Genomic DNA, 72,089 nt, shown 5'->3' with positions numbered 1-72,089 from the left:
AAATTTGTTAAGGAGACGGTTGAAGATTCCTATTAATTGCCGAAAAACATTTTTTCGTTCTATAAATAAACAAGATCTTTTTTTTTTTTTTTTTTTGTCTAAATTGAAATACAGAAACATGGTCGATATTCCGTGAGTGTGGGCTTTTTAAAGTGAAGGTTAATTGTGAATAGGAAAAATCGATTGCTAAAGCGGCTACGTATAACGATAAATTATCGCGTATTAATCTTGACAATTTATCAGAACGTCATGTATTCAAGATCTCTACTCAAGCAGTCCTCCTAATATATCATGATTTATATCTCAAAGAAGGCTGCTATTTTAGTCTATCTATTATTTCCTCACAAGTAGAGAAAGTTGAACACATCCACCGCATACAAGTCATCAATACTGCAAGATTTCTAAAGAAAAGAAATTGCTAAGCTACAAGTAAAAGTAATTGCCTATATTTCTTTTTGTTATCATTGAAGCAGTCTGTTAATTCTGATATAGATGAACGCGCAATATCATAACTGTATGTTTTAAGAAACTCGAAAGTTTATTTTAAAATACTCGTCAATACCTCGGATATCTAATTTTATTCAGAGTCCGTTCATTAAGTTCCGGGACTACCTCGAAATAATATACTTTGAGATGTCAGGAAAATTTATTACCATCTTAATTGTCTACATTCAACCCTTCGCATATCACACACCCACGGGACCGGTTGTAGAGGCCTTGGAAAGGCCTAAAAAAGTTATGCAATGGAATGCTGTTTACCGACGCAAAACATGCTAGTTACGCTACTGCAGAAAACAATACTTAGGGATAGAGTGCTGATTTCTGGTGCCTAGGATCCCTGGTTTGATTTTGGCTCTCACTAACTGAGTTTTTGTGGTTAGCAATACCGTGAGCGTAAGTTTTTTATTCTTCCGTTTCCTGTCACTTTTCGTTTCCTGCCTCTACTCCACCATTTCGTTCTTTATCATCACTGCCACCCTTAACCTCGGTCCATAATTGTAGGACGTTAAACTAAAGAATAAGACAGGTCAGAAGATGATAGTAAGATTAGATTCTTCAATTACTGTCGTGGGTGGAGAAATAGGTGACTAAGGATATCAATCGTCACGTATGCACTTGTAAGCGTTAACCTTCAAATAAAGGTGAAGATTTTTTTTCAAGTCACAGAAATAACTGAGCCGCAGTGGTTGAGAGATAGAGTGTTCACTTCTGGTGCATGGGGTCCTTAGTTCGACCACAGCTCATGCCAAGTGAGCTTTGTAGTGGATAAACATCGTGTGTGAGAGTTTTCTCGGGGTTCTCCCGTTTCCTCCCACTTTATTCATTCCACCATTTCATTTATTTCTCATCATCACCGTCTCCTTTAGCCAACCGGCATAACCGAGGGACGTAAAAGTGAAATTTTTTTACAGAAATAAGTATGTTCATTGTATTATAATTATCATAAGTTATAATGGTAGCTAATCGTAAGAGTTAAACATAAACGTTTACATGGCTGAAATAACTGTAATTTAATCAGTTTTTATATCTGTTTATGACTTGTGTTAACTATCAAAATGTCTTTATCTAATAATTTTTATCTATTTGAAATATTTTTTTTTTAAAACTTGATTGAGAAATTTTGATGACTGTAATTATTAGTGTTCTATATAGCTTCCATATACAGTAAATGATTCATGTAGGAACTCCTCCATAATTTATCAAAAACTCATAAAGATAAATAACACAGTCAGGTAGAATGTATCCGATTAATCTTCGAAATGATTTTTTTTCCCGCTCGAGATCGCGAAATCAAGTTTTGAATTTAGACATGTGTCCAAAACGATTAAAGTCTACAACTCGAGTTAACGCTCCGGATCCTCTAGAAGAAATGAGATAGTTAAGGTAAATAATTTTATTTTACAAAAATTAAACACTACCTAATTTTTGGAACTCGTTCTCTCCAAATTTCAAACAACTTTCATACGAAAAAGTCTCAATTTAACATTGAATTACTAATCAAAACAGGATGGTTCAATTAAAATAATAATTTTTCCTTATTCTTTAACAGAAATCACTTTTTGTATTAGTGTACAGATAATCATCTAAGTACAGATAATAATTTGTAGTACAGATAATCATCTAAGATACATTTACCGTTTGTTCTAATGACAATTTACAATATGTTGTGAATGACATTATTCCTGTCTTATATTGTTACCTACGACATGGAGTTTTATCTTGTTAAAGTGTTCTCTTTAACCGCAGACATCAATTATAGGCTTTCTTTGCCTTCATTAGTAAAGGAAAGAAGACTTAATTTTCCGTTCGTGACATATTAATGTAATAAGACACTATATCATATATAACATGAAGGTGAAAGTAATGAGGAAAACCTACGCTACTAGAAGACATCATAATAGTCTAGCAGGCACGCTTTATATTACAGTAGAATATAATTCATCATTCTTAATTGATACATAAATGTTTTGTTACGCAGATAATAAAAATTGTCATTCTCCTAAATGCAGGGTTGATTTAGAGCACTGTAAGTTAGTTATGTTGCCGAATGAAATGTGATGTGGAGAAGCACACAAATGATCCATTCTATTTATTTATTTATTTATTGTTAAAATACGATTTTAAATTATAAAAGCGTTATTAAAAACTTTATACATGAATGTTAAACGACTTAAGTTTTAATCAATTTAGGGCTTAGGAAGAAACTGATTTGAAATGAAATTTCTAGTTTCACGTTAAACGATTGTACCCTTAAAATGAATGATTAATTAAACTGAAAGATTATGGAATAATTGGTGAAATAATCAAGTGGGAGAAAACAGAAGAATCTCGATAAAACACACGAATATGATTGTGCCCACCACAAACTTGCGTGGTGGGGTTTGAACCAAGGATTCCTCGCAGCAGAAGTGAACACTCTTACCACTGAGATTCTTTGTTCCTCAAAATTGTTACTTTTATTTTCATATTATCGTATGTCCTGAAACCCAATGTGAAAAGAATAATATAACTTTAATATTGTAAGTAGAACATGATGAAAACGTATAGAAGACGTGAATTGTGTATTAATAACAATAATATTAACAATTATCTGATTTGGATACGTTACAGAACCAAGTGATAGACATTAGGATATGATTAATTCGATCAGAAATATCTTATTCTTCAACTTTCATTTCTTTTAAAAGAATGACTATTTATAAAATTCCAAACATAATAGAAGTATTTCTTTGCTATGTTAATTCAATCTTTTTATTTCTATACTTTTCAAGGAGAGTAAAGCACAAGTTGTGTATCCCTCTTTGCGCATTCCAATATCACCTGTCGTGATGTATCTACACATAGTACGATTCTATTCGCACATCATTAAATCAATGAACTGGAAGTTCATTGTCCAGCGTATATGGACAAAACATACTTACAGGTATAGACGTAAAAGGATTAGAAAGTGATTCTTCGATATGTAAGGAAGTTTGCATATTTCACTATTTTTCATCGTAAGATTTTTGCCTAAGCTAAGAGACAGCGTATTTGATGTCTCAAGTAGGTAGCTTTGGAGACAACTTTGTGTTTGTCGTTCGAAAGACTGTTTATTTTATTTTGTATATCACCAACATTTATTTTCTGATTATTTTGGCCTCCGGTATTTAAACTATCATCGTGAGACTTCCGGCTAGCCATATCCCTCGTATTTCTGCAGCTGACCGACACCACCAAGTAAAGAGGATCATCAATGGAAGAACGTTGTAGCCAACGCATTAAAGTTTTTTGTAGATGCTATCTTTCTTTGCCTTATTCCATTTTCTCAACCTTTCTTTCCCTTCTCACATTACAATCTGTTCCCTACAAATATGTTGGATGTTATTTCACAAAACAACCCAGGTCCTAATTTCAGTACCTCAACTCCAAATATTTGTTCAAAATCCTGATATCTGGTCCTAGATACGAATTAAAAACTTTAATGTGTTCATCCTAAGAGCCTTATACGTATAGAACCATAATCACCTATCATGGAGCATTGAGGATGCAAGATTGGTCCACACACCTATCAAAAGGAACCAGAGGGATCTGGCCCTAGGTGTCCATTAAGGAGAGCAAAATGCTCATTAATAGGGCCAGAAACATTTATCTTGGAGGACAAATAACGTCAAAATCTTGAAATTTTGAATTTCTTTACTTTTTTTACCCATTAAAGGGTGCGACAACACCCATTCAAAGGAACCACAGGGCTATAAAACTGTCCCTAAATACCTATAAAAGAATACTTTTTCATAGAACCAGGGGCGGATCCAGCGGGGGGCGATCGGGGCTATCGCTTCCCCCCCCCCAGAAGAGGAGACTTTCTTGTTTTATATATAAATAAAACGCATCTCAGAGTTTGGAGCTGTTGAAAGTAGCTCTGAGTAGCAGTATTACAACACACCGCCACCCAGAAGTCCGTCCTGGATCCGCCCCTGCATAGTATCAGAAAAACACATAATAAGCATAGGACCATGAGTGCTCATCTTAGAGTGGAGGGGTACCTGGTTGCCCAATCCTATCCATCAAAAGGAACTACAGGGGTACATAACTGATCCTCAATACTTATGAAATACTGAAATAACTCTCCATAGGATCATAAGCTCGCATGTGTAAGCATAGGACTATAAACACCCGCACATAAGCATAGAACTATAAATGCCCATCTTAAAATATAAAGGATACTGGTTGGCCCGCTGCAAGTTATTAAAGGGAACCACAGGAGTACGTAACTGATTCTACATGTGGAACAAGTGAAAATCTTTAAAGCTTGCCAATTTGAGAAAAAATAGGTGGCGCAGATGTGGGACTTCTCCGAGAAAACTCACAGACACGATATTGCCCATTACAAAGTAGCTTGGTCCGGGATCGAACCAGGAACCTATGCATCAAAAGTAAGAACTCTACCACTGAGCCACCGTGCCCCCTAATACACAATGTAACGAAGACTAATTTTCATTAGTGTGTGAAATTCTACTATTTCCCACTCGGAGGTGCATTTCGGTGCACCAACTTCATGGGAAAACGGAAGTTGAATTCAGCACGATATCCTTTCTCTTCATTTGAGTCGTCTCTGCACATTACGTACGTTATACAAAGAATCCTAATTGATTCATTGAATGATTGCCAAGAATAAAAATGGGAGCCGGAGCCCAAAAGCCTTAACATCATAATATCTTAAACACTTGTATTCAGCGTGAGGTTTACCACCACGTCAATTTTTGTCAAGATGGTTGAGTTTAATGGAACAGGTTTTAGTGAAGTTTCTTGATTCCGCTAAGTTTAAACCCAAATTTGATTATCAATAATTCATGAACCAAAAGCCCATACACCCTAGACTAGAGAGGTATTTAACAAACTAGAGATAATAATATTTTAAAAGTGACTTTTTAACATTATTTCTAGAGTTATTCAAAATATATAACGACTTGTAAAAAATGTGTGAGCTCATAAGTGTTGAGAGAAAGTCTCTAGAAAAGTTTAATCACCTTATAACTACAGTAACTACAATTACAATATGTACTATACATTATATTATGCATTTTTGTTTCAATACTAAGTACAATACAGATACTTGATCAAACACGTGTGGTCATTAACTATTTACATTTGCATGACACAGGAAGACTCTTGACAAATAGAATAATCAATAGAAAGAGTTCTCGAATATACAAACTAATGATAGGTAAGCTAAAGGTTTGAAGGTTAAAAAAAAGTTTCAACTCAGGTCAAATCATTGTTTACATGAATAGATGTTCGTTGATCGCGTGATTCATAGATTTTGGAAAATTCGTGGCTAGATTTTCTGATTCGTGACGTTGTTCTCATACTTCTGCGTAAAATATCTGTACCTGTATTCTTGCTAAGATATTATATTTTTATCCTTTACACCAGTGGCGGCCGGTAGATTGTGGTTTCGGGTGTTGCAGTACGAACGATAAGAGACAGCAGAAATAAAGTTGACTCATTGACTAATCAGCATAACTTTAGATGCAAATGTTATGTGACATGTTAAATTAAATAAAATTCTGTTTTAAAAAAATAAAAAATGCAGAACATTTTATCCGATTAATCACCTTAATTAATTAGTAAGTTAATTCTCCTCTCTTTGATTGGAGCAAATCTGTCTAATACATGCTGGTTGAACTCTGGTATTCTTATTGTCAGGTCTTTTTCGATGGGAAGCATAACCAACGGTGATAACCTTTCTTGGGACATTCAGTTCCTTGAAAGTGTCAATTCTTTCTCGTGTGGAAAAAAACTTTTCGTCTTTTGCTGACGCCACAGGTACAGCTAATATTAATTTCAGAAGTTTTGTAGATTCACTCAATTTTTTTTTTATTATTATTATTATTATTGCGAACGATTCATTCTAGCAAACTCAGTCCCTAACAGTGATCCGAATTCCTCTTCAACATTGACTGAAGAGAGTTCCTAGCAGAGATTAGTGTTATAAAAAAATGTACATTGAACACACTTTATTCACAGTTTATCCAGGAAATTTAAAATAAATTGAGGAAATGTATCTGGTGCAAACAACACTACAGAGATATCCTGTAAATTTAAACTCGATTTTTTTTTCGAACACTCTTCGGAATGTCCCTTTGCTTGTTTTGTCTAAGCCTTAATTGAAAATTTTTCCTCAGTTGAAAGCTGGTCAATGTTTTTGTAAGTTATTTACAGAAGTCATGGTATACAATTCATTCAGAATTTGTAGGTTATTTACAGAATTAAAGCACACACAATAAAATTAAACCTAATAATTAAAAACCAAAACAGCTGAGACAAAATAGGTACTGGTATATGAATTCCGAATGTCACATATTCATACATCAACACACACACACAAGTGCGTAAAAAAAATACTACATTCCAAATCATCCGTCTTGGTTGTTACGCAATGCACTATGAACACAATATACTTCCACATGAGGCAAAACAATGCTTACCAATGTGATATGTTCTGGAAAGGAAACCTCGAAACCCGCCAGATGAAGGATCAGCATGTAACAGAAGCCAAAAATCAAAGAACATCAAAACAAACAGCACTGCCAGTTCTACACCCAGAAATGTTAACTAGGAGGGGTCCAAAGTATTTGAGGGAGGTCCAATACGTCTACATAATATGGAACCTGTCTTATACTGCACCCGAAAAGACGATAAGTAATTCTTACTTACTGTCAACTATATTTTTTAGAAAAAATTATAGAACGATTATTTTTATAATAAAAAAAGAGTACATGATGACTCGTAAAATAAAATATTTAGCCTACATCAATCGTTTCTCTGTTAAACAAGTATAGTTCGTTAAGAAAGTCTACAAATGTTAGTCAAGTTTCGAAATTTTTGGGAGGTCCGGACCCGGTGCCCCCCCCCCCTCGTGGCCACGCCCCTGAGCATTGCTAACTAGTCTCAAATTCAATGTGGCGTTCCCCATCATACAGTTTTATGTGGAAATTATCAAGAGTATAAAATATACTTAGAAATATGTTTATACTAAAATAGTATCCACAGAGGGGGGTGGGGCTTATTAATATTTGGTTCACAAATTACTGTAGAAGAAGCCTTCTTTATCAATATAAGCTAACAAGGGAAGCTTCCGAAAATGATAGTTGCAGTGAAAGATGTGACCTATGCCAATTGAAAGAGCTGTAACAGAGATGTTCATTCCCAAAAAAGTAGCTGCCCATAGCAATAGGTTCAAGAAATATAAGGGGTGGAAGTTCGGAAAACAGCAAGGTAGGACAAGGGGGAAAAGTGTAAATTCTGCAAAAAGGGGGGGCACGGCAAAATAAAATGCTGACAAGTGATGTATAGAAAAAGACTTGCCACAATAGGGAACAAATGAAGGCCACCAGTGGGGTTAACAGTGTTGCCAATTGCAATGAAAAGTACATGTTTTGCAAAGAGCACTATATGAAGTGAGTGTAATATTCAGTGTCAATCTGTCATGTAGAACATAAGATATGACGTGTATAGTCTAACAAAAGAGAATAGAAAAAAACAGAAGTACGAAAAATACGGAAAAGACGAAGTTGCCCATAATGCGCCACATTTGATCACGAGCTGTGCATATTAGAATGAACAAAACAAGAAAGCACCAACTATACAGGAAATCGACGTACCTAGAGTCGAAAAGAAAAACGAGTTTCAAAATTGGCAGCACTGGCCATGAAAATCCAGACAATTCTAATATAGTTAGGTCGCTCGCTTCACAAAAAGAAAATTCCGGCAACAGGCATTAGCCTTCGCATCATTTGTACATGCTCGTCCACATTGTACGTGCAATTGTTCGATGAGACAATGGTCCAAACAGAAGATACATTTGCAGTGAGCACAGCGGAATACTGCCATCCGTCACACATGGTACATGATCGCCTGTGAATGTCTCGAAATAGTACTCTAGAGGTGTCAGAGCCTTTGGTGGTCTTTCTATCACATATCCACACCTGTAGAAAGCAATATAAAGGCCTGATCTGCTGTGTGTTGCTGTCTGCAGTACTATCACCGCTTATATGATATATCCAGAGTATCCCACCTAACCCTGCGACTGAAATAGTTTCAAAGCGAAAAAAATGTGACACATCCAGTTGTGCAGGAGTGTACCCATGTCAGCGGGCGACAAACTTCTGTGAGACGCAAGTGCCCCCAAGTCCCCCATTATAGGGTCCCAGGGGCCAACTTCAAAATTTCAAATAGCACTATCGGTCGAGTTATATTTCTTTCGATAAATCTTGGAATATGCAACAACGCATATCAGAAATATTTACTATATGGGATTTCAAAATGGCCGCCAAAAATATCTGCTCGGTGACAAGTACAACGTGCATTTTTGGCGGCCATTTTGAAACCCGTGCTTCATATAGTAAATGTTTCTTATAGGCGGTGTTGTATCTATCCAGAGAAATATCATCCGCCCCCTGTTCCCATTTGAAATGTTGCGGTTGACCCCTCGAGCCTTATGATGGGGGCCCTGGGAGACTTGCTTCTTACAAAGTTCTTTTGGCCCTCGACATGAGTACATTCCTGTGCAATTGGATTTGCAACATCTCTTTTCGCTTAGCAGCGATTTGAGATTACAATGTTCGATGCCATGTTAAGACACAACAGATATTTGTGGCGGCCATTTTTAAAAACATGCTTCATATAGCAAATGTTTCCTATATATGTTGTTGCACATTCCATGATCTATCGAGAGAGGTACCACTCGGTCCCTGTTGCCATTTGAAAATTTGAAGTTGGCTCCTGGGGCCCTATGATGGGGATCCTGGGAACACTTGTTTCTCACAGACTTTTATCACCCCCTGACATTGGTACATTCCTGCACAACTGGATCCGTCACATTTTTGTTCGTTTCACAAATCTTTCAGGTCACAAAGTTTGGTGGGACACCCTGCATATTCCCACATACGACCCAACCATGACATAATGTTCACTACTTCTATTATCGGTTGTTGGCTCAACCCAACGATTTCATGTTCCCCGACTTGACATTGCCTCAATCACTCTAGCATTGATGCATTCCGAGTGATGCCTGTTGCCGGAATTTTCTTTTTGTGAAGCGAGTGCCCTAACTATATTAGACTTGTCTGGATGTTCATGGCCAGTGTTGCCAACTTTTTAACTAGTTTTTCTTTTCGACTCTAGGTACGTCGATTTCCTGTATAGTTGGTGCTTCTTGTTGTGTTCATTCTAATATGCACAGCCCGTGGTCAAATGTGGCGCATTATGGCAAACGCCGTCTTTTCCGTATTTTTCGTACTTCTTTTTTTCTATTTTCTTTTGTTAGATTGTACCACTGATTATACACGCCATATCTTATGTTCTACATGACAATTGACACTGAATATTGCACTCACTTCATATAGTGCTCTTTGCAAAAAATGTACTTTTCATTGCAGTTGGCAACACTGTTAACCCCACTGGTGGCCTTCATTTGTTCCCTATTGTGGCAAGTCTCTTTCTGTACATCACTTGTCAGCATTGTATTTTGCCGTGCCCCCCCTTTTTTTTTTTTTTTTTTTTTTGCGGAATTTGCACTTTCCCCCTTGTCCTACCTTGCTGTTTCCCGAACTTCCACCCCTTATATTTCTTGAGCCTATTGCTATGGGCAGCTAATTTTTTGGGAATGCTTATCTCTGTTACAGCTCTTTCAATTGGCATAGGCCACATCTTTCACTGCAACTATCATTTTCGGAAGGTTCCCTTGTAAGAATTAACTTGTAAATGCGGGTCTACTTTCATTTGTTTTCTCCTCTACTAGATATTTTCTTTCTTATTTTGTAATTCTGGAATCACTTTTTTTAATTGTCATTATATTGATTTGCTTCAGTATGGTCACGTAATTTAAAAATATGAATGCATAAAAAACAAATTCCATTTGTTAATTGCTAGTGAAAGAAAATTCAGAAATCTTATTTAGCGTGAAAAACCTTCTCGTTCACTCTAAACCGTGCTGTGTTGCAGAAGCACTGCAACGACCAGTCCCTTTAACTTCTGAGATAGAGGAAAGGAGACTTAACATTTGCTCCAATTGCCGCGCTGAAGGAATCTAATCGTTGTATGCTCGCTGCAACACAACTTAAATTAGTCTGTGACGGATTATTTTTCGTTTTTTAAAACGGATTAACGGAACGGACAGTTACAGAAGTAAAAAATATGTTATTTAAAGTGTATATATGCAACTATTAAAAAGTATTTTTTTCTGTTCTTTACTACTATGATAATAATATTTTTTTTCTTGAAATACTTTGGTCGTTGCGCAACGCTGCAAGACTAACATTAGCCGCCACTGCTTTATACTATATTTTATGAATCGGTTTTCTTTATTCCCAGCTTGTTATTCCACACAGTTTAGAATAAAAGTTCCATATATATATATATATATATATATATATATATATATATATATATATATATATATATATATATATATATATATATATATGTGTGTGTGTGTGTAATTGTTTGAAGAAAGCATTATTGCGAATCTTTCGATTATTATACTGTGTACATATCTCCACAACGTATATTTGTGCTTTTGATCTTCTGTTATTACTTCTGTTAGCACTGCCCAACACGATCGCAGCGATTTAGCACTGCCCAGTACCTTAGAATTCTAAAACATGGATATGTATATAGGGGACATACTAGTTCCTAAGAGAAGTCTTGACCCGACTACGGTAAGTCCCATAGTTTCGGAGCTATGGTCCTTTAAATTTCATTTTTTCACGTTTTGGGTAGCCTATAGCTCCGAAAGGAAGCATTTGTGCACCCAGATTGGTCTGGACTTTTTGTCTTATTTTGGTGTCAGGAATCACCTCCCAAACGTTGTAGGTGTTGTTCAGTGGATATATATATATATATATATATATATATATATATATATATATATATATATATATATATATATATATATATATATATATAGAGAGAGAGAGAGAGAGAGAGAGAGAGAGAGAGAGAGAGAGAGAGAGAAAACTTAAAGGAAATTTGATTTTGTTTCTATAATTTGTCTTCGTCTTTTCCTTTACATTTCTTTACATCCCTGATATAAAACGCCCTCTAAATAGTTTATCACATCCAATTCCTCAGTTTGTTCCAGTGTCTCCATTTGAAATTGATTTTGCACCCACGTTCAGAACCACTGGTTTAGACCAAACACTCACATCTAGGACAGGGATGACCACATGTTTTCGAGAAATACCTTTTCGAAAACGAAAAATTGAAAAGCGGAAAATTTCTCGTAAAAGAGAAAACTGAATTCAATTCAGCGGTTAAGACTTTTAAACTATAGTATGCATAAGTATAGGAAGTCTTCTGGAACTGTCATGTTAATCTATCTGTCTGTCCGTCTGCTCAACTGTAGATAGGCGTCAGATCAAGAAATACTGAGAAGTGCAGTTTTGAAACACAAAAAGGTTCATCTAACCCATTGGCCTTCTATTTAATCTACAAATGGTAGAGATCTATCATTTCTGGTTTCATCGTTAGTCACCATAGAGCACAAACGGTAATAGATAACAATAAACAGTTTCTGTGAATGCATTCAGTGTCACAAAAATAAATACTGTTTCTACTCTTATATCTCCACTGAAACAGAAAAGTTGTAGAAATCAAACCACTCCCAAGTTCAGTATTCATTCTCCATAGATGACAAGAAATGACTTTTTGAATGGATTTAGAGTTCAAATGCATAAGTGGGAACTTGACTTTTATCCCTTGCTCAACCTAGAAGTGGCAGAAATCAATCACTTCAGATTTCATCGTTGAACACCATAAAGCGAAAACAGCAATATATAGCGAGAGACGGTTTCCCAGAACCAAATCAGTTCCTAAAGAATATATTCAAATGTCACCCTTATTTCTCCACTAAAAAAGGAAGTGATAGAAATGTACTACCACTTCCAACTGCAATATCCTGTTCCTGTTATCATAGAACAAGGATGGTAATAGTTAGTCAGAAGCATGAATTCAGAACGTTAAGAATAGACTTTATCTCCAAGTGTTATCTTTTGGTAAAACTTTACTACCATTTATGGTTTCAATAGTGATCATCATACACAAAAAAAAAGGGTAGGATGTACCAAGATATGGCTTTGTGATATGAATTCAGTATCCGAAGATTATCATCTCGATATTTATCCTTCTATATAAACCGGAAGTGACGAGAAACTACGCTTTCCAGTTTCAACACCGATCGCCACAGTGAAAAAACGATAGCAAGAAGCAGTTCTTGATATGGATTTCAGTGCCGCAATAGTAGTTTCCATTTCCGACTTTATTATTCTATTGCATAGCATCTCCGGTTACAATATTGATTCTCATAGAGCGAGAAACGTACTAGAGATGAGAAGCGTTTCTCAATATATAGTTTCATAGTCTCAAGAACCCCACCCCGCTGGTTTAGTGGGTTAGTGTATGTTCCGTTGGTGCACGTGGTCCAATTCTCGATGGGAAACCATTGAACGTATTACGGTGTTTCGGATTCCACTTTAAAATGTAAGTTCATGTCTTGTATAGGGTCGGTATTGAAAAGAGACGCTGAACTTTAACAGACAACGAAATAAAAACTATATTTAATCTCAGTAGTATTCTTTTACTGAAACTAAAAGTAATAAAAGCTAATATGAAAATGATCTCCCACTTGTTTAAAATTTGAATTAGTGTGTGATGAGGTCATTCTAGTCAGACATTTGTAATGCCACTGCTCTTCAGCTTGACTAGAATTCAACTTTCAATTCGGAAAATAGCCTGGGTCGCCACCACGCTGATATAAACGTGGACAAGTTCGAATCTGACTATAGATTACACGATCAGAAGAATCAGATAAGTGCATAGGTAATAAAAGCAAGCACAGCTTGATTACGGTCACATCGCACGGGACATCAGACACCGTGACTTATTAATTTATATGGAAACTCTCATATTGACTGCGTTATTATTATTAATTTGTTTTGTGTACAAATACAAAAGTTTAAAGCAAATAGAAACATATTTATAGAATGTTTTTCCAAATCGTCCAAATTTGTGTTTTAAATACGGTATATTGAAAGTTTACTGTATTTATTATTAGCAGTACAACAAATAATCCTCTCTCTACATTCAGCTAGTTAACAAAATTATACAGATTGCTAACGATCTTCTATTATGAATAAAACAGCATATCGACTAGGTACCTAACAGTTAATCATTATTATTATTTAACTTTCCACAAGGTTCAAAATTCATTTCATATAAATAATTACTCCATTAAATTAACGTTTCATTGTATAACTACCTAATCATTTTCATTCAAATTCGTAATATTCATCTTCATTAAAAGTAACCATTTTCATTCAAATTCATAATATTCATATTCATTAACATAACCTTGTGTCTTTCATATTATTATTTTAGTATTCAATATTAGATGTTTGGTACCTTCTTTACAACGTTGAATATGCTGATATCCCAAAATATAACATTGAAAGAAGAATGATATTGCAAGAATGGTTACACAAGATAATCATTGAATATATGTTGTTACTGCTAAGATACTGAAATATAGAATTTTGTTTGTATTCAAAATTTACTAGCACAAGAATTTTGACATTACGTATGAATCAGATAATATATACATTTTAAGCTATTATTCAGTGGCTGACGACAGAAAGAAGGGCCTAAGCCCCTAGAATGAACTGTCTAGCTTGACATATTAAATAGTATCATTTCACTGTCAAGATTCAATCTTAATCCTTAAAATAGTTGTTATTAGTAATAATTACGTGGTACTTCTCAGATTTACTTAATTTTTTAAATATCTTTTCAGATATTTAGAAATTTTGTTAAATATTTTCCCTTTCTTTAAAATTAACTTCAAGTATTACAATTAGTTGTTCACAATATATATCTTAAAACTTTCTTTTTATTTGAATTTGTTCTTCTTCTAGTAACGTAATTACTTTTCTTTCTAAATCGGAAGTTTGAATAATTAATAAAACAATTAGGTACAGATCAATAATAACCTAACCATTTAACATAATAAAGTTAGAACTTGAGGAATTAAATATAACGAATAATTAAACATATTAACATGTTAAATATCATAAATAAGTAACTACATAATTACAGTTTACAAATTCGAGAGACGCTGTTAGACCCAACGCTGGGGCATAACACATTTAATTCTCTGACTACTGTATATGAAATATCTTTAAAACAAATAAACCATTCACTTGTATTTTTTTAGTTTTAAATTGACAATTTTTGAAATCAACTATATTGTTTTTGATACTGAGTTATTTACAAAAATTAGATAAATGAATGAGAACCTTAGTGAGGAGCTTTTAGAATCAGTATCAATACATATAATCTTTTTATGCTTCATATTTTGTTAAAATCAATTAATTACAGAGTTATCTTGCTACTTTCAAGATCAGTTTATACAAGAACCTGTTTTTAGGTACTTTGTTAGGCTTGTTTTTATACGTATTATAGAATATATTGTCGATAGTGCATTAATAGTCACTGTAAGTATATTTTAATGTTGTGTAAAATATAAATTTTACACTGTTTGCGTCTGATAATCATTATTTCTAATCAATATCAACATATTGATCCAATAAAACGTTTCTGTAAAATGGAAAACGATGCAAGCATTGTTTCCTCTAGACATGTTTTTGGGGGGCTCTGCAACCCCGGAGATCTGAGAGTGCCCCCTTCCCCGAGGAGACCACAACAATACGTCTATAATAAATAGAATAGTACCGTGTGAAAATAATATGTACTCCCATGCGCAAAAAAATTGCGCGTATACTGTAACTCACGATTTTTCTCAATTATTCCATTTTCCATATGTTTATTGGTAAAATTTATTTATTAGTAAGTGGAGATAATAGAAAGCAATCAATCTAAGGAGATATTTCCAAAAAATATAATAAAATAATAAAAATATAAGCAAAAAACAAAATTATGTTCGGTTTTGTGTATACTGGCAATAATGTTTTCGAGGGATTTTTTGGAGTAGCACAGCACGATTGCAGAGGGAATAAATAACAAGATTAGCTGAATCAAGGAACTGGAAATTGGAGTAAAATATTGCATTTATTGGCTTAAATCTAGGGTGTAAATTGTCTGCCAAATATAAATTAGCTTCTGTAAGCAAGATGTTATACGGAAATATATAAACAAAGAGAAAAACTGTTGTCTTAAGTTTGGAAGTGACATGCTCTATAGCCATGAGCATTTATTTCTTAAGAAAAAGATAGGCAACAAAAGAAAATCTGTGTGGTCAAGTGGGTAGAGTGACGGACTAGTAATTCTTATACTGTTTTGACACCAGATCGAATCCCATCCGGTCCTGTTCAATTTTTTTTCTTTACAAAACATTGTAGAAAGTGTATAATTTTTATGTTAAAACCGAAACAATACAATTAGGAAATAACTTTTTGTTTCCTCTGATGACGTATTTATTTAGAATTAGTGTACTATTAGTAATACCGATTGCTTTCAGTTTGTGGTGTTGTATAGCTTCCTTTATCATCCTCTTTTCTTAAAAAAAAAAAATGTTTTCAATAAAGTATGAAAAATATATATAGTCAGAAACAGACATCTTAGTATCAAACGTGTTTTATCGTGATGAAATAAACAAGTTTCCCGTTATTAAAAAAGAAAACTATAGAAAAATCATTGAATTTGGTCTTAAGGTTTTTATTATGCTATATATATTCTTTATAAGACTATACTTTATAAGGCAAGATGAGCGATCATACCCTCAAATTTAGCTAGTGAGTGAAAGATGTTTTCGGCACAAATATTTTACAGGTTTAGGTGCATGAAACACCAATACGCCATGGTCTTGACCTTCGTTTATTTCACATTATTATCCGACATATCATAGGAGGTAAAAAGCAGCATCAATCGGCAAGAAGAACTGCAAGTTATGGTCTTAGTCTGTTTTTGATGCTCCGGACTCGATCGCCTAGCACGCTCGTCTATACCTTGACTCATACGTCTATCATTCAGTGCAGGCACATATCCAGCTTTTCTTTTCGGAGGGGACTCGACACGAATCCTCGTAAGCACGTAATTCTAATGTTTCAAAAATATCAATAATAATAATAATAATAATAATAATAATAATAATAATAATAATAATAACAATGCAACAGTTCTGTATTTCTCTTAAACGTTTCTTACTTGTCATTTATGAACCGGTGAAACTTAATTCTAACTCACACGAAAGCAAAAAATATTTTCTAGAGACATGTAAGGAAAACTGTTTGCTACGTATATCACATAACAAAAATAGCAAATGGCAATGAGTGTATCGTTCTAATACAGTAATGTTATAAACAGACCGGAAACGAAATTGTAATCCCATTTAAAAGTGTTCTTTAATTCCACCTGGTATCAATGGCATTACGGTATATTCTTACAAGTAACACTTCCCAAGTGTAACACTCCGATTTTGATAAAATTTGACAGGCAGATACTACACATAAAATAAACGAATACATGTTTTTTATTTTCTGCGGAAAAACTGTTTTACGGGGGCAAAAGCACTCACCCAAAATTTTGAAAGTTGACGCCCGAAAGACAAAAACAAGTGGACCAAAGTGTACGAAATTGTGCACAGATATGTCAGACGTAAAATGAAGGAATACGTGTTTTGTATTTTCCTGGAAAAAACGGTTAGGTGGGACGCAGACCCCTCCAAACCTTTGATCATGAAATATCAAAAGTGCTAGTAACAATATGTCTGATGTGTGTAAAGGACGAAGAATTCCGATGACACTTTGTGTATGGACAATACGCAAAAACTAAACGAATGCCTGTTTTAGGGGACAAAATCCCCCATCCAAAATGATGAAAGTTGACGCCCGAAAGGCAAGAAGAAGTGAACCGAAATGAATGAAGTTGTGCACAGATATTGTAGACGAAAAATGAGGGAATATGGGTTCCGTATTTTCCTGAAAAAAAGAAAAACGTTTCGGTGGGACACAGACCCCTCCAAAACTTTGATCGTGAAATATCAAAAGTGCTAATGACAGTATGTCAGAAGTGCTTAAAGGACATGAAGAATTGGAACGACACATTGTGTAGGGACAATACGCAAAACAAAACAAAAAAACGGGTTTATTTTCTGCGAAAAATTGGTTTTAGGGGGCAGAATTCCCCACCCAAAATTTTGAAATCGTGCACAGATATTCTAGACGTAAATTGAGGTAATTGTGTTTCGTATTTTCCTGGAAAAAAGCGATTGAGTGGGGCTCGGACCTTCTAAGCTGTTGATTAGGAAATATCAAAAGTGCAAATAAGTATGTATACGTCAGAAGTTGCTAAAGAGTATGGAGAATTGCAGCGAAACTTCGTATAGGGACAATTTGCAAAACAATAAATGAAATGCATTTTAATTTGTATGAAAAAACAGTGTTGGGGCCTAGAGCCCCTCCAAAAAAAAAAAAAGTAAATATTACCGTAAAAGTGCAGGAAGGAGTGGACCGAAGCAAATGAAATTGTGTGTAGATATTGTATAGACTGTATGTAAAATAAGGACTTCCGTGTTTTAAAGATGTCCCTATCAATTTTGGCACATCAACAGCAAACAGGAAATTAATCGGCACGTGTTTTTGTTTATGCGGAAAAACATTGTAAGGGTTAAAGTTGCCTCGTGAAATACTACAAAATACGCTATACTGTTTGTGCTTGTTGTTGATCTGCCAAATTTGAAGAAATCTGATGGAGACACTTGTGAAACACGAGAGGCTTTATTTTTCATATCCAATATCTACAGACAATTTCATTCGCTTCGGTCCAATCCTTCCGACACTCAACACCTCGGTCCACTCAAAAGGCTTTTTTCTCTTTTCAGGAAAATACGAAGCACGTATTTCCTCATCTTACCTCTACAACATTTGTGAACAATTTCATTCAGTTCGGTACATTTTTTCTTGTCTTTCTTGCGTCAAATTTCAAAATTCATTGGGGAGACCTTTTGTCCTCTAAAACCGTTTTTTCGCAGGAAATAAAAAAGCCGAATTTGTTTATTTTGTGCTTATTGTCCTAACACAAAGTTTTGTTCCAATTCTTCATGTAAATTTAGGCACTTCTGACATACTGTTATTAGCACTTTTGATATTTCATGATCAAAGGTTTGGAGGGATCTGTGCCCCACCTAACCGTTTTTTCCAGGAAAATACAAAACACGTATTCCCTAATTTTATGTCCGCAATATCTGTTCACAATTTCGTTCACTTTGGTCTACTTGTTTTTGCCTTTCGAGCGTCAACTTTCAAATTTTGGGTGAGGGCTTTTGCCCCCTAAAACCGTTTTTCAGCAAAAACATAAAGAAGCACTTATTTGTTTATTTTATGTATAGTATCTACCTGCCAAATTTTATCAAAATCGGAGTGTTACACTTGGGAAGTGTTACTTGTTAGAATTATAACAACAACGCATTGTCCACAGTTTGGACACTGACTCAAAGTAATCTGACATAAAAAAAAAAAAAACCTCAAAAGGGAAAAAGTAGGTTTATTAAAAAGTGCTTGAGGTTTGGTAAGGGACAGCTTCCAGGACCTCACGCTGGATACGTCACTGAGTCAATGCATTATATTTGTTTCTTGCAAAGATGATAATTAGATGCGTAATGTGTAAAATTATATCTTAGTTTGACTTTTTATAGGTCTTTCCTTAACACATCCATATTATCCGGCGTTCTGCCTGCCTGTTTTATGTCGGATAAGCGAAACTCTACTGTATTTTCAGATAGCATATACACAGGAGCTAGAGGTCTGCACGGGCCGGAATTTTTAGAACGGACCCGGCCCGTCCCCTTTAATTTATAATCTATATGCATTAGCGGATTAAGGGCGGAGCCAATGGAGCACAGGGCCTCCAGCTCAGGGGGCTCTTTAAAATCCCTCTGTTTAATACTTACGCTCGCGGTATCGCTAGATTTAAGTCTTTGCATCAGCAGCATTTACCTGTTAATAATGAATGCAATTATTTAATTGTTAATAATGAACTTAACTAAACTAATTACCTAGGTATTGTAAACTTGGAGCACATTCAAATATTACAGCATAGTTCTCGGTAGTTCCATAAGTAATTTCAGAGACCACGGTGTTTCAGTGGTAGAGCGTTCACCTTTGGTGCATGGAGTCCTTGGTTCGATCTATGCTCGCGCCAAGTGAACCTTGTGCTGGACAAACCCTGTGTGCGTGGGTTTTCTCGAGGTTCTCCCGTTTTATCCCACTTTTTTTATTCCACCATTTCATTCATTTCTTATCATCACTGTCTCCTTTAGCCTATCCGGCATAATCGTGGGACGTAAAACTTAAAAAATTCATTTCAAATCATTTCAATCAAAAAACAGTTGCAGGAAGTACCAGTATGTAATTTCGAATAAAACAAACTACTATATACAATTCTGATGAAATTCTCGCGAACCTTATTTCTAAATGGAAGGGTAAGAAGACTAAATTCATTCTCTTATTATTATAGATCCATTTCAATTGAAGCAGTTAGAATAGTTGAAAAAAAAAACATACCCTATATTCCAGTGTCGTATTCACTTTTTTCTGAAAGAAACACTGGATGCAAGCCCGTAACTAGGGGTGAAGTGGAAAACTGACGAAATTGTGGAAATTTTAAGAAGAAAATGTCGGCCTCCTAATTTTATTCTGGCACACTCTAACCTTTATCTGCTCCTTGTCTTTGTAGCTGGCAGCAACTTTCATACGATATCACGTTGTATACTGATACAATACCTGTTCTATAAGTTCTTAAATCATCTACAATTTAAGAACATATCTGTTTTCTTGATATGGGGTAATAGTCACATCTAAGATAAGTTGTTCTTATATCCGGTAAATATTTTATATTCGGTAAATATTAAGTGCATTAGAACAAGTTGAGTTGATTTTGAGTTTAAAGTCCCTTTCAGCAGCGAGGATATATGAGACGGGACCTACTAATTAACGTGTAATCCGAACTACATGAAGTCGGGCCGGGAATTGAACCCGGGTCTCCCACACCACAGACGCGTACGATAACCGCTTAGCCACAAAAGAGCTCTGCATTAAAATAAACTCACAACAACTGAAGTTGCCGCGAAATAGTAGCACTTTTTCATCAAGGTGTACGCTGTAAAAAAAAAATTCATAGGTAAATTTACAAAAAACGGTGGCAATCTGTTTGCCAATCCTCTATGTAAATCAATTTACTCCTATGAAGTGAAATTGCTAGTTGGAAATGGTGTAAAATTATATATTTATCAATAAAAATATTATATTTTCTTATAAATTTACTTTAAATTTGTAAAAAAAAAAAGCAGCAAATTTTGTAATTTAATGTAGGGAAATGTAAATCAACTTACAAAATTAAGGGTAAATGATTTTACATTGACATTTGGCCATTTAAATACAGAAATATTTTACAGTGTAGTTAAAACTTTGATCTGAAAGTGAAACCACCATATATGTTACGGGTTTGAGGGAGACCTCACAATAGTGACCAGAAAATACATTGCCACAACGCACTACTATTTGAACAAAATCGTTGAGCTCTACTGAATGTTAGAAACTTTGTACATTAAAAGCATTCTATTTTTTTATTGTCCTAAAGTAAACAACAACAAAAATGATTACTATTAAAATATGTTGGTATTGGTAACTCACTCCGCAATAATTTTACAAACACAAGCAAATGAACAGAAACGTGAAGAACATGACTAACATCCCTCGTTATTACTTGCCTGTTCCGATACTTTCTTCTACTAGAAATAAATGTCAAACGTAACACACGCTATCCTGTAAGCGAATAGTGGTCGGTTTAAAATGAGACCAGATTCTCGTTTGTAGCAAGATCTCAGCCTAAGTTGGTGTGACGTTCATACCTCTTTGCGTGCCCAATATACGGATGTGATGCCCAATATGCGGAATTCAAGATGACTGCCATGATGTACACACAATCATTCAAAGCAGTTTTTACACTAATGCAACTTGCAACATTTAATTTTCCTCCGTCCACGCGTCGCTGTTACTGACCAGTCCCGATACTTTTTTTTTTTTTTTAAATCGAATACAATTGTCGAAAATAGCATACCCCACATCATAAATGGATAGCGATGGGTCAAAAATGAGTTCAGATTCTCGTTTGTGGGAATATTCATGCCTAAGTTAAAGTATATCGTCATATCACTTGCCTCTTTTTTTTAAAAAAATATAGCGTGATAGGCAATATGGGGGAATTCAAGATGGCTTCCATAATGGCCACGCTTAAAATCAGTGGGATTTTTGCAATAACACCAATTTAAATATGCACTTTTCCTTCATTCATGCGTGTTGTTATTACTTGCTTGCCTTAATAGTTTTCACTAGCTCTGTATACAGATCCATACGTACGTTCTTACAGCAAAATTAAACAAGTGCTCTCCACAGAATATTTTCACACTAATAAGTGTTTTATAATTTTATCCCGGGGTGGAAATGGAATTTCAGAACTAAAAGGAGAGTCATTAATAAATATAGTCTGATCGGGCTATATCACTAGAACACAAGCCCTAGAAATTGAAGTCGCAATTAAATTTTCATGGGGAACCGTGATAGCGTTTGTTGCAGGACAAACAATAACCAAACAAAATCAAGATCACTATTCAAGTTACCTATTTATTACTAATAACCACTGATATGTTTCTTCTTTTGGACAAACACTTTAGCTTACTAAGGGAACACTTATCCCTTCCCCCCTTGATTTCCAATCCTTCTTCCATCCCAGCTTTTAGGCCGTGGGGCCCCTTTTACCCGACCCCTTTTGATGAGAGGCCCATTTGACCCGGATCCTTTTAACACTGGGACCTTTTGTCGCGGGGATTTTTTGGACCTGTGCCCTTTTTATACGTGGCCGTTTCTATTCGGGACTTTGTATCCTCCCCCTTTTGTCTAAGCCCTTCTGACATGTAATCTTCCAATTACGTTATCGTTGAAATGCATATCTACAGGGGAAGGGTATTTAAATATTTTTCACCCCTTCAACATACTTTTTTCTTTCTTTCGAGCGACGATAGGAAAGAAGAAAGAATGATAATCGTGAAAAATCCAATTCGAGATTTCAAAGGATTTAGAAGTTTCAGGGCCCCTACATACCGTGCGTTCGTCCGTTGCCTCGATGCCCTAATAAATGTGTTCATTTACCTACAAGTAGTAGCGTTCAACGTATTTGGCACGAAATTTTAAGCTTGAGGTCCTTACATGATTCCCTAAGGATGTTTTAGAATTTTCTTACTATTTCCAAAATTAACAGTAGTTTACTGAAGGGTAAAAATTGAAAATTACTATTTTCTCGAAAACGGCTCTAATCATTTAATGTAATACATCAATATTTCATTAACAACCTTATATTGTAGTTTAAGTTATTTCTCTGGGGAAAAATCCAGAAAGGATATTTTACTCTTAGAGGTGAGTTATTTTAAAAAGGTTTTCCCAGAAACTCTTCAAGCGCTTTTGTTCCTATTTCATGTGAAAATATACACAAGGGGTAGTTTGCTCTTGGTGTGAGTTTGTTTCGGTCGATTTTTCTCAAAAATGACTGAAACGATTTTGTTGTTTCTTGAGATGTTTCTTTTGGGATATTCTTTTTTTTTTTTTTTTTTTTCAAAAACAACTCTTTAACGAGTTTATTCATATTTCATAAATAAATATATTCCATTAATAACTTATAATGTTGCGTAAATAATTTCTTATGAAAATATCCACAAAGGTTCAGTGGAAGTTTCCTTCGAAAACACGTTATAATATTTTTCGTATTTCACTAATAAATGTTTTGATCTCAATCGTATCTGTGTGGATAGCGTACGCTCTTTTGGTGTGGGAAACCCTGGTGGGAGCTCGTGTGCCTCAGATTCCACGTTAAGCTGTAAGTCCACATCGCATATAGCCTTAGTGGTGCATATAATACTTATCTGAAATCTAATTGATTAAAAAATGTTTCAGTCATAACTGCAGCTTAACGTGATTTAATTTAAGAAATTGGAGCATTTCTTTTATTTCTAGTTTAGTGCGGCGGTCCGTATCTTTTATTTCTGTTCAGGCCGGCAACCAGCCACAAAGGTTTGGGGGAGCCATTAATATGTTAGGGGGGGGCAAGTGATTTTTGTATTAATAATAGCATTTTGTGTTAAGGTCTGGAGGGGCCACGAAAAGTTTAGGGGGCGAAGCCCCCCTAGTCCCCCTCTGGTTGCGGGCCTGTTTCTGTTGCTGCCAAATGGTCAAGTGGCAATCGCGACAGTTCTGTGTCTAGCGTGATCCTAACGGGACGGGAGTACACTGTAGATCGGATCACAGGTTTTAGGTTTAATTGTAGACTACTCCCGTAGCCTTCATGCTGAAAAGGGGAGTTTAACTCGTAGCAAACAAAGGGGAAAAGTTACGAAGGTGTACTTCAATTGATACTAAACAATATTTCTATTTTTATCTGTCTTTTTTTTTCTTTTATTATGTTAAGAGTTTCAAAATAATTGCACGTGTTAACGGTGAAATTCATAATTTAAGAACACCTTTTGTTGAATCAACTATATATATGCACGACAAGCTGCATAACTTATAAACGACAAGCTGCTTTATGTAATGAGTTGCATGCTTTTGCAGCAAGTAGTATATTGCATGCACAAATACTATTGAAATATTGTCTAATATATGTGTCAGACTATGAAGCAATATCAATAATATTGATCCTATTTCTTATTACCTATATCATAATAATCTTCATATAACCTTTCAGTAAATATTACCATAGCTTACATTCTGTATTACACATGAAAAATTAATAATATCCTGTTCTAACACAAGAAAAGGAAATTCTTCTTTGACGTCTTCTTTGATCAATGTTGTTTGAAATGCAGTTTTCGACTCATTCATTTACAAAGGAAGATATCGTGTGACAGAACCTTTTCCGTTGGGAAAGGGACTTTCGTTCAATATGTTGGTTGTAATTAAGACAGCAGTAAATACTGGAAATTATTAGGTTCACTTTAATATCAGTGACATCAGGACAGAGTGCTAAGAATAGTTTGTGGTTAACTAGGTCACTATTGAACATGAAATAAATCTTATATAGATGAAGAAAATAGTGTAAGAAAACTCCACACTCACAAAATTATTATACCATTCAATCCAAGCCAACCACACTGAGAAAAAAAATCGTATGTCGCGTACGTAAAATCGTATGTTACATTTATAAATACTGTAGTTTTTGGACTTAACGTACAACAAACATATAACTGATAACGCATGTTTTATAATACTTTCTGTATAAATGTTCCACCTGTACGTACTTTCCGTATCAAACAATATAGGCGCTCAGGATCTCATATACAAATGGAAATACAGGGTATTTTAAAACTACACCGACAACCAGTGGCGTAGCAATAGGGTAGGCAGGGTAGGCATTGCCTACGGGCGCAGGGCATTTCGGCATATTAGGGGGCGCCCGAGGTTTTTAATAAAAGAGAAGCAAATTATACAAATAGACCCGCAAGTTTTCGCGGCCGTCCTTTCCGAACATGTCAAGAATAAAAATTCCTGCTCACTTCGTTCGCAGTTTATTATATTTGCGTATCAAATTCTCAGCATTACTGTAAACTCGTCGAGGTCATAGCACTGTATGATTAAGAAATTAATCCTCCTGTACTTATAGGATATCAGTCCTATATTGCATGTAGGCCTACTGAGCTTACTCACTACGAATAAAATTTCCCTGCGCAACAGGCTTTCAATATTAATGACAAATTCTATTACCTATAAGATTTGGATGAAAATGAGTTAAAAAGTGTTGCTATGATTATGAAGCACAGCATTATTGCCACGTACCGCAGCTACACAGAACCAACACAAGTACCAAGGATCGGGCAAACCGGGCAACTGCCCGGGGCGCCAACGTCAGGGGGCACTCAAACGAATACCCTAAAATAAATTTTCGAACTATTTTCTAATATCACTGCAATAAAGTATAAAATATAGGCCAGGATTAGGTGAGGGGGCGCCGAAAAGACACTTTGGCCAGGTGAAAATTTTGCCATCGTCCGCTCCTGATACTAAGATAAGGTAATGTTAAATGGATGACGAGGATACTGTCCTATTTTGGCTCTAAACTCAACAATATTGGAGAGTAATAATTAGCTTACTTTAAAAACAAATACCGATTGCAATATTACAATATTTTTGTAGACGTGACAGATAGGGGCACTATCCATCTGAAGAGACAGATATTGTTCTAAAAAAAGCAGATTTTGAACTACGGCTCATGCAGGCCACGATTACTATGTATCTAAATTAAAATTATGGAAATCGCAGAAACTCTTTAAGAAATAAGGCTTGTGTTCTCTTAGAAAGACTATGGTTATATTATTCTCCCAAGTTGGATGTGGTCTACTGTGAGCCTTGCTGGCTGTTTGCATATAGGGGGAGACGAAATTTCCGAGAAGAATGGATTAATGGCATAAATACATAGAAAAACTTGTCAAATAAAGTAGCAAGCCATGAAAGCTCAGAAAGCCATATTCAGTCAGTAATGCCGAAATCTGTATGGGTCTAAAGGCGAACAATGGTAAGCAAACTCGATTTGGAAACAAGCGAGTGTTTCGTGTTATCCTTTTCCTCTGTTCTGGTAATGTGGCACTTCGTAGACTCGAGAATCTGTGAGAGAATGCTACAACTCAGGTAATTTCTTTCAAACTGTCAGTCTTACGGCAGAATTTGATGAAGTTTTGAAGAGCCTTTTAGAAGACAAAAGGAAGAAGATGTCTAAGCCCACAAATTCAGAATGAAATCATTGATCTCACTGCAAACAAAATTAAGAAAGACATCTAAAATGAAATTCAAGAGACTCCTTTTTTCAGCATTGTCTGGATTCAACGCAGGACATTACAAAAATCGAGCTTGTAAGTACCATCATTCGTTATCTTCTAAACCTAGTGATCATTTCCTACAGTTCGAAATTGTAGAAAGCTTCCTTGGATTTTATGATATGGACGAACACTGTGCAGAAAACTATGAAGATTTAATACTAAAAGTTCTATTAGAAAATAAGATTGACATTAAGAAGGTCAGAGGCTATGATAGAGCAACAGTAATGAGTGGCAGTAGCGTAGCCAGGATGTGTGTTTGGGGGGGGCCCAAGTGCTGTTATAGGTACATATAGAAAAATTACAAACAAGAAAATATATAAACATAAAAATATATAAAAAATTACAAACATCAAAGTACCAAAGTACATTGTCGGACCTCTTTGGGGGGGGGGGCCGGCCCCTCCGGGCCCCCCCCTTCCCTACGCCACTGATGAGTGGTCATATTTCTGGCTTGCAAATGCAAAAACATGTCAAGAATGCCATGTATGTTCACTGCATAGCACATAATCTGAACCTCATATTATCGATTCTGCAAAAGTTAACACAGAAGCTGTTAATTTCTTTGCCACTCTACAAGATATATGTAACTTCTTTGGTAGCAGCAGGAAACGCTGAAAGATTTTACAAGACAGTATTCCCAAGGATACATCTCCGGAAAATGAAACGACACTGAAGAAACTCTCTCAAACACGATGCGACTCAAGTCAAACGCCGTGTATGTCTTAATGTCATGTGCCTTACTGAAAAGGAAAAAAGAACGGACAGAAGCAGCTCGTTATAAACGAAATATAGAAAGGTTTGATTTCGTTGTAATGCTTGTGTTGTGGGAAAATTTCTAAGAAGCATTAATGTTGTGTCAAAAAGCTGCAGAACCCTAGTATCTGCTTGTCAGTGTGTCAAAGAGAACTGAAAAAATGCTGTACAATGGTGCAAGATCTTAGAAAGAATGTGTCTCAAGTATTCGAGAAAGCCGGTTCGTGTGCGTGCAAATTTGGTGTTTCAGATAAGTTAGAAGAAAGAAGGAAGCCAGTGCCGAAAATATTCTTTGAAGAATTGGCACAAGGTACACGATTTACTAACCCTGTCAAAGAATTCGTGATCAAAGTGCTATTGCCTATCCTTGACTTCGAAGTAGTAAACATAGGCTAAGAGTACGCTTCGAAAGAATGAGGGAACTTTGTGAAAGATTTTCGTTCTTATGCAACGAACCACTCCTGAAGAAGAGTTCACCAAGTAGTTCTATGACTTTGGGCTTCTGTATGCAGACGATTTATCCAGTGACTCTCCACGAGAAGTGTTGACTTTCAGAGACACTTTTCAAGACAGACTTTCAAATCTTTCAATCCACGAAAAGATTCTTCATTTTATTACAGAATCTGACCTCAACTCAACATTTCCAAATCTGGTGACTGCGCTTTGTTTATATAACTCTTCCTGTTACAGTTGCAACTGCTGAGCAGGGCCTAAAATTCAACGAAATCACAGCTCCACACTGGTAAAAATTTTATATAGTATAAAAAAACTAGTTTAGTCAGCATTTGTTTAGACATACAATCAGTGTTCTGTCCAGTACATCATGTTTACCTGCGAGCCAAAATATAATAATAATAATAATAATAATAATAATAATAATAATAATAATAATAATAATAATAATAATAATAATAATAATAATTATTATTATTATTATTATTATTATTATTATTATTATTATTATTATTATTATTATTATTATTATTATTATTATTATTATTATTATTATTATTTAGGAAAATTTTGTCATCCAGAGCAAACAAAATTAAAGGCACATTAGGATACATATTTAATTATGTTGTATTAAACAAACCAGTAAGGAAAACAGTCACACTGGAAGAAAAAAGTCACTTTTTCTTACATAAGAATTTCACTGTCATTTTTCCGTGATCATCACGCTGTCTCAGTCTGTTTTCTGCCAAGGCAAATACACTGTTATACCAGGGCTGTTCCTTTGACCTCCTACCAACTTCAAAACGCCTTTCCTTTCTGGCCAGCCATTTCATGACAGCAGGGGTTGGGCTAAAATCTTCCAGCGGACCCATATTTATATTAACGTGAAGGTAATTTTTCACAGTAGTGGAAGCTAAAGACAGTCTGTTATCTGTTTTCAATATGTTGTAGTCACTTATAAGTCTTTCAACATCGGAAGAAGATGGTTTCGAAGCAACAACTCGGGCTAGACTTGTTGACAGAGCATGAAATGACTGATTTCCACAGATTTTTATGAGAAGACTTTTAGCGTCCAAACCTTTCAACATACTGCACGATGATGTCTCTCTATATTGCATTGCGAACTGCAGAAGATATGTATCAAGAGAAATAACTTTGTGGCATTCTCTTAGGGTATCATCAGTTACATCCTCTTGCAAAACACGCAAAGGGTCCAAAGCAACAATACTGTCTTCATACAGCAAACGCTGACTAACAAAGTTAATTATGGAATACTACAGTAAAATCTCTTTTCTCACTGACATATTTGTTATGGGATTTATTGCGACGTGTGCTACGATGAAGTTGAATACCATGTAATGAGTACTGTATTTCTCCGTTTACGTTCTCTTGCACACGTTCGTTTAAAAACGTTTTTTCCCACCCGCCTAACAGAGGTTTCCAGTTGTGGTATAGTTCTATTTTCATTTGTTTTTATGTCCAAAAGAAACATTTCATCACTCTCAAACTTCTGTTTGCAGTTCTTGAAAACATATAGAGCGTCTGTCACAAGACACAGAAAATGAAGGCGATCTACTTTTATTCATTTACGCAGATGACTATTGGCTTCATTACATACATGGCTTTCCGTTTACGAGTAAAGGCAGCTTGGATAAAATTTTTTAGGAGAGTAGTGAGCATACTGAATGAAAATTCTGTCTACGTGACGTCAAAATATTCTGGGTAGTACAAAACTTCTAAGTTATTTTCTGAAGCTACCATCGTTAAACCTTTCGTTCGCTGCCCTGAAGAGTGACAGTCCAGATGCTGCTTGTATGAGAGATGAAACTTCTTGGGCATTCTTGGTAACATCTTTCCATGCTAAATTAATGCGATGGGCAGCACACCAAATTTTCAACAGAGGCAAAGTTTCACCTGAAGCAACTCTCATCAGTTAACAATTTCCACATTCCTTTGTGCTCTCCTCTATTCATCACTCTGGGAAACATTACTCTTTCTACTGATTTTCGTAATGCTTGCTTCGGCTAAATTTTTGGCGATTATTGATGTATGTTATCTCTGGTATTACATATTTCTATAACGGGTTGTAAGGATCGTGTAATTTTTATCTACAAAACAACACATTTCATTATATCGGAAAAGTGTAATGTCCTATTGAAACAACAGATAAACGTGCAGTTAGTTGCATATTTTACAACTATATGAATGCAACCCAAAACGTTTGAAAACTAAACATAGTTAAAAAGTGCCTTCACCTCAAAATTGGCAATGGTTTTCCCTGCCATCTAGGAGACACCTATACCTATTAACTCTGGCTTAATGCCATATACTGGCAGTTATATGGAATTGAGTAACCCCCATTGCATAATGAATGTATTAAATCAGTAAGACAGTTTGACACACTAAACGCGTTTAAATGCATAATCCGAGAAAAGTAAGGTATTCATATTAATACCACTCCACACTTTAAGAATTATAGTTCCACACTCCTTTCCTACAGTTCCACAAAGTGTGGAGTACTCCACTCAATTTTAGGCCCTGCTGCTGAGCGATCATTCTCTAAGTTAAAACCAATCAAGACATATTTCAGAAACAGTATGACTCAAGAACTCCTTTGGAGTGTGGTCATGCTGAGTATTGAGCGAAAAAGAGTTCATGAATTGGACATATGTGATCTGATAAAAGAATTTGCAGAAGGAAAAGTGAGAAAGAAATATTTCTGATTTTGTATACAATTTGTCAATTTAAAAAGTGAAAATAGAAACATGCTTATAAGCGGTTTCACAAGGTTTATTATTTATTTTATAATTTGGTAAAATCGTAACATACTATATAAAATGAACTTTAAAAGTCCATAGCTACATAACTATGGGACCTGCCGTAGTCGGGTTAAGACTTTATTTAGGAACTAGTATATCCCCTATCCAAATATTCATGTTTCAGAATCCTGCTGTACTTGCACAACAATTTTTATAGAGGTAGTTGGTGAGAACTTCAAATTATATGCCTGTAGCCAAGCTGCCTCTATAAAAATTGTTGCATGAGTACCTTAGGGTTCTAAAACATGGATTTTTGTATAGGGCACATATTAGTTCCTAAGTGAAGACTTGACCCGACTACGATAGTTTCGGAGCTAGGACCTTCAAAGTTCATTTTTTCATGTTTTCGGCAGCCTATAACTTTGAAAGAAAGCATTTGTGCACCCAGGTTGGTCTGTACTTTTTGTCTTATCTTGGTGTCAGAATCCACTTTCCAAACGTTGTCGGTGTTGTTTTGAAACACCCTGTATATAACAAAGCCGACGAAGATAACATACATATATGTATGTAATATAAGGAAGACTGTTAGATATGAGACATCCTGCAATGGCATGATGTAATCAGAGTTGGCGTGGGTCAATGAAAACTTGACCCACGACCCACTGATCCACCACCCACGGTGACCCACCATGACCCACCACCCACCGTGACCCACCATGACCCACCACCCACCATGACCCACTGTGACCCACTGTGACCCACTCTGACCCACCGTGACCCACCACCCACCATAAACCACTCATCCACTGTGACCTATTCTGACTAACCAAAATCCATCTTCATCAACTCTGAACACGATCCACGGCCTCTTCTGTACTGACAAAGAGTTTACACTTGAAATAAAACAAGACTGGGAAATTGTCACTAATCGGGGTTTGAATTTCTAGTCAATCGCTCAAGCACCACTCTGTTAGAATAACGGTGGATCTGACCTTTATGATACAAAATGGTAAAGTGTTTGACAGTGAGGAAATTGAAACAGTTCGAGGTGGGGGGAAATTAGTGTGTGCCTAAAATATACTTGTATTAAGAGAGTATTCTTGCAAGTGTTAATTTGTGAACGCATTCCAAAAGAAACTTCTATTCGCAGGAAAAACCCCTGTACAATTTGGAAAAGGTTATGGTTTCTCAGTTCACAGTATTTTTCTCACAAAAAACTTGAAAAATCAGTTTTTCATAGTTTATAAAGGTGCTCGGGTACCCTAAAGTATGCTCATAATTGTAATTTGTGTAATCACTAAAACACCACGTTAAATTTAAGTTACAAATGTGCATAATTGCAATTATTATGAATATTTATTCAAAGTAGTTTACCTAAAGCAAAGAAGAGACTTACTAAAAAGTAGGTACAAAGTTGAATAACACAAATAAGCCATTAGTAATACAAGTATACATTTTCCATAACTCGTAATTTTCCACCTTAAAACAAATCTGAAATCGGGTTTATTTCCCGTTGGTAACTTTTTCGTGGTAAATCATCCGCAGCGGAATGATCTCCATCCTTCAGCCAAGAAATAACTAGCTCGTGCACTTTGAGCTTGTCTAGCGGTAGGCCATTAACATTGATGAACAACAAGTTAGACAATGTTTGAGCACTTAGTCTATTTCTAATATCAGTCATCTGTAAATTCATAAGGGGAAATCCCCGTTCGCACTCTGTCGTGGAAATTGATAATACTTCTACCCGACTTCTGCAACTCCTCATCGACAATCTGCTTGTTAGACTTAAGTCAGATAACGATTTTTCTTAGTCAGTTTTGAAATACTCAGCAAGAAGTATAATCTCTCTATCACCATACAACATCTTTTACATATCGACCATGTCAGTTGGCAATGTCGACTCATGGAGAACAGAAACTTCATCTACCACGCCTTCGATAGGGAATCTTGTGAATAAATTATCAATTAAAGCCTGATAAGCTGATGATTTCGTATTTGTTTATAAATTTAATTTTTGTAATTACACATGAAGGTTTGATGCCATTACCAAATTCCCTCCCCGTCTAGATAGCGAAAGGGAACGAGGTTCCTGGAGTGTTCAGAGGTGAAAGGGAATTTCCCTCCTTCTTCCCCTTCAATTACCACACTGCTGTTTGCCATGTGCCAAATTACGATGAATTTCAATTAAATTATCATATTATTTCCTTGTTGAATTATCAATACTTTTCAGTGGAAAAAAAGGATGAAATTTCAAAGTTCCAAATCAAGGTAAGTAGACCAACGTAAAGGGAAAAAAGTGTAAAATTTTCCATATAATTATGCGTACAATCCAAACTTAAAATTTCCGTGTAATTAAGCTTACACTACAAATTTTATACCTATTTTAGTCAGAAGTTTTTGGGTTGATTGCCCTGTCCTGTAAGCGCTCCATATAATAAACATAAGTTTCAGCAATTATTATAGTAGAAAGCAATGGATATATGAAGCCAAGCACTGTATTTTTTGTTTCTGATTTTTTTTTCTTAAATGACATTGATCGTTTTCGATTATTTTTACAAACCAACTCACTACCAATTTTCCATGTATAGAAAGTGCCCCCTCCCCCCACACACATAACGGAGAATTTTAAAAAATGCTAGGACATATTCTGTTTATTTTCAATAAAGAGTTAATACACTGAATTTCAGCTCCGTAAGTTTAACGGTTTGCGAGATACTCATTTTTTTTCGCAAAAATTCGGATCCTCTCTATCTCTTTAGGATATTATGCATTATAATAAAAGCAATATAACATCCCAGTTTGGATTAAGGCCTAACTATATACCAAAAGTAATTTCATTTGACTTTGCAATTTGACCGTGATGATCAGGCACACATAGTTACATTCAATTTTTTTTGTATAATTATATATTACAGTGATTCAAAAATGTATTTTTTTCAGTAGTTAGCTTCTCTAATAACTCACAGATCTCGAAAGCCAAGTAGTAGTAGAAGTCCTATTGCTATTATTACAATTAAAAATATCAATATCCAAAAGTGCCTGAAGTTCTTTTTTCACTTGGTTAGATATACTCACCTCAGGTAAGTAGACAGAAACAAGTGGAAAAGGAAGGGAAATGAAGGTCTTGAAAGTAAAACGAAGACAAATTTACCAATCTTCAGAAGATACTGTCTACAATGCAGTGAACAGAGAGGGTCGGTAGATCATACTGAGTCGGTGGGTCGCAGTGGGTCATGGTTTGTGGTGGGTCGCAGTGGATCACGGTGGGTGGTGGGTCACAGTGGGTCATGGTGGGTCACAGTGGGTCAAATGCTGTTGACCCACGACCCACTGACCCACTTAGAAAACTTGACCCACTTGATCCACTGACCCACCGACCCACTGACCCACTCCATCTCTGGATGTAATATCTAAGGGCAGTGCGTATGTAGCATATGGATAACATATGCTCGATACTGATTTCTGTAATAAGCAAGAGGATTCCGTATATTTGTACAATATACTGCTGTCCAGAGAACGGATTTTTCTCAGTGTATAAATTAACATTATGCAAGCACATACAGTGTTTGTAAAATTACATTTGACCGCGGTAATAGATATTTTTTTAAAAATATATATATTAATAGAGGAAGGTTACCAAAGAGCACGCACTTAATATTCATTTTTAAATAGCTCCGAAAGTAATGAAGCAAAATTGTACAAAATTTTAATTGAAGTTTAGGCTTCATCGTAAGAAATAGAAAAGTTTACTACTAGATGTAGAAATGAAGATATACGTTAAAAACTTAAAAAACTCAAATGCGTACTCTTAAGGACCAGTGTCCCAAAGAGTGCGTTTTGCGGTCCCTAAGAGGGCGCACTCAACACCTACCATACTTCAAACCTAAACCCCTTCGTAAACTTTAATTTACCCTAAGGTTTGCTTCCAATTGTTCGTATACAGGCGATTCTAAATTATTTTGCTTTTGCTTCCAACCATTTCTTAATTACACGTCCATGTGGTTTTAAAGAATATATTATGAACGTACACGAAATTTAAAACATTAAAGAAAATCTTCGTTTAGTTTCACCCACAAATTATGAATTTTATGAGTAAAATTAATTACGATTTTTTTAAATTCTTAGTTCGTGGTTTCATTACATTATTCCACCAACTGGAAAAAAATCTAGAACACCTTTAGTGTATGTCTTTTTTAATTCTTAGTTCGTGGTTTCATTACAATCGTAATCGAAGCCATATTTCACTCAGCATCTTCCTCCAGAACACTTCCAGAATCTTTATTTTGATCATTTCCTCACTTCTTAGGACGGCATCATCATACCATGAAAGGCAATGGCAAACTACCATGGCGGGCAGAACACCACATCATCATTGTAATTTAAGAAATTTTGTGAATTTAAAATACTTACAGTGAAAGTCATAAGTATTCGTACACCGACTGCAAGCTATGATTAAATGCTTGTAGCTCCGACTTTGTTGGAGATAGAGCATTGAAACAAACAGCACTGCATTATCCATTAAGTTATATATTATTTACAAAACAAACGTTCTGTGAATGCGAAAACATAGACACATAATAGCAAAAGAAACAAAAATGAACATGATTTTGATGTGTCAAAAGTATTCGTACACTTACGAAATGTCCAGAAAGAAAATTATTGCGCATGATTCAATACTTGCCCCCCGGTTTCCTTTGGCCCTAATTACAGCTAGAAGCCGCTTCGGCATCGAGTGCACTAAATGTCACGTATCTTCGACCGTTATAGAAGCCCATTCCTCTTCGAGTGCAGTTTGCAAAGAACGTTTATTCGTAATGCTGCGCTTGCGGAGTTTTTTTTCGAGTAAGTGCCATAAATGCTCATTCGGATTGAGGTCAGGCGATTGAGTAGGAGTGGGCAGTTGCTTTGGCACATTGTACAGTAACCAGAGCTTTGTATTATGTGCCGTATGTTTGGGATCATTGTCCTGTTGAAATATAAAGTTATCTTGCAGGCCCATTTGATCAGCACTAGGACGTAGATTTTTCTTCAAGATGTCAATGTGCATATGCTGATCCATAGTACCGTCGATAATTGTCAGCTTTCTCCCTCCCGAAGCACTCATGTACCCCCAAACTAGCACTCCCCCACCTCCATGCTTGACGGTTGGCCACAGATTTTCCGGGTCCATCTCTTTATATGTCTTCCGCCACACCATTTGTCTACCGTCGGAACCAAAAACATTAAATTTACTCTTGTCTGAGAATATCACTTTGTCCCAGAAAGCCACATCTTTGTTCACGTAAGCTTTTCCAAACTGGAGCCACTTCTTCCTATTCACTTCGGAAACAAAAAATTTCTTTCGAGCAACACGCCCATTATACCCTTGTTTGTTGAAAGCACGATGCACGGTGCTTTCTGAAACTGACATACCTGATTTGACTGCTTCTGTCACCATCTGCGGAGCACTGATTCTTGGGTTCTTCTTAATTTCATTCAGTAGTATACGCTCACATCGTCCAGTGATCTTCCGTGGACGTCCACTTCGCGGCATGTTTTTGACTATATTTGTTTCGCAGTATCGATCTATGATTGACTGCACGGTTGAACGTGGTCTTCTGATAATATCTGATATCTCCCGTAAGGATTTGCAGTCGTTATGAAGACTTATAATTATTTTTCTTTCTGCTTCTGTTGTCTCTGTCCCTTTTCGACCCATTATGTCTTTCGTCTTGAATCAATCTTTGATCTTGAATGATGTTTCGCTGGCCTGCGGTTGTGTTTAGCTTTGCAAACCACCAGATAGCGTTCTAACCGCCAGAGGACGTGAACAACAGCTCGAACAGCTGGACGCTTTTTTCTTTAATTTCAGTGTACGAATACTTTTGACACATCAAAACCATGCTCATTTATGTTTCTTTTGCCATTATTTGTCTATGTTTTCGCATTCACGGAACTTTTGTTTTGTACATAATAAAGAAATTAATGGAAAATGCAATGCATTTTGTTTCAATGCTCTATCTCCAACAAAGTCGGAGCTATAAGCATTTAATCATAGCTTGCAGTCGGTGTACGAATACTTATGACTTTCACTGTATATATGATTTACAGTTGGTGCTTGAATCGAAGATAAACAATTACAAATAATTCTACAATCCATTCAAACATCATATTACACCCCGAGAGTAACTGATGAGAATAACCACAGTCTGTACAATGAATGCCGCTACCCACACACACTATCAAAGAAATTCTCCCAAAGAGTACGTGCGCGTTCTTTGGTAACTCACTAACGCGCACTCTTTGGGAAACAGCAGTCAACTCGAGTAAAATTCATACATGTGACTGCGCATGCAAGACCCCCGAAACAAAGCCATGGTAAACAATTCTACATGCACTCATGTTTCCTACCATGCAACAAGGGTACTGTAGTTAGCTGCTATATCAGAATAATTTCTTAACTAAGAGTATTAAAATATTACATCAAGAATTCAAAAAAGTTATTTTTATCTGTATTTTCTGTTTGCAGCGATCCGTTAACTTCCTTTTTCTTTGTATCAACTCTCACACAAAGACGCATCAAGCAGCGTAGCAATAACAATTCTGTGTGTTACCACTTCAACGTAATTGGCACTGCGCGCTCTTAGGGCGTGCGTGCTCTTTGGTAACCCTCCTCTACATGAAATACTACTGTAATTATTTCCATTAGTATTTTAAATTACTGAAAATTATTAAGAGACTTAATTTTCTTTGATAATAATTTAGATTGAATAGCTGTCATGAAGGCTTCTTATATTTGTACTTTTACAACAGAAAGCATGGACCGATAGTAAGAATAAGCTAAAAGATATTTTGCAATCTTGATGCTAATTCATTGTAGTAAATGGTTTATATATTTATATTCTGGATTTATTCCTTGACGGAAATAAAAATCCAAATTAGTGAAATCACAGGCTTAAATGGAATGGAGCCTGGGCCCCTTTATAGAGCATCAGCTCCTACACATCCTGTTGAGTAGGAAAAACGGCTGCTCTTCCCCTTTAGGCAAACGGGTGGAAGTACTGCATATGTTGTACGTCATTTTCGCTCATAAAATGTGTGTATATAAAAAAAATAAATACGCGGAACGACGGATATTATCAGTGGTGGATTGGAGTTTAGTGTCCCTTTTGGCAGCGAGATTATATAGAACTTGGACCTACTATTTAACGCCAAACCAAACCACATAAACTTCTGCCCGGAATTAAACCCGGGTCTTCTCCGCTACAGGCGCGTGCGCTAACCATGCAACCAAGAAGGAGTCCCGACGGATATTAGTGTAAAATCCATAGTTTTCGGGATCACTCAGATGAATAGTGATTCTCCCCGAAGCTGTTCAAGTCCAAGTTTAGCCCTCATTGTCATACGGGAGGATAAAAAATAACATGTGCAGAATAACCGATAGGCACTATTGATGATAAATCCATAGTTTTTGGAATCGTTAAGCTGTTTGGTCACAGTCTTGACGGCATTTAAGCCCGATTTTAAGCCAAAAGGGACATGTTAGTTTTCCGGGAATTAACAAGTGCACCGCAAAGAGTAAAATTCATACATGTGACTGCACATGCAAGACCCCCGAAACAAAGCCATGGTAAACAATTCTACATGCACTCATGTTTCCTACCATGCAACAAGGGTACTGTAGTTAGCTGCTATATCAGAATAATTTCTTAACTAAGAGTATTAAAATATTACATCAAGAATTCAAAAAAGTTATTTTTATCTGTATTTTCTGTTTGCAGCGATCCGTTAACTTCCTTTTTCTTTGTATCAACTCTCACACAAAGACGCATCAAGCAGCGTAGCAATAACAATTCTGTGTGTTACCACTTCAACGTAATTGGCACTGCGCGCGCTTTCAGATATGATATATTTCATAAACTTCATTCTCCCGTGTGAGAAACGGGCATTTCAGTTAGTATCTTTTTAGTAATAATAAAACAATGTGTGTGTGTCATCAGATTTTCCCATAGAAAGAGGTCACCTGTCATCAGATTTTCCCATAGAAGCGAATTCGAGTCGAGTTTCGACTCAAGTCAAAGGTAATTTTCTCGAGTCGTGTTCCGAGCCAAGTCACTGTTTTGAGGTCGAGTTTCGAGTCGAGTCGAGTTTGAAAAATGGCTCGCTCGTTTAGCTCGTTTTAATTCGTTTTGAAAGCATTGCTTGATTAGACTGGAAAGCGAAAGCTATGAGAAATGTAAGCAATAATGTGTAATATTTCTAGTGTTGCTCACGAGGTGAGACACTGCTCGCATCTCGCCTCGTCTCGATTAACAAGACGACAATGGTATTTTATAACGAGACAGCCTCAAATGACGTGAGCACTATCATAAGTACATACTGTAGTTCTCACCACCAAGGCTGAGACCTGCACGGTGAAAGTTTTGAGCCGAAGCAGAAGCCCAACCCGTGTAGGGATGTTAACGGCTTAGCACGGTTCAACTAAGCGAACAGCTCGATCCGGCTTGGCTGAGATGAGGCACCGTCTCGGCTCAGGTGAGCCTTCGTCTCGATCGGCTCGGTTGGGGTGAGCTATCAGCTCGGTTTGTTTCGGCTCGTGTCGGTTTGGGTGGGTGAACTGTTGACTCGGCTCGATATGGAATGAGCTGTGAGCCGAGCCGCTCGAGCCGTTGAGAACCCTAAACCCGGACCAATCAGTTTTGAACATGTGTTGCCGGCGCCCCCTAACTTTTAACGATTCCTGGTTCGAGCCCGGATATTTGCTCCTCCGAAACTCAAGCTCAGAACCTCGTGAGCGATGTCCTTGACTACCAAGGTCAGCAGTCAACTAATTTTTAGTATTCAAATACAAACCACCTATTTTTCATGTTTATACTCGGTGTTGTTGTTGTTATAATAATAATAATAATAATAATGTTGTAGTATCATTGATAATAATTATATTGTCTATGTAAGACACTTGAAGAAAGTACTTGAAACTACACACAGCATTTGGCTCGTTTTGGCTCGACTCTACTCGAAACTCAGTCAAATTCGAGTCGAGTTTCGATGTCGAGTTGGAGGAAATTTTTTGAGCCGAGCTCTCGAGTCGAGCTCAAAGATGTCTGTTTCGAGTCGAGTCGAGTTTCAATGAAAACTCGCTCGTGCCCATCCCTACATAGAAAGGAATCACCTGTAAGCTGATTTTCTCATAGAAAGGAGTCACCTGTCATCAGATTTTCCCATAGAAAAGAACCACCTGTCATCAAATTTTCCAATAGAAAAGAGTCACCTGTCAGCAGATTTTCCCATAGAAAAGAGTCACCTGTCAGCAGATTTTCCCATAGAAAAGAGTCACCTGTCATCAGAATTTTCCAATAGAAAAGAGCCACCTGTCATCAAATTTTCCAATAGAAAGGAGTCAACTGTCAGCAGATTTTCCCATAGAAAAGAGTCACCTGTCATCAGAATTTTCCAATAAAAAAGAGCCACTTGTCATCAAATTTTCCAATAGAAAAGAGTCAACTGTCAGCAGATTTTCCCATAGAAAAGAGTCACCTGTCATCAGAATTTTCCAATAGAAAAAAGCCACCTGTCATCAAATTTTCCAATAGAAAGGAGTCACCTGTCATCAGATTTTCCCATAGAAAAGAACCACCTGTCATCAAATTTTCCAATAGAAAAGAGTCACCTGTCAGCAGATTTTCCCATAGAAAAGAGTCAACTGTCAGCAGATTTTCCCATAGAAAAGAGTCACCTGTCATCAGAATTTTCCAATAGAAAAGAGCCACCTGTCATCAAATTTTCCAATAGAAAAGAGTCAACTGTCAGCAGATTTTCCCATAGAAAAGAGTCACCTGTCATCAGAATTTTCCAATAGAAAAGAGCCACCTGTCATCAAATTTTCCAATAGAAAAGAGTCAACTGTCAGCAAATTTTCCAATAGAAAAGAGTCAACTGTCAGCAGATTTTCCCATAGAAAAGAGTCACCTGTCAGCAGAATTTTCCAATAGAAAGAAGTCACCTACAACCACTATTTTTTTAAAAAATTCTTTCAGTTTTAACGTTCCACGATTACACCTTTTAAGCTAACGGAGACAATGATGAAGGCAAGTGAATGATGATGAAAGAATTGGTTGGATGACAATGTGGGAGGAAACGGGAGTACCCTAGAAAACTTACGGATACGATGTGGTTCACCACCAATTTACTTGTATTAGCATCAAATTTTAAACACGTATAGATCTTCAACAAATCCAATCGTGTACGAAGTAGTTTTTCTTTTTTCATTTTCGGATCGAGAGGGGATTGGTAGGGGTTCAAAATGTATGTACGTTTCTGGCGATTTCAAAGAACACTTTGCTCTATGCAACCAACAATACATATTTTTTATGCGGGTTGGCACAACAGGAGATGAAATTTTGCGCTTTGTTATCTCTCAAAAGTCATTTCTTTACATTTAGATTATTAAATCTTGTTCTCGTGCGAAGAATGGACATTTCAGCTAGTTAATAAATAAAACCTCTTTAAAATTACTCAAATTTATGTTTCAACTTACTATTAATTTATCATCACTTATTATTCGGAATAAACAAATACTTTTTATTTATAAACCTTCCAGAAATTTCGTTTTCTTCATTAATATTACTATTATTAGCAGAAGTAACAGTATTTCTTTTTTTATATACAGGGCTACCATGAATGTTAATGAAAAGTCAAATACTACTTGTGCTAATACATATTACTACTAGCCTTACTCAAGCCTGTAACCATACAGTTCAGCTCAGTCAATTTTTAAGAAGAAATTTTTATTTTGCTCTTAAGAAAAGTGCTCTTAAGAATTTTTCTCTCAGTCAACAAACGAATGTGCATATATGTATGTGCGTCTCGTCTGCGACGGAAATCGTAGAGTTCCTCTCTCCTTCCCAAATAAGGAGACAAAATTCAGCACAAAGAACAATCGTCGTCTCAAAACATTCCTGTCTATGGGCTGTCATAGCTATTTTTAGCTTCTGACATCACCAAACTGCGTAGCAAACCGATTCTTTGCCTAGCAACAAGACGAGACGGAGAGAAAAGTGAAGTTAGTGTTATACATACACCCGAAGCGGCAACCACTAATGAACTAGCTGGTGCGAAAATACGGCAATAATGAAGAGTCTGACACATACGTTTAGTGAAGTCATAACGAGAAACTAGAACGAATTATCGAAATGAACGAGCAACGTTAAATAATATTTTTATCAAGTGTGAATAAAAGTTGTTTTGACAGCATGGAGCAGGAGAACGGCAAACCATTTAATTTACCGCAAAGAAGATGAGAGGAAAACAACCCTCAACCTACAGGACATTCCCCCTGAATTTCCAATATGGTCCCCTTTCGAGTGTCGAATCAAGCGAACAGTGCTAGTGAAAGTTTAAAAATCAGCAACGTAATGAAACATAATTAATAATCCGTGACAACCGCGACATCCGTGTTCTCGATAATCAATGGGCCTGAATTAAATTAATACATATATATCACAACAATCAGTCATTCGTTTGTAATGTTAAAAGTGATGTAGTTTTTGTCTGTGAAGTTCAAGTGTTAATTAAATCAAAATTTAAAGTTCGAGTATCCTTTCAAAATAATAATTATGGTTTAAATTTATATATGTTAATTTTAAGAAATAACCTAATTCACCTTTCTTTACAGCACGAGTGATTAGCGCCTATGCAACTTAATAATACCTACATTAATAAATTGCATCAGCGCTAAATATACAACTAGAATCTACTTTTATGTTGGTTCTCTAAAACGTTCTGGTTCGAACTCTTAAGTTGTGTGTCCAGTAGCTATATGGTAGGCTGAAATGGATGATCCGAATTGTTGTTAAATATTAAAGGAGACGTATAAGTTATAGAGGATCGAATCCCGGACCTTTGTAAATGTCCGAGCCCATTTGGGGATCTGTAGAATCAGAATTACGTACTTTGATTAAAGGCTTTACTCAAACAACGGACACAAATGAGGATCGAACCCAGTATTATCACAATAATTAGGCGTACCGAACAAGATACGAACCCAATCGGGTTATAAGCCTTCAAGGCTAAGTTTGTAGGCTTGCATAAGCTTGCATTTACACTGCTGCAGACCTAACCAAGGCTATAGCGAAGTTTTTAGTTCCTCGATTACAAGCTTCCTTCAAAATTCTTCAAGTTACTTCTGCAGTAGCATGCGTTTTCGGTAACAAAATCAGACAATTAACACTGATTTCCAGATTAGTGAGAAGTCATTGGTCTACTTTCTGCCCATAGAGAATTTTGTTGTTGTCGATGAAAATCCCACATTTGCTGCCAATTGCAATGAAAATTCCCTTTATCCGTTTCCGAGGAATTAATGTAGAAAAAGATCCCACAAAATGGAATTTTTCTCACGAGTTGGCATTACTGTGGCGTTTAGGTGTCCGTTGTTAATACCCACGATACGTCTTAAAGTAGCTGATGGAACTTTTCAACTATAACCTATTTATGGACAATTCGATTTGAAGAGAAAGTCACTAAATTTTAAAAAAATCCAGTTCACTTTAAAGAAAACAGAAAAAGAACTGCCCATATAAATCATTGGGATAAAAAAGCAAAGATGGTGTAGATATTCAACCTCGTTAATATCTTTCCAAGAATTTGCCTTATTTTTTGATAAAAAGACGTTAGCATTTTTCAAAAATGACTTACTTTTAAGGATTGATATGCTAATAAGGGTGAATTCAATCGCAACTTAAGAATTTGTTTTAGTGAAACTTTCACTTTAAAAAAAATAAATATTTAATTCTCATTAAACATACAGTTTAATGTTTAAGAGTTAATCTTATTGCTTTGCATTAAAATCAATCAAAGGTATGTTACTGAAACTAATGAGCCTAAAATAAAATAAAGTCTTTTCTCGCTTCTACAGTATTCAATAGCACTAATCAAATCGCAAACGGCAGTGGTAAGAATAACGATTACTCTAAATGTTTTCAATTTTTTTATAACTTTCTTCTTCAATGATCATAAAACTCATAGAACATTTTTTTTTATCTATTTCAGGTGTTTGGTGAACTTCAAGATTACAAAAAGTATATAGTTGATATAACAATAAAACATAATTACGACGGGACAGTTGATAACTGGACGTATGAATGGACGCTTTCAAGTGCCCTACTTTTTACGTTTAGTCTTATTTCTACTATAGGTAAGAAACTTAAAAAAAAGAATTATAAATATGGAAGGCAAAAAATAAAAGTTTTATTACCTGTAGGTCACTACGAAAATCAAATTAGCAGTGATTTATCGATTACCTCCCAGATGTGTAAAAGTGCCATGGGCGATGACATGACATATTTTCATATTGATAAGAGCTTTCCCACTTCCGTACATGTTTAATAACTGACACTGTTTCTGTGTATTTTTAATAAAGTTTGAGAAGAGGAGGATATGGAATTGCATGCTCAAGGAAATATGAAAAGATGCATACATGCTTTCCATGATTTTTTTTTTTTTTTTTTTTTTTTTTGGACAACTCTTCACGTTGAATTCAAATTCCACCAATGTATCCCCGAAATGTGTATGATATGAATTCACAAATCACATCAAAGGGATATAGAAGTCGGCTTTTATAAAGAGTCTTCGTCGAAATAACATCTGGATCTTCAATGATCTTGGCCCATGTACAGTAGGCCGTATAATTACGATTTACAGTTTATGACAACTTATGAATATATGAAAGTTCAACCAAATATCATCTAACATCTTTTGAAACATCAAAACTTTTTTTTTTTTTTGTCAAGCTGCATATATACTTTCTTCTTTTACCTTGCAAGTTGAGATACTTTCTGTTGTAAGCATAGTCACTTGTGCTGGCTTCTAACTTGAGAAAACGGACTAATTTAATGACATGAGGATTTTGCAGAGTATTTAATGTTATCCCAATCCCCTGCGGGATTATTTGTTCTATGGCGTTTCTCATGACAGTTCCACATGTTTATTGAGACTGTAGAATTTTCTAGCTACTGGTCAATGAAATATCCATAAAACTGCTCAAGCTTGGGAGATGTCTTCTTGAATAAACAATCAACCACTATCGACCATTTCTAACTAAGGAAAAGCTAATGATACAAACATTCGAACCTGAGGTCTTATATCATGATTGTTTTTGTAGTCTGTAACCAAGACCAAATCCTGTATCTTACGCCAAAGACACTGGTTAAAGTGAAAATTGCACCTACTTATGGAAGCTGAACGGAAAATTGACCTAAAAAAAATATTACTGCTTCCTTGAAGCCAACCACTACAACTTCAGTATTCCAATTCAGGACTTCAACCTTTCATATATATGCTTTTTCTTTTTCGGGAGAAGGCTAAAAACCACTGGAATCACATTAGTTTCCTCTACAGAACTTCAAATATCTGCATGAATTACAAAAATTTGGGAGAAAAGTTTGTTGTAGCTCTTAAACGTGCCGTCAATAAAGAAGGTCGTGCTGGACTGCTAGGCAGTCTACAAAACGAAACTATTCAAGGATTCTTATTCGCTGTGGCTGCTACTCCAAACGAAACCTTTAGATTCCATATCCCCCTCTGCCCAAAAACTAACAAAAATTCACAGAAATAGTGCCAGCTACTGAACCTGTACGAAAATGGGAATTCTTATCTCGCTTTTAAATCGTGACATGTCATTGCATCTGGCACTTGTACGCAACTGGAAAGGATTTGGACATGTACGGAAATGGGAATGTACGCAAGTGGGAAAACACCGATTTAACTTTTGTTGGACAGGAGCATAGTCAAATATTGAAAGGTGGGGGTTGTTATAGTGTTTGCATAAATGATTCATGTGATTAAAAACACTATGTATTTACAAGTATAAAATCTACAAAGATAGGCGATATATGATTTCTTATCTACCTCTAATGCCAAAATACTACAAGAAATGGAGCAACATATTATTGCTGCGATGGCACACATTGACGGAAACATGGCATTGAATGTATAGAACAAACTAAAAAAAATGAAATCCTTGTGTTTACGTCCCACGTTTATGTGTGCTAGACTAAAGGAGAAAGTGATGATGAAAAATGAATGAAATGGTGGAATTAAGAAAGTTGGATGAAACGGGAGAATCCCGAGAAAACTCACACACACAGTGTTTGTCCACCACAAAGTTCACTTGGCGCGAGCTGGGATTGAACCAGGGACCTCATGCACCAGAGGTGTAAAACAAACTAGATTACAGTTTGGACGTGTGCAGTATGACCAACAGCACACACGTTGAACATCTGTAGTATGTATCGGTATATGGAACTTGGTAAGTCTACGTATCTTTTCATGATTTGTAACCTGATGAATCATTTATGCTGAACCTGTAGGCTATAGGTCTACATAAAAATTCTACAATATTCTTAGCATTTAACAGGCGAAAAATGTCCGAAAATGAGACATTTACAAATCGATAGATGTTACTGATCTGAGGAAAATAATGTACGTGAGTGTAACATCTTGTGCGTAGTTGTGTGAAAATGGGGGAAAATTGAATTTCTTTGTAAACGTATAAATTGATGCTATACGAGAACCATGCCACTTACTAAGTTAAAACAGACATAAAATTCCCTTGACTAAGCTCTTCATTACGACATTAGCAAGACGATAATGCATACTATGATTGATGAACTATTGTCTAAAATTAACATTAACTCTTAAATTATAATTTAACTAAGCTATTCTTCAAAGATAAGTCATATATTAGTCAATAGATCACACATCAAATTGAACAAAACAACATGCTTTAAGGTTAATGCTCATACGTAGTTTTGGGAAAAATCGTAACTAAATAATAATAATTTTAAAAAGAAGGCTTCGTTACAAAAGATGTCTTTCGTTTCCAATAAAATTGACAGGTTTTATTTTGCTACAAAAAAATGTCATTTTCTTATGTACTATATATATAGCAAAATACACTAATAACTAGCAAATGGCGACATGCATGCTATTTGTAAACAACATTACAGAGATTTGAAATGCCATTGTAAACTTAATAATTTCAGAGTGTTTTCATTATGCGAGTTAACTTTCTAGAACAAATTACGTCTCGCAAGTTAAGGAACCTCTGAACTTACTTTCCCAAGACAAATAAATTGAGGCCTTGACAATTTGTATTATGTGGGGAATGTATTACTTAACCAATTATTATGGATGTTTGAAATTGTTTTACTTCGAAGTAACGGTGGAACAAGGGGACACATATGTTTAGTGATTCATATCGTATGTCGAGGTATTATGTTGGAATGAAAGCGTGCACTTGAGGGAAAAGAAGGAAAGTCAATTCAAGGTCTTGGAAATCTATATATAGTTTGATATAAAAATGAAATCAACATTGTCTGTTACCTCATTACGAGAAACGCTTGAACTATTTGAAATGAATTTTCATAGTTAGCACCTATCTCGAACTGGGATTTTATCGCGTTACTTTGATTAACATGCATATACCAAGGGAAAAAGGGCTTAAAATTTATGCTGGAAATGAAATATGTCATGAGCCCTTTAAGTTAGGGAAACGAAACTCGCTATATAGATTCATTATTATTTTTTCTTTTACTTTTCGCTTCTAAGTGGGAGGGAGTACGAGACAACCAATTTCTGTAACATATTAACTTCCCACTTCCCATTTTGTATTCATGAACTGACCAGACTAAGAAAACTGTTGGAAGGTTAAAAATGGATTTTTGAACGTAGTTAGCTCTTAAATTCACTTGGGTTTTTATGATTACAGTTAGATTGAAATGCGTATCCGAAGGGACGATGAGGTTTTAATATTTCTCAAAGAATAATGACTACGTCATTTGAAATTAATTTTAGATAATATGTAGTATTTGCGTCAAGCTGGGTTTTCGTCATTTCATGTCGATTCAAATTTGGATCCTAGGCAGAGACAAAGGGTTCAAATATACCTATTTAAAATGCTTTCCATAAACCCGTAGTTCTCGTGCGAGAGGCGGGAAGTTCAGCTGGTATAGTAAATATATGGAAAAAGGCGTTAATGAAAAACCAATAGCGAACAACTGAGTGAATAAGGGAGAAAGGAACTATATTGGAAACAATTTAGGAAAGAAAAAGAACTGGTTAGAATTGTTTTCGAGTAAAAATTGTATTATTGGGGAAGATAGAATTTATAGTTGAATGAAAAGAGGGAAATGGTGAGAAAATTAGTGGATTAAAGTAGATAAAGATGTTGGACGAGAACTATAGTCGAGAGCGTGACTAGACATTTCACTTCCTAAGTGGAACATGAAATGATCATAATAAGAAAATATAATAGCGATTTTTACTGAACCGATAATATAGTCTTGTTCAAAACACTTAGCCACTGACTTCTTTTAGAAAACCTTATATTTCAAACCAGTATTTCTCACACTTTTTTCAAGTTAGGAACACTTTATTAGTAAGAATGTTATACGCACTGAGGGTGTCATTATTCGTCTGTGACTCCTCGTTTTCGATTATTTTTACATATCATTCCGTCTCATTCCTTCTTCCCTTGCCGAAAATGACCTAAATATCTAAGTTAAGGTAAAGTCTGCTCATATTCCAAAAATAATCAAAATCGGTGCAGCGGTCCAGCAGAAATTAGCCGGCAAACATATTTTATATGTTGCCTCTTCACCACCTTGTCAAAAACGTGGTGAAAAGCTAAGTTAGGCCAGGTCATGTTCATGTACCAAAAATCAACAAAAGCTGTGCAGCGATCTGGAAGTAGGAGCAGATATACCTAGGTAGTTGAATTCATTTTATATTTTTGTAGATACGTCTGTATTGTGTTTTAATCAACATATGAGTAATTTTTCACTTCTGCAAAATCAAAATTCATGAGCGTAGAACTACGAAAATAAACTTCATGAGAATGCTAATTTGAAAATCTAAAAGTTGGTCAGTTACTTTTAACCGAACATTTGGTATGTAGGAAACTATAGAAACTGTAAATTATACTTTAAATGGATCAGGATGAAAGGATCACTGTAAGGAGATCATTTCTCTTTAAATGAAGTAAATTTATATATTTGATTTGCTCATCATTTCCAAACAACCTGACGTACGTCAGTTATCATCTACAGAATTGGCTAAGCATCTATAGAATTGGCTATATGTCGCCATCGACTTTGTAGAATCACATAGTTCTTATCAACTAACGTGGGCACCACAAGTAGAAGAACATTCCACACAACTATATACTAGCCACACTTAGGAAAAAGCAGTAAGATCGTTTATATTCAAATTCAACAGTGTTCAAAAGCATATTTTCAAATCACGCTCGACCCTACTCATAGGAGATGTTTAGTTGCAGTTATCAGTTTCTCGCCACGTAGCATATATAAATACAACATAAATCAAATAACTGTTACTGGCGGTCTTCGTGGCCATGTGTACTAGCGCAGTGCACTAGTAATTATAATTGCTTTTGGCGTGAATACAAACCAGGTCAAAGGATTTTTTTCTCTTTTTATAAAAGAAAATAATACTCAAAAAGGTGATTTACTTACGTTACGTGTGCATTTTTGCTATATGATTCCACTGTATAAAAAGAAGAAGAAGAAGAAGAAGTAGTAGTAGTAGTAGTAGTAGTAGTAGTAGTAGTAGGAATGGATAAGAAGCCCCGCAAGGCTCGTTTTGTTCCACCTTGACTGCCATGATATAAATTTAACCTCAACTGCTTCTTCAATTTTCTTCTTCAACCCCAACAAAGTGGCAATTTTCTTCTATTAGAACACAATACATACACCAGGTTTGGACCAGGCCCGCAACCAGCCACAGAGGTTTAGAGGAGCCATGAATATGTTAGGGGGAAACAAGTGATTAAAAATTCTCATGCACATATCTAAATTGTGTTTTCTGTGTTGAGGTATGGAGATACTACGAAAAGTTTAGGGGCCAGGCCCCCTAGACCCCCTCTGGTTGCGGGCCGGGTTTGAACAATTGCAAACTGCAACCAATAAGAAACGTGTTTTTAGTTTCCATGCCTAGGGTCGAGTGTTAAATGAAACATGCTGTTCAGAAGATGCTGTCTACAGTGCAGTGAATAGACTGGGTGCGTTGTGGGTCGCAGTGAGTCATGATGAGTGGTGGGTCGCAGTGGGTAATGCTGGGTGGTGGGTTGCAGTGGGTCACGGTGGGTCACATGCTGTTGACCCACAACCCACTCACACTCAGAAAACTCGACCCAGTGACCCACCGACTCACTGACCCACTCCAACTCTGGCACTTTTCAGAATATATTTTGGAAAAGTTTCAAACGATATGTAGTTGTTTCGTTTTAGGTTAAGGTATTATGAGTCTGCTGCTTTACTTTTGAATGGAATTATGATTCCCCATGTTTTTTTACATTTTTTTGTGAAAAAACGTTAATGAGCAATAGAAAATACAACTGTTTTTCGATTCGGATTGGTTTGGGTTAACAGCTCAAAAATAAAATCTTTACGTTTAATGTCAAACGATTATGCCCGTTAGGTTGAGGAAGACTATGATTGAAGCAAGTGAATTATGATAGAGAAAATGGTGGAATGAGAAAGTAGGAGTGTCCCGAGAAAACCCACGAACACGATATTGTTCGTCTCAAGCTTACTTGCTTTGGGAGCGAAACAGGCACCCCACCCATCCGATAGTTCAGTAGGCGGGGTCTCAGTTTCGATTCCCGGTGGGAGAGACTTTGAAATATTACATGTCCTCGATGTATCTGTGTTCGTGTCCCTGTCGTTCAAGGTTACTGGAAATACCTGTAAAACGAGAATAACCTAATATAATAGAGATAAGTTACGGAGATACTTTCGGTCTTTTTTTAAAAATGTAAATTTGAATTCTCTGGACTATAGTATTTTATGATGACCGAAATCAGTGTTTCATCGTTAATAAAATATTGAAATCGTAAACGTTTGCAATTTGCTATATATACGAGTGTTCCTTGACTCTTACTTAAAAGAGTGGTCTTAGGGTAGTGGCTTGAGCATTCGTTTCGTGCGTTAGGGGTCCGCGGTTCCAGTTCCTCCGAGAATATTCAGATTTTTTTATAATTTAGAATGTAGATATTTCTGATGTATAACATGAAAAATAGTAAATTTCTCTCGTTCTTACAAGTTAGAGTTGAAAAGACTTCCTCCACAGGAGAAAAACTAACAACATGACGTCACAGTCTACAATCTCGATTCCTACTGTCTGAAAACTTTGCGTGTTTTGCAAACAATTCATGAACACAAACGGGTCATCCTTCAGGCCTAGTATGAGTCATAAATTTGTCTGAAACGTCATTGTGGAATTGTTATTAAGTTCTTCCACTCTTACTAGAAATAATAATAACACTTTCGTTAGCCATTTTCAACACGTTCCATATGTTCGTTCAACAAAAATTGGTAAATAGGAACTATTCTTTTTTATATATTTGTTAGTATATTTTGCTAAAATATCAGTATAACGCATACATAATTCAATATCTTTTACCCAAAGAAAGAGTGTTACTATGTATCGTGATTAACACAAATCCTACTCAGTTTTTGTTAAGGCATCCGAGAGTTCGATTTTCATATTGTCCAGTAGCTGACACTTTCTTTTCCCCTCTCTTTTCTTTTCAAAGTATCCCTTATAAGGCAATTCATCCTTATAGAGGATTCAAAAAAATATTTTTATTTTTCTTAACTTCAGTATGCTTATTTGCATTGGAATAGGACGTAATATTGAGGTCTCAAATATACAATAATAATAATAATAATAATAATAATAATAATAATAATAATAATAATAATAATAATAATAATAATAATAATAATAATAATAATAATAATAATAATGGTATTAAACGTTTTAACCCCTTCGGGATCCTATGGTACAATTTGTACCATATGCACTTTTCATGGTACATTGGGTTATTTCTCTTCTATTTGAGCTTTTTCGTCCGGTTTTTTTTTCCAAGTCCAGAGGCCTTGCAGAAGACATTACGTATGGTTCCAGACCGTCCTGCGTCCAGACATAGGAGGTGATGACGTCATAAGTCAAAAATTTCTTTTCTCATTTTCTAAGCGTATGTTCAATATTTTTGACGGGCTTATTTTTCTACGTAGAAGATTGAAATTTTGCACAAACATTCAGTCCACGGAGTAGTATGTACCAGATTTTTTGTTCCGATGTCAGTGCTAAAACAGGGGGGGACCAGAGGGGCAAAGGGGTAAAAATAGGGATTTTTTAACCCCAAAAATCCCGTTTTTCGTCATTTTCCCGCCTTACTTACATGATAGGACACCGTGAGTCATACCGTCTGAAAGACAGTTCCATTCTGAAGAGAACGACGGTCGAATTATTATCCTAGGGTATTTAGGGATGTCTCAGGGAATTTTTAAAAAATATACTTCTATATAGGGTAATATGGGGCATTGTCGGTGTATATATTTTTGGCGGGCTTATTTTTGAATGTAGAAGATTGAAATTTTGCACAAACATTCAGTCCACGGAGTAGTATTTACCAGATTTTTTGTTCCGATATCAGTGCTAAAACAGGGGGGAACCAGAGGGGCAAAGAGGTAAAAATAGGGATTTTTTACCCCAAAAATCCCGTTTTTCGTCATTTTCCCGAATTACATACATGATAGGACCACGTGAGTCATACCGTCTGAAAGGCAGTTCCATTCTGAAGAGAACGACGGTCGAATTATTATTCTAGGGTAATTAGGGCCGTCTCAGTGAATTTTTATCCAAATATACTTCTGTATAGGGTAAAAGTGGGGCATGGTAGGGAAATGTTTTCTGGCGGGCCTATTTTTTCACGTAGAAGATTGAAATTTTGCACAAACATTCAGTCCACCGAGTAGTATTTACCAGAAGTTTTTTTTTCGATTTCTGCGTAAAAACAGGGGGAGTCTAGAGGGGCAAAAGTTGAAAAAAGGGAAAATTTGCCCCAAAAATCCCTTTTTTCAGGAATTTCCCGCCTTAGATACATGATGGAGACATGTGAATGGTACCGCCTGAAAGACAGTTCTATTCTGAAGAGAATGATTGGCGGATTATAGTCCTAGGGTAATTATGGATGTCTCAGGAATTTTTTCCCTGAGATCATAGTGTTTTATGGTACTTTGGGGCATTGTGGGAATTTTTGATAAAAATTCTCCCGCCCTTACTCTTCAAGATAGAAACTTGAAATTTGGCACACACATTCAGTGTACCAAGTACTATTTATCAGATTTTTTTTGATGGCTACGATCACACAGGGGGGGTCCAGGGGGAGCCAAAGTTCGAGAAAAAAAATTTCTTTCCTAAATTTTCACTTTGACATTTTTTCCCGCTTCTGGTATATGGTATGAAAGTCTAAAAAATAGCCCAAAAAGCCAGGATCCGGAAAGGGTTAAAGTTGCCCTAAAATTTAGCAAAACTTACTTAAACGTAGGGATTTCGGAGAAGGGGCTCCGTACCTTCAAGACACACCTCTGCAACTACCCAAATTTAAACCAGAGCTTTCCATTTTCATGTAGAAAGTATTCTACTGTAAGTTTTAAGGAAAATAACTGTAGCCCTAATAAAAATAACTGATTATCACTCAACAGTAAGGCATATAATAAACTAACATGTAAGATGTGCAAATGTAATTATAAAAGCTTTGCTACAAAAATACCTACACAGACCATAATTCAATGAGCTCTGAAATACAAAGTAACAAAAAGCATATAAGATTCCGTCTACAGAGCAATTGTTACTTAAAGAATGGACATACACTATTCCGAGAATCGAGACAAGACGAGAAATGTTTACGATACTTGTCGTCTCGTCTCGATTCTCATCTCCAAAGCGAGACGATAATTTGAGTTAGCCTTGTCCCGTCTCGAATGTAAAATTTTAATTCTCATTTTTTTGTTTGTTTTAGAAACGAGATGAAAAATTCCTCTTCTCGTGGACAACATTAAACAAAACAAAAATATTCTTGCCAAATGTCACGTTTCTGCTTGTAATGGTATGACCTGAGCGATAATTAGCTCCTAGCTTTTAATCTTCTACGAGATAATAATTATTATTATTACTATTATTATTCATGAAAATTTGATAGTTCAAGTACTGAAACATCAGAGTATTCAAATATCTGAATATAATAAAACGTGTGTCATCATCGATCAATCGCCATCAAAAATACTAAAGTAAAGAAATGCCTAACCGGAATTCGAACCACGAACCTCCAGACTACTGATCCAGCGCCTTGACCACTGAACCACGATCCCTATGCAGTAAATGATTCGTCTTTAACCCCGTTACTGTAGGTTTCTTTGCCTCCGCTTGCAAAGTTGTATGTTATATTTCTTCGTTTCAGAACGTCTTTCGTATTTCTTTTATGATGATATAAGTGAATAATCTTCGGCAAAGTTTATATTAATAACTTGAGTTGTTCTTAAACCTTTGGTTCACAAGTTTGTTTCTTCTCCACACGAAACCACAGATATGACTGATTTAATTCTCTTACTCTGTATTTGTTTCAAAACAGTCAACATTACCTGATCAATGATTTATGTCCGCCATGATACAACAACTGTACGAAAGGCATGGGCATAATACTTATCACTGGCAGTTTGTTACTAGATACATTTTTGTTATTGTGAAATGTATCGATGTCTTCGTTTTACCGTGTACTTTTAAAATATTGTGTTTATTATTACAGGTTATGGTCATATTTGCCCTGTATCATGGGCTGGAAAAGTTCTTACAATTATTTATTGCCTTGTTGGAATTCCTCTACTCTTTCTCTTCCTTGCAAATATTGGTGATAGCATGGCAAGTTCATTTAAATATGTTTACAGGTGAGTAAAATTTCCATAGAATACATATATAGCCTATACTTATCATACATTCATACATACATACATACACACACACACACACACACACACACCCAAACGATCAGTTTTTGTATTATTGGAAGTTATTTAAGATATAATTATTACTAGACATAGATTTTAGAATTTATAGATCTAGAATTTTAGAATTTATAGATATATACTACCTGAGAGAATTATTCTTTAAGTAAGTGTGGAATCCTTATATTATGGAATTTATTCATAAATACAGTATGTAAAGACGAAGGCTCCTTTATTACCAATCTACGTAGTTAGACCGGCGGTGTCCTTCCATCTCGCCTAACGGGTTATTAACCACTGATTTATCCAAGAGTTTTCGTCATCTCGTGTAAAATGGGGACTAGAGAATTTCTGTACTAAAAAGGGCTTTTTGTACTAGAATATTAACCATCATCACTACGAAATTTGTAAAATCATAAAGTAGTTTTGGCAAAGAACGCCATTTGCAAATGTGTACCCTTCTAGCATGAACAGTTGTTTTGGAAGTCGATCACTTACTGCTGTGCGGCATACAGTGGTACTTATTATTTTTATGTGTATAAGAAACATTGACCACCCAGATGTCAGTTGAAGGAAAGAAGTTCATGAGTGTCAACATGTTAAGTCGAAAAATAAATCTGATTATCAATAATTCGAGAACCAACGGCCACCACGATATTTCAGATGTGTATTAAGACTTTGTTAAGGTCCACCAATATTTCAAATTTTTTGGCTAAGTGAAGACCTTTGGTTTCCTAGTTATTAATTTACCATCGAATAAGCAAGAACGTAATTGTACCTCCAAAAATTGATCTACGATAATACGATAACCATGATATTAAGATGGAACCGAAACTGAAGTATACTCTTATCAAACTTTTCATTGTAGCGCTAGTAAGATTACAGCACGTAGTATGATAATCTTAATAACCTTAAAATAGCTCTTTAATTTTTATTTTACTGTAATATTATCCAACGATGAGACATATTATTACATCAATCGATAAATTACAGTATATTTAACTAAACAAAGACGCTAATGTTCTCGCCTTTGGTACGAGCAGTCCTTGGTTCGATTCCCGATAGGGACATTCGGTCGAAAATGAGTAACAGCTTTTCTTGGCTAGCCATCCTGAGTGAGGTTTTTCCTAGGTTTTCCCCGTTCACACCAGGCAAATACTGGGATGGTAGCTAACAAAATGATCTCAGGCCGCTTTCTTCCTTCCCCATTCTTTTCTTCCTCTCCAATTCCTCGGGCAGTGTGGTCACCGAGAGACGTCATCCCTCAGGTATGTGACGAGCTAACATGGCCATAGATCCCGAAAAGTTAAAAATCCCTAATAGCGAATTAAGAGTCTTCATCCCGGCGAAATTAAAATACCGCTAATTTTACAGTAATTATGTGATATCTTCAAATAGATAAAAAGATAATTGAAATATGGAACAAGAGCGCCCTAGACAATATTATTTTGCGTGAGGTACCGTTATCACAAGTCACCTAGTGGCTTTCGCTTTCAGCTGTTTAGAAACGCGAAAATAAATGCCGATTTTTAAAATGGCTCGAAATCGAAAGCAAATAAGTGAGTCGTGATAACGGTTTCTCATGTAAAATATTATTGTCTAAGGCCTCTTGTTCATTTCGATTATCTTTTATCTATTTGAAGATATTACATAATTACTGTAAACTTAGCGGTATTTTAATTTCGCCGGGATGAAGACTCTTAAACAAAATGAGATACCTGAACGTGAATTCTCATGCATAGTTTTCGAGACAATCGGAAACACAAGTGTTAATGACGACAAAAGTAATTTTATCATTCGTTGCCAAGAATAATTAATAGTTTCCAATATATTAAACAGAAAGTTTATTTACTTAGGTACCGTAAATGTGGAAAAATGCACTGTTAAGTAGAGTATTGTATCCAATCTCCTAACGATGACACATGTGTGTAACAATAACACATATACTAACAGTAGCAAGGGCGTCATTTCAGACTTCGTTTGAGGAAGGGGGGGGGGGGCAAGAGTACCACCGACATAAGACTTTCACGTTTTGTACTAGTATATTAGTAGACAATCGATTAAAGTATATGTATTCTTCAAATTCTTGGGGGAGGGGGCAATTGCCCTCTCCTGTCCCCTCCTAAATGATGGCCCCGATTAGTAGCACGCACAATCCTAACAGGCAGGCACATACTTCAACAGTAACGTAAATATTACTTTAAAGACTTGTTAAAAATCAATGAAAGACGATTCTTTTTTGTCGCTATAGGATAGTTTCTAGTTAATTTTCCTCTCAGGTTTATGTAATAATATGTTGTCAACAGTCCAAAATTTACTAGGAAAATTTAGTTAAATTTTCACTAATGTTCTCATTGAAATCTCAGAATTACTAGACGTCCTGATATTTTAGGAATTCGTTGATATTCTAAGAGTTTGAACAAGAATATAAGACATACTTCAAAGTGTGCAAAAATAAAATTTAAAAAAGAAACCATATTTCAATTGCATTTATAACCTTGTTATTACTTTGATAACTTGAGTCACAATGTTATTGAAATTGATATTAGATCGTAACCTCCATTTCTATTACAATCATTTTCATTTTCGCATGAACAGAGGGAATTTTCTTTTTTCTTTTTCTATCTTTTAACCTGCATTAAATGTAATACACGCGGAACACTTTGAACATACATTTTAAAAATTCCGATTCAAAAGATAGAGAAGTGTAGTAATCTTACTATCATTAGATGTTTCTGTCTGAACAACTGGATATTATGGCACAAAACTGATTCATATGGAGTTTTCTTCTTAAAAAGAAAATACGATTATATTAGTTTGTATCATTTTATTAATATTACATCCCAAAGAAATGGGAGAAAGATTAAGATTATTATTATTATTATTATTATTATTATTATTATTATTATTATTATTATTATTATTATTATTATTATTATTATTATTATTATATTTCTTGTGAATACTAAACAAAATACCACGAACCTTTCATATAGCCGAGCATTTTCCATAGAAAGAATACAAAAATTCTTATTTCCTTGTACAAAGTTTAGAAACTCCATCCTGAAAGAGGGACGGTACTTAGTGGTAGAGCGCTCGACTCTGGTGCAAGTGGTCACTAGTTCGATCCTATGTCAGTTTACTGTAAACAACGTCGTGCCTGTTAGTTTTCTCGGTGTTCTCTCGTTCTTTACTACATCCTCATTGCACATTTTTTTCAGAATCATTTACTTTAGCTAATCATCTGCCTCCTTTAGCGTAAAGGGCATAACCGTAAAACGTAGAACTAGAAATTTCATTTAATTTTATTTTCCGAAAGATTGGGCAAAGGTAAGAATTTTGCTACTGATATAACATTCTCCTGAACAATTGAACATGAAGCCAAATCCACCCTCACCCCCACAAATAGAATACGAAAAAAAAAAAGAGAAGTGTTTCACTTGGAAATTACACCCTGAGTCGGTAAGGAAATAAACAACTTTCGATCTGTAAATTTCCTGAACCAAAAGCCATAGTTTTATATCTTAAAATGTTTTGCATTAATCTAATCCGTTAGAAAGTGAAAAATAGGCATTTTTGCCAGTACTCGGACATTCTTATTCATAGACAGTTATCTACAATTACTGACTATTATGAACCGTTCAAATGTGAAATATAAATTTTCCAATATTCCCGAAAGAGTATTTGATTTTGTTAAAACGATTTACCATACTAACAATACCAGTACGTAGGTATTATTAGCATTCCATTTTGCTTAAATTTTCACTATGTAAAGTAATTCTCTGCTTTAAATACTTTATTATTATTATTATTATTATTATTATTATTATTATTATTATTATTATTATTATTATTATTATTATTATTATTATTATTATTATTATTATTATCTGCTTTAAATACTTATAATTTACCTATTTATTCTGCTTCTTTAGTCGTTTATGCTGTCGCTGGTGCAGAGCAAAGAGAAAATATTACCAATATCCTCCAGGAGAGGCCAGAAAAAATATTCGATTAAGAGAGGAAGAAGTTGGGGCCGAAGAGTATATGCCAACAGATGACGTAAGTTCTCAAAATTTAATTCTGTATTGGTCTTTCAGTTATACCTTATTCTTTTGACTGTAGAAATTGGACAACAGTAAAACCGTATAAACTGGATACTCTTGTCGATATATATAGAGGAAGTTCGGGTATTATGGAATACCATTTTTGTTTCGCTTGTAACTCGTTAAGAATTGCACATTGAAACAAAAAGGAAAACAAATATACTCCTTACATATTTGCCTTTATTTATGCATATCTTGATAAAGAAGTTTCGGTACAGGGGTGGGCAAAACTTATAATTTGTAAAGAAACCACTTTGGAGGGTAATATGAAATAGTCGGGTAATATGGAATACAAATGCTATATAGAAAAGAAATGAGTTTTCTGTTGAACATACAATGAATATAGTGACAATATATAAAAATTCTGAATGCCAAGCCATAACTGAATGTGATTACTTGCAAAAGTCACAAATATAATACTCTGCTTCAGGATCGGCACAGATATTGAGTGCTCACATTAAACATGATGAACGCTGGACCCAAGCTCACCCCTTGTATCATCAGAAAATTTGCTGTAATAAAAAATACACTTAGCATTGTTGTCATCATAAATATTGTCCAATACCGATAGATATTTTTGTAATCGAAATACGGAATACCATGCTTTTCTTGCGAGTATTCCATATTGCCCTCCACGCCAACTTGGAAACGAAAGAGCTATTAAACGAATTCGAAGGCTTATAGGATAATCACGCTTATCAAACTACCACTCTGTATATCCGTCATAGTAAACAAAGAATTGTTGTTTTATTACATTTCAATAGAAAAATACAGGTTGTAAAACACTTACCTGTAAAAGTTTTCAGGAATAAGAAATCAGATTTTCACGTCTACGAACACAACGAATGTCACAATCTCAAGGAGACTGACTGTAGAGCACCATGGGAACGTAAGGTAGTAGTTTTTTCCTCTCCGCTTGGAAGAAACACATCACAGGTGAAATAATAAGGTATTCAATATTACCCGACTATTCCATAATACCCGAACTTCCTCTATACAGAGATCGAAAAGGTTTCTTGTGATCTACGCAGCGGTTCTGAAAACCAGATGCCTGAATAATACAAATCCAATTTAATACATAGGCCTACATATTTTTTACTTACATTATATAGGGTGGGACATATTGATCTCTCTTATTTCAAAAATGTATGGAATGAAAATATAATCCTAGATACAGACAAAATCATTTTATTATTTGAATCTTGTGGTTTTATTTTAATGAGTGGGATGGGAAACAATATTGCAACCACTATATTCCCCGGGTATTCCACCGTCCGATTATCACCTGTTCCATTCTTTGGACAATCACCTTAGAGGACGCCAGTTCAAATCCCTAGTAAAAGTGCAAAATGCACCTGATACCTTCTTCGTTTCACGGCCCATCATGTTCTCTACCGCGATGGAATCCATGGCCTTTCAGAATGTTGGGAGAAGGTCGTCGATGCTGATGGGGACTATTTTCGATCTTCGAAAGTGACATATCGATGTTTGAAGGTGGTGGGTGAAAAAGCAACAAAACTTTTCTTGGTTACCTTTGTATTTAAATTTAAGGCCTTGTATACAGAACCTATCTACACAAGATTGATTTTCTTTGAAATTTCACTTAATTTCTTTACGGTTTCCTGACAAAAATATTTATTTATTATTCGTGACTAAAAGAAGAAAAAAAACAATTATTTTATTATACTGAGTAGAAATAAAAGAGAGCAAATGAAATCCAAACTGAATAAAAACATTGTTTCTCACCAAATTTTCCATCCTCTATGTCTTTTAAAATACTTGTTATAGCATATAAAAATATACTGTACTTACAAATCAGTTTAGTACCTTTGTTTTATGGCTGTATTTATAGTACCTTGTTAAAACGTTTGTCTTCAAACTGTCAAATATAAATCGCAGTAAATTGTGTAATCTGCTGTCACAAAGAAGCATGCTATTTTTCGATCGGTATGGAAAAACAATATTTATCCATACTATTTTACGGTAAATTATTGTCAGTAAACTTTGTTACTTTTAAATGAATGAAGCGAGATAATTTACTATGATGTTTTAAAAGCTGGTCATTTGAGGGGGGGGGGCAGGAAATCATTTGGGGGATATGGCCCCGATGGGCACCCCCTTGGCTACACCCCTGAATGGGCGATTTCTTGAGATACAAAATATTATTTTTAGATAGTTGAAATAGGAAAAGGAACTTCTTAAAACCGTAGAATTCTGGTTTTAAGAGGTGCGAGGCCGTAGGCCGAGCAAAGGCGCGGGTGTGAGGGCGAAGTCCCCAGCTGGGCAAATTCAGAAAATATGAAGAGAAAATGCACGAAATTCACTGTTGATGCAAAGACTAATACATAAGAGATGCGAGGCCGTAGGCTGAGCAAACGTGGGGGCCTGGGAGCGGAGACCCCTGCTAGCCAAAGGCTAGTTTATTTATAAAATTGCATGCTATGATGTGTCCAACGATACTATCACTACCACTCTATTCCCTCCTTATCTCGAGTAATAATTTTATGAAATTGGAAAAATCAATAAGTCCTACGCTGAAGTTACTGCTGAAGTACAATTCAAAAAAATTCATTATGATTTCGTTCGCTTTTAAAATTTCACCCCTCGGTTCATATTGTTCCCACTCAGTACTTAAGTATCAGTTTTCTTTCGCTCCGGCGTGCTAAAATAATTTGTCAGTTGAGATTGTTTCAAGCCCTGTGTTTGAGTATTTGATGCCAGCAAGTTTCATGGTTAATCTAAAAGCAACAACATTTTGCTAACTCTGAAACAAAAATACAGACGTACTCAACATATACAGTCAAGGGCGCCCACGTTGTGGTTTCCAGAGGGGGGCAAGTATAAGCGACATTTCAAATATAGCTTCAAATTTTGCTGTAACTATTCTAAAAATTCTATTGGGTTTTCGATCTTGCGAAGTACAATTTCCTCTAGGGGGGCGAGCGCCCCATCTTGCTCCGCCTGATGGGCGCCCTTGTATACAGTAAAATATTATGGAGTTAATTCAACTCAATTTTAACAAGGCAGTAGCTCCAGTGTGCCTACTACTTTTGCTTGTTATTTCAGTACCAAGGGTCCGTCGTTCCTGTTAACACAAACTCTTTATTACGATTTGACACAGACAAAATTGGATCGGTGTTTGAATGAACGAAGGAACGCGGAAAGGAACAACGCAACGTTGATTGCTCTGTTTGTACCGTAATTATTAATACGTAACATTCCAGTTACTATGGTGGCAGAAGTCATTAATATACAATGCTATGCAAAACTTAAGAACGAGATACATAATGCAACATAAACTATTGCGTAGTCAGTGGAAACGAAGGAAGTTTGGCGGCATGTTGTTAGAGGTTTCTACACGTACAGATGAAGCAAAACTTTGCATGGCCAAGGCGCTTTGTGGTAGTGTTACTCACTACAATATAGCCCAGATAAAACATTTGGATGACTTCATACAGGTAGGGGGTAAAAGTGGATCTGAAATGGTGGGGTGGTGGTAAGTAGCGCCATGACGTCATGCCGTTCCCCTGCCTATCTTTGCCCATTGTAATATTTTTAGGGACTGAGGGACGCCATACATATTTTTGGAGGTGAGGGAGCGGTGTTCCTCCGCACTTTTACCCCTGCATACAGAGAAAAATTATCAGAAAAATAGAAGAAGGACGAAGTGTGACATCTGTGGTCCAGGAGTTTGGTGATGCCCACAGCATTGTTTCACAAATGGAGTATTCCTGATCACAAGCAATGATGTGCGATATTCAACTACAGCATCAGATGACCGCTGCGTTGTGAAACAGACAAAAAGGAACCGACGACGTCAAACAACGGGCACAAACGCAAACATATTTAACAGAATTTCAAGGCACCCAATTCCACGCTTCACAGTGACACGTCGATTGCACGAGAGTGGTCTCTTTACTCGATGGCCATTACGAAGTGTTCCGTTGTTACACGAACATCGGCGGCACCGTTTGCGATGGTACTGAGAACATCAGGACTGGACCGAGGAGGAATGGTGTCGCATTCTCTTCTCAGATGAGAAAAGATTCAGAGTAATGATTTTGAACATACATTCATTTGGTGAGAGGTGAGAACACAATGAGTCTAGGAACGTTATCAAACAAGATTGTTTTGGTGGTCATTGTGTTCTTGTATGATACGAGTAAATATAATGCTGCATGAACATGATGACCTCCAAATTTTTGAATGTGGTACACTCAATAGTTAACGTTATTTAACACTGTAATCCTTCCCCACGTGCGTGTTTTCAAATGTACAGTTGGCCTCAACATCGTCTTTATAGATGCTAATGCGTGACCATATTGAGCAGCGCAGATGGCAGATTCTTGTAACAAGAGAAATTTGGTGAATGAATTGGCCTGACCGTTCCCTACTTGATTTCATCGTGCACGTATGTGATGCTATAGGGAGACGATTTACAGCACGTCCAGATGCACAAAGGATCATCCAGCACTTGTCAACAGCGCTGGTGTAAGAATGGAAATCCGTACTACAACAACGCATTACCAACCTTGTGAGCAACGTAGGAATACGTAACAGAGTGCATCGCTGATCATGGTAATCACACAACATTATAAGTATCGTTTCACACTTTCTGTAATGTCAGGGAGATCATCATAGAGCACAGTAACTTCAACATAAGTTATTGTTTCTGTATAAACGTGTCATTTTATTCTTTTAATCACGTGTTTCTTTCTCTTGTTTCTTCTTCCTGTGTATGGTTCAAGTTTCACCGATACATGAAACTTGGGAGTGTCACAAAATTGGAAGTTATACTTACTTCCATTCTTCAGTTTGCACACCAGTATACAATATTAACAACTACGTTTCACAGCTATCGGATAAGTAGATCGATATTGTAATGTCAAGTGTGCATCAAGTGTGCAAACTGGCCAGCTGCCTAAAGAGAGTTACTCTCGCTATAACGTGCGAGATGAAAAGGAAGATATGAGAAAAGAGAGGTATGGGTGGGCTATAGTTTTTAAGAGAGTTTATATTACACTTTATTATCATAATATTCTACAAGTATCAAGGGATCAGACTTAAATAATTTCGTTCTTTACTTTAGACGTGTAAGGAAAATTAACGCATTTCTAAGTTCAATCACATGAATATAACTTATGACACATTAACTAACTGATGTTTCTTGGAGAATACGAATCAGGTTAGTGAGAAAGGTATGAGACTTAAAAATTGATTACTATTATATGATAGATTTGAGTTATGAGGCGATGTACGTTAGACAGGGCAGCATATATATTTTGTTAACAAGACGGACGTAAGAACGGTTGTGAAGAATGTTCTCATCAGCAATGACTAATAATGTGGGACTTCTGGACGATAAAGTGCAGTGATCCGGTGGTAAGAGTAGTGATAATGGGGACTGGAGATATCTGTGAGGTGTACGATGAAGTGCTAGATGTCGCATTGCGTCCCGAAGTAAGGAATATTGAGTTTGGGATATTATCTCATATTTTAATTTTAAGAGATATAGTATTGCGTATTACAATTTAGATGATAAATGTATCCTAGTGTCCGTGATCTCACTAGAATTTCGGAAAACATTCAGCCGATGGACCATAAATATATTAATTCCGTATTCAATATTTGTGGGCCTCCCTCGCGTTTTATTGGATTCGCCAAAACTATGTATGGAAGTGCATCATCCAAATTTTATTTTAAAAGACAGATATCGCCTACTATTTCTCTTAAAAGAGGTACTCATCAAGATTGAATTTACTATGTGCTTTACTTAGCCTAGCCTTGGTCCCTTCCTTAAAAAAAATGTACAAGTTCAGTCTCCCACGTTAAATGACTTTCAAATAGCCAGCCTACGCTGATGACGTCACTCAGCAATGATCCATATCAAGAGTTATCTATCCATCAGCGGACAAAATAATTAAATAACGATAAATCCAAACATTTTTCATATATGGCAGCAAAAAGGTTCCTCTCGAATTTTAGTGCGCACATGTTCTCAAGATGTTTGGGGTCACTTTTACTACGATTCCAAGCAGGAACAAATTTTATGGAACTCAATAATAACACAAATGTGTATCCAACGATGAGAAATAACTCTTGTGCACTTAACTTGAATCAACGGGTGTGGTATGATAATACATAAGCATCTATTCTTCAAACTTTGATACGTGCCCAACTATTTCTTCTAACCTAATTAGATCCACACAAAATAGACTCCTTACTACGATGATGCCTTTGGAAGGAATATGTTTTCAGATGCGACTTGAGTTTCAATATGTAAGCTCCCCAATATTCATTATGAGATTTTTACTGACACTAAGCTTCTTGTATTTCTAAAATGTCGAGTTTTCTCTACAATTTTATCTGCATTGAATTGTCTTAATAATATACCGTAAATCTATGTAGTTTAGCAATATACATATTTATTCATTTATTTATTTATTTACAGATATCTGTTCCGATAATTTTAAACCTATTATTAATTGCTGTTTACATTATTCTGGGTGGTGTATTATTCACCATATGGGAAGACTGGGATATAACAAGTTCTACATATTTTACATTTATTACTTTGTCTACCATTGGTCTTGGAGATTATGTTCCAGGAAAGAGGTATGTTCATTTCTAAATTCATTTGTACGAGTATAATTGTGCTAACTAACTACAGGTAATATAAATAATGGTTACTATTTGTGTCATAAATATTTGTCACATTCATATCCAAAACGTATAACACATTCTTATAACAGAATATATCAAACGGAAAGTGACAGGGAAAATAGTTACAAGTGATATTTTAAATGTATTTTCTTCATTTGATTACACTAAACTTGAAGCATAAATTAAAGTTTGGATGGTTTCAATTACCTGAGTAACAAGCAAGGACTATGGCATTAAATAATGTTTTGTCAATTCTTATGAGAATGGCTACAAAAAAGTTAGCACAATAAAAATTACTTCGTAAACGGAGAATAATGTTAAACTTATTTTGAATATGGCTATATTTATTGAACTGAGCTGCAATATTACAATATAGGTTATTTTCAAAATAAACAAATAAACAATTTTCTGAGTTATATCATTGTTTACAATGTAGTATGGCTTTCAATAATTTTGCCATCGTTGTATATACTTTAGAAATAAACACTTCGTCGTCTTGAGAATACAGGAGAAAAGCGGATCACGGGAAAGTATCAACATAAGATTAAACAAATTAGAGCTTCAACATAAGATTGGATGAATTACAACTTCATAATGGTGGACCATAGGTGATACAGGGGGCTGGCAAGAAAAATCTGGCTTTTGTACAGGCGGAGGTGAAAATGCGTTTATTTACGAATATAAAATTATCTGTTTCTAGTGGTAGGAATTCCATTTGGTATTTTTTTTCTTTGTTAATGCCTAGTAAATCTTGGAAGTAATTAAATTCAGTAACAACTACCTCCCCAACAATAAATCATAGTTAATTTTTGAAAGTTTTGAACCCCTATTAGTCAAATTAAATCAAAGTGAATATTTTATCTTTCTTGTTTTTCATCCCATACTGATAGAGACAAAACGTTAGTGAAAGGAGGTATTTTTCTCTATAGTTATTTAGTGGTAGTGTATATTATTCATACCATAATTTTAGTAAAAATGATTATTCTGCATTATATAGTTCAAAATACAGTATAGTTCAAGATATTCCACATGTACCTCGCGATTTCCATTGCATCTGATTCAGCAGAAATATCGCTTAGTGCTATAATATAATATGGGCAATATCTAGTTCAAAACCTATACATAAGGTTAAATATGATGTGTATTACAGTATTTATTGTCTATGGCGAGTTTCTCTTCAAATTGTTTTCTTTTCTTTTTTATTTTTTTACAATAATTTCTTTAATGAAGTATTTCAATTTAACGTCCAACAATTATGCTCTTTAGGCTAAGAGAGACGTAATTTCTTTAGTGTATTGATTTTCAGGCTGTATTTCGTAATTTTGCTTGAGAAAGTATTGGGGAAAGGTTATTCCTAAACAAAAGTTCTGACAGTTCTGAACTTCCGTCAGTTACTTTAATTTATGGAGAAATAAAGTAGTTACATATAAAGTAACACTCGAAACTTATAAACTGATCCTCTGTGAAGGTACACTCATGTCCAAAATTATTGTCACATGTCTATAAATATGTTGTTGTAGGAATATAATTTGATAACAAATTTGCTCGGCATTTCTTATAATGTTCGTACGTGTATAATCGACAAAGACATGTGTGTGGCAAATTTCATACCAAAAGAGCAGTAAGTAAGAACAATAAAACGAAAATAAAACTTTCTTGTCCATTTACCAATATTTTGTTTTACTCATTCTAATTTTCGTATTTATAATTCTTTTCCTATGAAATTTACCACAAATATACATTTTCCGATTATACACATAGTATCAGTATTAAAAGTACCCTGCAAAATCATTAACATATTATATTCCTACAAGAAGACAGTTATAGATATGCGACAATCATTTTGGACGAGTGTACATTAAATATGTGCAAATTGTACAGGAGAAGTAACTAATACTTTAACCTTATAAAAAATATATATATGAAAATCCTTTAGGTTAATTCTAATATATCATATTTCTTTATTCAAAAAACTAAACTAAAAGAAGGCACAAGAACATGAACAAGAGTCATCCAGCTTTATCTTGACGAAATACATTGAATATTAATCTTATCCAGGGTGTCTACTAAAATTCCAAAATGAAATTTCGTGACTTTTTCGTGACCTTTTCTTCACCAAATCATAAAATTTCCTAACATTTTCAAGAGCAAATTTGAGCGCAAATTAGGCCGAATTTTCATCTATGCGATAGAAACATACTTTGCTTGCGATTTGGTAACGTCTAAAGTAGATCATAGATATTTTTGGTGGTGAATTTTGACGTTTTATAGAACGAAATTTTCCAATCTGTACTTACATTTGTACAGTTTAAAAACTCGTGACCAAAAAGCTAAATTTCGTTACTTTTTCGTGACTTTCATGACCGTTTTCTGATTTCGTGACTTTTTCGTGATTTTCATGACCGTTTTCTGATTTCGTGACTTTTTCGTGACTTTCGTGACCGATAGACACCCTGTTATCACTTGCCTTATTTATTTTACGTATTTATCTATTTTCTACATAAGACAATTATTTCATGTCGGGGTATATTTTCTTTTCTTTCCTTTTTGTATTACTGTATGTTTCAGTTTAACTTCAACTCACCCTTAGGATCTTAAACTATCACGTGCAATATCCCAAGTGATCACTTTGTGCACTGGATGATAAGTTTTTGTAATTAAAAAAATGAAAAATAATTGTACTAACAATACTTAAAACGAAAAATAGGCACTGTGACAGAGAAACTAGCTGGAAGCAAACTTTGACTTGAATACTAGCCACAGCGACACTGTTACTTCATAAATTCGCCACCTCTTCTGCCAATCGCCTATTCTTAATGTTGTCTAATTAGAGTGATCACATATCTAGTTCTACTTGTTACACTAAATTTGCATGATTGTAACTTTAGTTTTTAGTTGTTAGGGTAAATCAAGCAGAACTCTCATGTGTGCACTTTGATCTTTCTTGAAATCTGATTTTTACAAGATTAAAATTAGAAATTTTAATTGGTAGTGATCACAGCGTAAGTGCTTTTAAAGCAAGATGTTTATTATAGAACATATTATTACAAAACCATGGCCGAAGAAAGGTAACATTAATTTCTTCTAGACTATTCGAACTATATTGAGCAAACTCTTTAAGGTGATACCCGTTTTAGTTTCGCTCGTTCAGCTCAATCTTGCAACTCAAACAGTTTACTACTAGTAAGTAATACTTTCAATGCATATACTGTATTTTAGTATCTAAATGCATTAATATATTTCCTTTTTGTTGCAGCTTCGAAGGTTCCGAAAGAAAACTCGATTCAGCGTTAAAAATGTTAGCAGTAGTTGTATATATTTTACTTGGTAAGTGTAAGAGTATATATATTTTTTATTCTAACATTTAGAATTGCAAAACCAAGTAATTCCATGAATAAAAATAGAAAGTTTATTGCTACACTATCGAACGTCCGTGATTTCATACGATTTAATAAGAAATAGTATCAATTTTTCTAAAAGTTTGTTGAATATTATTCTCTCTCCTTCCTGGTCTGCGCAAAGATCTTTTCAAAGATCCCTCCAAACTTAAATTTTGTGTATCTCTAGCAAAGCCCATTAGTCCATGTGAGTCACATACCATTTATCTTGTTCTTAGACATTTGATTTCTGGGTATAATTTCAAAGCTAGACTAATAGAAATTGCAGGGAATCCAGAATTCCCATATACTTCAAACTTTATAGACATACATGTTAGGTTCTACACTGTATGATCACGCACAGAGAGTCCTATGGATATAATATACGTGGCACGTAGTGTATGTTGTGTATCTTTCTCCAACTTCAATACAGATCTACTGTTACTCTCTTGTTCCACCTTGTAACGGAGTGGTCAAAATTTGCCATTGGATTGTCAGATCGCGTCAGACGCCGTCTACTTGAGAACCATACACAGTTAATGGGAGATCAAGTCATCGCGTCAACATAACGCACAACTTGGAGAACGTATGGACAACGTGAACAGGATACGTGGACAACGTATCCTGTTAAAAAAAAACACACAATTTCCTTAATAACACAGCACAAGAACAGCAACAGAACACGTTGGATGACGTACTGGATGTGCACCGCACTTGCAATCTTCCCTGTAAGGAAAAAGAGCCAAACGGACATTGTATGCAATTTTTCCATATCATGATGCATTGGGTTGGTTCCGTGTCGCTTTCGTATGCATTGTGGACGCCACATCCACGAACGACAATCATAGCGCCGAGGAAGAACCAATCGGCTCTTATCCTCAACACGCTGAAGCACATTCATGCTGCCAGTTGCTTCCCTCGTGACACAATTGAAGGAGTTTTCACATTGGAAAGAAGCGAAACAAATCTGACTAGCAGCGCCTGATCGTAGCCCTACATTTAGCCAACGGTTGAGATTGTCCGTTTGCTAAAATCATAAGCAATATCAAAAGTATTTAAATATTTGTTGATCCATAAAAGAAGACAACATGAACTGATATGAATACTGAGGTCTCGGACCCTCTCCTTAGAATGTCAACGTATCATGCCAGGGTGGAATAATACATCCATTTTTTGTTTGTGTGTTTGTAACTAGGAACCTTCATTCAAGTCCAATACAATCCAGGACCAAGAACCACCAACTAAAATTCAAGCATGACATTTTGACTCAGAAAAATTGAAAAAAATTAAAAAGCTTCCCCAAATTTAGAATTTTTTGGGATAATTTTATGTCGATCCAAGGGGAAGAAAAGTGTCAAATGTCAAAATTTAGAGAAGTTAGCAATTTAAAGAGGCGGATAACGATTTTGGGCAAAGGCCCTCCTATCAAAATGTGACGACCTTCTGATCCCAAAGTTAGATACCCCTCTTAAAATTTGGCCTAGGGTAATGGAACGTGGGCCCGGACCATGAAACTTTTTAGTTTTTGCTGACTCGGCTAGATGAACGTCGACCCATACTACTATAGGCATGACGGTGAGAAGCGATGAAAAGTATTGTCCAAAATAACCGAGATTAGTGTCAAATCCATAGGTTTTGGAGTCAGGAAAAGAACTGATTCGTTTGAATTGATTTTAGGAACATAGAATACACCTCAAGCTATAGTTTTACCATATTACTTTGATTAACGGAGTATGGTGTTCGAGGAGTAAGAATGTTTCAAAATTTATGCCAAAAGTAGAGTACCTTATGGATTTTTATCATTATATTTTCATTGAAATGTGTATCTTAAGAGGAAAGGAATTCACTATTTTCCTCATTCTAAGATCGGACATTTCAGCTAGTAAATATATAAAATATGAACTAATATACTTGCAACGTCGATGAGTAAGACAGCTATTTCTATTAATGTTTATCTTACAATAGTGCTGATAGTATGTGTAAGGTGCAGCGACAACTGTTGGATTACGTTTCATTATACAAGTATGGAAGTACACAATTTTGCTTGCTGATAGCGCATAGTGAGCCAACTGGAAAACTAGAATTTAAATAAACAGTGGTGCAGAAAGCTTGAAATAACAGCGTTTGAAACTAATGCCCTCATCCTCATCGTCATATAGCATTCGTTTGATTTTTAAGAAAAATGTCAAATAATATAAGTAACCATTAAGCAAATGAACAAAAAATATGCAGTATTCTACATATTATAATTTATTTGTGCTATATACTTGCAGGGCTCTCCTTTTCTCCTTCCTAACAGTTACAGAATAATAATAATAATAATAATAATGTAGCAATTGGACAAATATAAAGGGTGTTTCAAAACACCGACAACGCTAGGGAAGTGATTCCTAACACCAATGTAAGACAAAGAGTATAGACCAACCTGGGTGGACAAATGCTTCCTTTCAAAATTATAGGCTGCCGAAAACTTTGAAACAATGAACTTTAAAGATCTATAGCTCAAAAACTATGGGACTTATCGTAGTCGAATCAAGACTTCACTTAGGAACGAATATGTGCTCTATCCAAATATCCATGTTTCAGAATCCTAAGGTACTCACACAACAATTTTTATAGACAACAATAGGCATGTAATTTGAAGTACTCGCCAACTACTTCTATAAAAATTATTGCGGAGGTACTGCAGGATTCTGAAACATGGACTTTTGGATAGGGCACATACTACTTCCTAAGTGAAGTCTTGACCCGACTACGGTAGGTCCCATGGTTTTGGAGCTATGGACCTTTAAGGTACATTTTTTCATGCTTTTGGCAGCATATAACTCCGAAAGGAAGCATTTGTGTACCCAGGTTGGTCTACACTTTTTGTCTTACCTTGGTGTCAGGAATCACCTCCCAAACGTTGTCGGTGTTGTTTTGGAATATCATGTATAAAAGAGAAAGTCAATTTCAGAACTATTTTATCTGAGTAAATATCTTTCTTTTAGGTATGGCATTGGTTTCAATGTGTATCAGTCTGATGCAAGAACAAATTGTTGAGAAATTTAGTTGGTTAGCAAAGGAAATTGGCTTTAACGATCCTGAAAACAATGAAGTAAAGAGAGGAACGGTTCGTGGAATGAAGGGAACAAGAAGACGCGTTCCAAGAAAGCCAACAGTGAGACCAACGACTTCCAATGCTCCTCCACAGACTATATCAATGAGATCCAATTCACATACTCTTTCTCGCCCTGTGTCTGTAAGTCACCAGCCTCAAGGAAGAAGCCAGTCAGCAATTCCTGGAACTCCTCTGGGATGAAAACAAAAAAACATTCACGAAACTGAAATTTGTCGTGCCTTTGTACTACTATCATCAGTATTAGATGTATTGTAACTTTTCCAAATATACAATTACATAATAAATATGTATATCCAAGAATTTTTATTTTGAACACAGATATAAATGGAGTACCAATATAACAGAGCATTATTGTATAATGTTAAACTAAGTAGAAGCAGAGTAGTATTCGTTAATTTATTTTTTATTTCCAAAGGAACCCTGTTCATTATGTGTGCGTGTATGTTATTGGTACGCACATTACGATATAGAAAAACAAAAAATCAGGAATTAAACGACTGAATTATGATTCACATTAATGTGCTTTATTTTAGTTCCTCACCTATCGATGTTAAAATTTAATATCTTTTATGATTTGTTTGCTTAGCTTTGAATTAAAGTTTTATGA

At 35.5% G+C, this 72,089-nt stretch overlaps 1 protein-coding gene across 1 annotated transcript; it reads left to right on the top strand.

Annotated features, from left to right (window-relative positions):
• Positions 1–40,430: 40,430 nt before the first annotated feature.
• On the top strand, positions 40,431–71,857 carry LOC145679292 (TWiK family of potassium channels protein 7-like). The gene is made up of 7 exons (XM_081749879.1): positions 40,431–40,439; positions 43,399–43,543; positions 54,020–54,158; positions 58,151–58,277; positions 64,773–64,936; positions 68,241–68,311; positions 71,352–71,857. Exons 1-7 carry the CDS (start codon positions 40,431–40,433, stop codon positions 71,660–71,662), a joined length of 966 nt encoding a protein of 321 aa, XP_081606005.1. The 3' UTR covers positions 71,663–71,857.
• Positions 71,858–72,089: the final 232 nt, after the last annotated feature.

This window comes from Thermobia domestica, chromosome 2 (genome assembly GCF_964235325.1).
Source record: "Thermobia domestica chromosome 2, izTheDome1.hap1.1, whole genome shotgun sequence".
NCBI classification, from domain to species: domain Eukaryota; kingdom Metazoa; phylum Arthropoda; class Insecta; order Zygentoma; family Lepismatidae; genus Thermobia; species Thermobia domestica.
The sequence above is the reverse complement of the archived record's forward strand: the minus strand, read 5'-3'. Positions and strand labels throughout refer to the sequence as shown.

Coding starts and splice junctions, on each gene's coding strand:
- LOC145679292 (XM_081749879.1), top strand. Junction 58,278..64,772: donor AGTATATGCCAACAGATGAC/GTAAGTTCTCAA, acceptor ATTTATTTACAG/ATATCTGTTCCGATAATTTT. Junction 64,937..68,240: donor GATTATGTTCCAGGAAAGAG/GTATGTTCATTT, acceptor TTTTTGTTGCAG/CTTCGAAGGTTCCGAAAGAA.